The sequence below is a fragment of the Prionailurus viverrinus genome, chromosome E2 (genome assembly GCF_022837055.1).
Source record: "Prionailurus viverrinus isolate Anna chromosome E2, UM_Priviv_1.0, whole genome shotgun sequence".
Taxonomy (NCBI): domain Eukaryota; kingdom Metazoa; phylum Chordata; class Mammalia; order Carnivora; family Felidae; genus Prionailurus; species Prionailurus viverrinus.
Genome location: NC_062575.1, coordinates 27,261,967 through 27,322,914, shown reverse-complemented (window position 1 = coordinate 27,322,914; position 60,948 = coordinate 27,261,967). Strand labels below are relative to the sequence as shown.

Genomic DNA, 60,948 nt, shown 5'->3' with positions numbered 1-60,948 from the left:
AGGGATAAGCATTGCAATTACCAATTTTACAAAACGTTAAGTTAGAAATTGTGAAAGATCTGAGATTGTACGTGACTTGCAAGCTTATGAATTAGTCTGGCACAATTTTATATACATACACTGACAGAAGATATGACTGCTGGGTCAGCGACACAGATTTATTACTCACAGAAAAAACAGGAACCAGAACAACATTTCCCCATGCTCCAGTTTCTGCGGGGAAATGCAATGAGGGCTGGGTGTTACCTGCACATGTAGTGGGGTGCCCCACAGGAGAGGAACCGTAAAATTAGGAAACTGATGACCTGCCCATCTTCCCCTCTGGAGAAGGGGAAGAGAGAGAGAGATTACTCATTATTCCGGAATGTAAGCCAATCTCCCAGGGAGAGAGGAGAAGGCTTATCTTTACTACTCTGGGACATCTCTGGGGAGGTAATAACAAAATAGCTCAGGAGGGAACATATTTCTATCTTCCAAGGCTGTTTGCTATTCAAACATCCTAAAAATTTTTTTTTTAAATTTTATTTTAGAGAGAGTGCAAGCAGGGGAGAGGGGCAGGGAGAGTGGAGCCTGATGTGGGACTTGATCCCATGACCCTGGGAACATGACTTAAGCCAAAATCAAGAGTCAGATGCTCAACCGACAGAGCCACCCAGGCACCCCTCACACATATCTTTGGCTCAGAAGGTCCAGACCTGCAGAAAGTGAGGATTCCAGGGAGACCTGTCTCCCAACAATGATACGGAAATTGAAGCTTAACACACAAACTATTTGACTTCACACAAGTGAAAGTACCAGGAAAATAAATAAATTAATGAGTGAAGGACTTAGGCAAGGCACTTTCTACTCCAGATGTAAATGACCACCTTGACAGGTAATGATGCAGAAGAAGGGAGGAGTAAAGTATATGAGTGCCTTGTGATCATGGCAGAAACCCTTCTATCAAAACCAAGTTGAAGATGTTCTCTGACATTCACAACCAGTTGCAGGAACTCTGTAACTCAGGCACAGGACCAACACAGTTTTGCACCACTATTTTGCACAAAACCAGACCACACTGGTCTTGCAATATAGTTTCCCTAGAAACCTGCTTAAAGTCAGAGATGTCCCATTCTAGCCATGAGGAGGCCCTCCCATGCTGGTCTTAATGTCAGCTTTCGTTGTCTCTCTTTTTAAAATTGAGATCTAATTTCACATGCCACTCACATACCTAAATGAACCCTTTTAAAGTGTACAATTCAGTTGTTTTCAGCCTATTCAGAAGATGGTACAACTGTTACCACCATCTAATTCAAGAACATTTTCATGATCCCAAATAGAAACCCCAGGCCTTCAGTAGTCATCTCCATTGCCATCCTCCTCATCCCTTCTTGCGATACATGTCTTTTGTGTCTGGCATTTCTTATTAATGTTTTCAAAGTTGACTCATCTTGCAGCATACATTCACACCTCATTTCTTTTTAGGGCCAAATAATAGTCCATTATGTGGTTATACCACATTTTGTTTATCCACCTGTCAGTTGATAGACATTGGGTTGTTTCTACATTTTGGCGATCACAAATAATGCTGTTGTGAATATTCATGCATGAGTTTTTGTATGAACATGTCTCATTTCTCTTGGATGTACATGAAAGAGTGGAATTGCTGGGTCATATGGTTACTCTGTGTTTAACATTTTGAGTAACTGCCAGACTATTCCACAGTGGCCCTCCCATTTTATATCCCCACCAGCAATGTATGAAAGTTTGAATTTTTCCACATCCTCACCACTCTTCTTTTTGAAAAACTTATGGCTGTCTAAGTGGGTGTAAAGAAGTGTCTTATTGTGGTTTAGATGTGCATTTCCTGGATAATGATGTTAAGCATCTTTTCATGTGCTTTTTGGCCATTTGTGTATGTTCTTTGCAGGTATCTTTTATCCATTTAAAAAGTTGATTATTTGGGGCATTGTGTGGCTTAGTTGGTTAAATGTCTGACCCTTGATTTCGGCTCAGGTCATGATCTCGTGATTCATGAGATAGAGCCCCACATAGGGCTCTGTGCTGACAGCATGAAGCTGGCTTGGGATTCTCTGTCTCTCTCTGTTCCTTCCCTGCTCGTGCTCTCTCTCTGTCTCTCAAATAAATAAACATTAAAAAATTAAAAAGTTGTTTGTCTTTTTATTATTGAAGTATACAAATCCTTTATATATTCTGTATATTGCACCTCAGCAGATAGGTGATTTGCAAAGATTTCCTCTCAATCTGTGGGTTGTTTTTTCACAATCTTGATGGTATCCTTTGAAGCACAGAAATTTTACATTTTGATGAAGTCCAACTTATCTGTTTTTTCTTTTGTTTCTTGTACTTTTGGTGCTGTAGCTAAGAGGCCACTTTCCAATCAAAGTCACAGAGATTTATCCCTGTGTTTTATTTTTAGAGTTTCATGATGTGAGCTCTTACATTTAGGCCTTTGATCCATTTTAAATTAATTTTTGTATACGGTGGGGAGTAGGGGCCCAAATCCATTCTTTTACATCTCCAGATATCCCAGCATTATTTGTTGAAAAGACTCATTTCCCCACTGAATGGTTTTGGCATCATTGTGGGAAAACAGTTGTTCATAGATGTATGGGTTTGTTTCTGGGCTCTTAATTTTCTTCCTTTGATGTCTATCTTTATGCCAGTACCACACTGTCTTTGTTATTGTAGCTTTGTAGTAAGTTTTGAAAATAAGAAGTGTGAGTCCTCCTTCAAGATGTTTTGGCTATTTAGGTCCCTTGAATTTCCTTATGAATTTTAGGATCAGCTTGTCAATTGCTGCAAAGAAGCCAGCTGAGGTTTTGGTAGGGATTACACTGAATCTGTTGGGGAGGATTGCCATCTGAACAATATTAAGTTTTCTGACCCATAAAGTGGGATTTCTTCCCACTTATTTAGATCTTCTTTAATTTTGACATGTTTTGTAGTTTTCGGTGTATAAGTCTTGTTCTTATTAGATTAAATTTATTTTTAAGTATTTTATTCTTTTTGATGCTATTACAGGTGAAATTATTCTCTTAATTTCATCTTTAGGTTATTCATTGCTAGTGTATAGAAATACAGCTACTTTTTTTCTATTGATCTTGTATCCTGCAACTTTCTGAACTTGCTTATTAGCTCATATAGTGTCTTAGTGGATTCTTTGGGTATAAGATATGTATAAGATTCTGTTCTGTCTTTCTGATCTGGATGTCTTTATTGCTTTTCCTTGCATAATTGCTGTGGTATGATGTTGTACAATATTGAATGGAAGGGGCAATAGTGAACATTCTTGTCTTGATCTTAGGGGGAAAGTGTTCAGTCTTTTTATCAAGTTGTATGACACTAGCTGTAGATTTTCCAAAGATGCTGTTGATGAGGTTGAGGAAGTTCCCTTGTATTCCTGGTTTATTGAGATTTATGTATGTATGTATGTATGTATGTATGTATGTATTTATTTTCTTATTATGAAAGGGTGTTGGAGTTTGTCAAATGCTTTTTCTGAATCTGTTAAGATGGTTATGTGGTTTTGTTTTTATATTGTTGATATGGTATATTATATTGATTGTTTTTTGTCTTTTGTACTTATTTTATATTCCTGGGATAAATCTCACTTGGTCATAGTGAGTAATTATTTTTATATGCTGTTGGGTTCCCTTTGCTAGTATTTAGTTGAGGATTTTTACATCTATATTCATAAAAGAAATTGATCTTTAGTTTTTTTTTGTCATGTCTTTATCTAGTTTTGGAATCAGGGCAACAATATTGGTCTCATTCACTAAGTTAAGAAGTGTTCCTGGGGCGCCTGGGTGGCGCAGTTGGTTAAGCGTCCGACTTCAGCCAGGTCATGATCTCGCGGTCCGGGAGTTCGAGCCCCACGTCAGGCTCTGGGCTGATGGCTCAGAGCCTGGAGCCAGTTTCCGATTCTGTGTCTCCCTCTCTCTCTGCCCCTCCCCCATTCATGCTCTGTCTCTCTCTGTCCCAAAAATAAATAAACGTTGAAAAAAAAAAAAAGAAAAAAAAAAAGAAAAAAAAAAAAAGAAGTGTTCCTTTCTCTCTTTTTTAGAAGTATGTATCGTTTCCTGAACGTTGCTCAATGATTTTCTGCCACCAAAGACTTCTTGGGACCTGAAAATATTTCATATCCTTGCTTTTGACTTTGTGGTCTTACCTAGTAGTGGAAATAAGTATTTAAAGTCAGTATTTAAAGTCAGAAGACCTAGAATTGGAAACTGCTTTTACCTTACCTGTTATGGACGCTGATCAAATTGAGAATTAAGACAATAATTACCTTTGTTATCACTATACTTTTTATCTCCATCATTTTTTGACTATTTATTATGAACTTTATATGCCTTTATCATCTTTAAATTCCACAACAAACTTGTGGGGGCAGCTGCTACTATTGTCCCCATTTTGTAGCTAAGGAAACGTGGTATGAGAAGCCAGACTTCTTAAATTTGTGAACTTTGGCAGATGACAAGCCTGGAATTTCAACTGAAGTAGTCTGATCCAGAGGCCACAGTTTAATAACCAGAGGCCACAGTTTAATAACCAATTTCTAAACTCTTTTGAAGCACCAGGCATCCTGTGTGTGTCTATGCATACGTGTGGATGGGTGAATAAATTCTCCTGGATTTCACACAAACCTAAGAGAGATGCATTATCATTGTCACTGTAAAGTTGAGGAGACTGAAACTCAGCAAAGTTTCAAAACTTGCAAAACATCAGAAGACTAATACATTGTATTAATGGCATCTGAACTAAGAGCTCCATCTCTGCCAAAGCTAAGTCCTGGCTACTATATGATTCTGATGTTTCTGAACTTGAGTTTTCTCATGTGCAAATAAATGTAATTAAAACTTTCCTAACCATGTCTAGGAGGAGCATCATGTGAGACTGCAGTATGTGAAAGCCCTCTAAGATATGTGTCATCATGATTGCCTTTGCTCATTTTTGTGCATCTCTTTCTTTGTCCCTCCTGTGCTTGTGCGTGTGCTCTCTCTCTCTCTTTCTCTCTCAAAATAAATAGATATATATTTAAAAAAAAAAAACAGGTGCACCTGGGTGGCTCAGTTGGTTAAGCATCTGACTCTTGATTTTGGCTCAGGTCATGATCTCACGATTTGTGAGACTGAGCCCCTCATTGGGGTCTGTGCTGACACCACAGATCCTGCTTGGGATTCTCTCTCTGTTCCTCCCCAAGTCTCGCACATGTGCTCTCTCTCTCTCTCTCTCTCTCTCTCTCTCTCTCAAAATAAATAAATAAACATTTAAGAAATAATGTGAATGATAATAATGCTGCTCCAAAAAATTTAAGTTGAATTAAAGTGGAAACTCTCTTTTCATGCAAATCCTGCCATTTGGAGGCTGGCTGTGAACCATCCTCTGATCTACTTTTGTGGTCAGAAAGTGTTTTCAAAATCAAGAGGAGACATATTCTCAAGGCAAAAACAAATATAATAAATGTCTTCTGCTTCCTAGTTGTGCCCTTTGTTTAACTCAAGGGAAGCGTCTGCAGAAATGCAGGTCAAGAATCCAATAACTTTTGATTTTGGAATTTACATTATCCAGTTAACCTCAATGCTGGCAAAAACTATCCTTCTGTTTTTGTTTTGTGGGGAGAAGTGGAGTCTCTTGGAGGCGGAAAAATAAAGACTTGTTGATTCAATGCATTTTGTACTAGATTAGCAAGACTGAAGACATGTCCCTGGGCCTCAGGTTGACTCTATTTTGCTGAGATAGGAAGGAACCCCACAGGTCCACACAGGTCTGGGGCTACATATGCTGTAGAGTGGATTCATCACTAAGTCATCCTTCTAAAGTTTATTTTTTTCTTTTTGAGAGAGAGAGAGAGTGCACGAGAGCAGGGGAGGGGCAGAGAAAGAGGGAGAGAGAGAGAATCCCAAGTAGACTCCACGCTGTTAGTGGGGAGCCTGATGAAGGGCTTGATCCCATAAACTGCAAGATCATGACCTGAACTGAGATCAAGAGTCAGACGCCCAATCAACTGAGCCACGCAGACACCCCTATTTTCTTCTTTATTAAAAAATGTTTATTTATTATTTTAAAAAATTTAAATGTTTTTATATTTGAGAGAGAGAGAAAGAGAGAGAGAGAGAGCCCACATGTGAGCATGGGGAAGGGGCAGAGAGAGAGGGAGACACAGAATCCGAAGCAGTCTCCGGGCTCTGAGCTGTCAGCACAGAGCCCAATGCAGGGCTTGAACTCACAAGCAGTGAGATCATGACCTGAGCTGAACTTGGATGCTTAACCAACTGAGCCACCCGAAATATGTTTATTTATTTAGAGAGAGAGAGAGAGAAAGAGAGCACATGCATGAACTGGGGAGGGGCAGATAGAGAGGGAGAGAGAGAATCCTAAGCAGGCCCTGCTCTGTCAGCTCAGAGCCTGATGAGGGGCTTGATCTCATGACTGTGAGATCGTGACCTGAGCCAGAATCAAAAGTCAGACACTCACCTGACTGAGCCACCCAGTGCCCCTAATTTACCCTTTTAAACTGTACAATTCAGGGTGCCTGGCTGGCTCAGTTGGAATACTACCTGACTCTTGATCTTGGAATAGTCAGTTTGAGCCCTACATTGGATGCAGAGATTACAAAAAACACAAACAAAAACAAAACTTAAAAAAAATAAAGTATACAATTCAGTGGTTTTTAATATATTCACAGAGTTGTATAACTATCATTATAGTAAATTTTTGAGCTTTTTTCATCATTCCTCAAAGAAATTTTGTATCCTTTAGCAGCTTCCTGTCATTGCTCCCCTCCCCACCCTGACTAGGGGATGACCCTGGGCAACCTCAGTCACCTCTCTCCTGGCTTTGCCAATGTTGGTTAGTTGTAGGATTGTTATCTGAGTTCTTTCTTTCTGTAGCCTTTTAGCAGTAAGATGTCTTCTTTTAACTGATTGAGGAAGAATAGAAAAAAAAGTCCTGTGTAGATCCAGCTCGAGGGAGATCACATGTGTTGGCTTAAGTGTTAGCTATCTGCCTTCCTATCTGCTTTAATAGTCATCCTCTGGCTTCAATGTCAGTTATCATGTTTGATGGGGTCATTGTACTTGCTGAGGATATTCTCTCTCTCCTCCAACCTGAGTAAATTGATGTGCTCAGAACAAGGACTCAGAATTCACACAGGTCACATAAGAGCCACAGAAAGTACAGATAATTAAAGTCTTGACCAGATCCATAGGAATAAATAGTTTGGATGTCACTTTATGCTGTGTCTGTGAAATGGCATTTCAGATGTAGAAGGAAAAGTCACATTGTCTAACTCCCCTGATCAAAAATTTTCTCTGGGCAAACTCCTACATTTGTCATAGAGGCCTTTGTGATCTTGTCCTTGATTGGCTACAGTAAATATTTATTGATCATCTCATACATAAACAGCCGAATGCGTGTTTAGATAGTTCGTCTTTTGCTGTGTCTTTCCCCAGACAGGTCACCTGTGCTCCCTGACATCTATATGCCCACATAAATCTGTGCACTCCTGCTTTCCTCAGTGAACTCTTACTCATCCTTTAGACTGAATTCAAGCTCCAGCTCTTCTCCAGAGTCTAGCCTAATTTCTTCCACTTGGTGTCTTCTCAGCACACTTGTGGTAGATTGAAAAGTAGAGCCACAGTGTTTTGCAGCTCTTCCTGTGAAAAAGAAGAGTTGTTTCCTCATTTACCCTCTTGGAATGCAGCCCTGAGACCACTGGGTAAAGAAACTCCGTCTGGCCTTCCAGAAGTTAGGAGGCTAGTGGAGGAAAGCTTAGGTACCCTGGCCACTGCAGTGTCGGTCAGTCCCTTGTAGTTGAGTTATCAAATGACTGCAGACACATGGGTGAGCTCAGCCAAGATGCAGAATCATGAGCAAACAAATGATTGTTATTTTAAGCCACAAAATATTGGAGTGGTTTGTTACACAGCAGTAGATAACTGATAACAATGGGCTATTTTTCTTGGTGTTTATAAAGGTCACAGAAAACTATGGGAAGGAGAATTGTCCTCAGTGGAAAATCCTCTCTTTCTTCTACTTTTTTAAAAAGTGTATTTATTTGAGAGAGTGCACAGCAGGGGGCAGGAGGGGACAGAGAGAGCGAGAGAGCAGGAGAGCGAGAGCGAGAGCGAGCGAGAGAGAGAGAGAGAGAGAGAATATCCCAAGCCCCCCATGCAGGGCTTGAACTCACACACTGTGAGATCATGACCTGAGCTGAGCCACCCAGACACCTCTCTTCTATTTTCTTTATAAATTTAACTCCCATTCACTATTTGTAAGGTTTCAAATTAGGTAACCATTCTCTGAGGATCCTTCTCTGACTACCCAGAGTTAGGGTCAGGTGCCTCTTGGATGGGCTGTTTTGCACTCTGTCTTTATTATAGAACATTTCATGTTTTATAGTTATAAGTCCCTTTTTTTTTCCTGCTCTGTTTTCACAGTGAAGGCCCTGTGACAGCAGAGACAGAGCCTACCTCCAACACCATTATGCATATCACGGTATATGGAAGAATTTTCCGCTTATGGATCTCATTGGTTCATCAAATATTTGTTGGTGCACTGATCAGGCCATCTATTTCATTTGTGGGACAGCACTTGGTGTGACAATGCTTTTCTTTATAATGAGATAAATGCTGTGTACCTTCAGTTCATAGGCCTGCATCTGATCACCAGAGCCAGATAATAAAGGCTATGTATGTTTGAGTACAGGTGCTATGCTCCCCCTGTTAGGTCATTTCTTCTTCAGCTCATGGCTGTCCTAATCTCTCTTCTCTGATTAATAAAACTAATCTTAGGGGTGCCTGGGTGGCTCAGTCAGTTAAGCATCTGACTATGACTCAGGTTATGATCTCGCAGTTTATGAGATTGAGCCCCGCATTGGGTTCTGTGCTGACAGCTGAGAGCCTGGAGCCTGGTTCAGATTCTGTGTCTCCCTCTCTCTCTGCCCCTCACCCGCTCATGTTCTGTCTCTCAATCTCTCTCTGAAAAATAAGTAAACATTAAAAAAAATTAAAAAAATAAAATTCATCTTATGTCATAATAAGTTGGCATCAATAGCCATTCTTCAGGGAAACAAAACCTGCTATAAATGTAACAAGACCTTAGTACCATCCTGAGAAGTCCTAGACAGAGTGTGATGACCATTTCAATTGCTTAAAACTGTATTCTTTTATTCCTGCAACCTAAGCCCATCAATATGTTGACTGTAATGGCCCTGTGGCTGGCAGTAGTATATAAAAAAAGACTTCAGGGCCAGATTTATGTAACATCTAACCTTAAACTAAGAATGTAGCTTATTTCCCCACTTACAGCAATGGACAGATCATCCAAACAAAATCAATAAGGAAACAATGGCTTTGAATGGCACAATGGACCAGATGGACTTAACAGATATATTCAGAACATTTCATCCTAAAGCAGTGGAATATACATTCTTCTCCAGTGCACATGGAACGTTCTCCAGAATAGATCACATACTGGGACACAAATCAGCCGTCAACAAATACAAAAAGATCAAGATTATACTGTGCATATTATCAGACCACAATGTTATGAAACTCGAAATCAGCCACAAGAAAAAATTTGGAAAGATAACAAATACTTGGAGACTAAAGAACATCCTACTAAAGAATGAATGGGCTAACCAAGAAGTTAAAGAGGAAATTAAAAAGTACATGGAAACCAATGAAAATGATAACACCACAGCCCAAAAACCTCTGGGACGCAGCAAAGGCGGTCATAAGAGGGAAGTATATAGCAATCCAGGCCTTCCTAAAGAAGGAAGAAAGGTCTCAGATATACAACCTAACCTTACACCTTAAGGAGCTGGAAAAAGAAGAGCAAATAAAACCCCAAACCAGCAGAAGACAGGAAATAATAAAGATTAGAGCAGAAATCAATGCTATTGAAACAAAAACAAATGAACAAACAAACAGTAGAACAGATCAATGAACCAGAAGCTGGTTCTTTGAAAGAATTAACAAAATTGCTAAACCCATAGCCAGTTTGATCAAAAAGAAAAGGGAAAGGACCTAAATAAAATCAAGAATGAAAGAGGAGAGACCACAACCAACACAGCAGAAACAGAAACAATAGGAGAATATTATGAACAATTCTACACCAATAAAATGAGCAATCTGGAAGAAATGGACAAATTCCTAGAACCATATAAACTACCAAAACTAAAACAGGAAAAATAGAAAATTTGAACAGACCCATCACCAGTAAAGAAATCAAATTAGTAATCAAAAATCTCCCCAAAAACAGAGTCCAGGGCCAGATGGCTTTCTAAGGGAATTCTACCAAATATTTAAGGAAGAGTTAACACCTATTCTCTTGAAGCTGTTCCAAAAAATAGAAATGGAAGGAAAACTTCCAAACTCTTTCTATGAAGCCAGCATTATCTTGATTCCAAAACCAGACAGAGACCCCACTAAAAAGGAGACCTATAGACCAATTTCCTTGATGAACATGGATGCAAAAATCCTCAACAAGGTATTAGTCAGCCGGATCTAACAATACATTAAAAAAATTATTCACCACGACCAAGTGGGATTTATACCTGAGATGCAGAGCTGGTTCAATATCTGCAAAACACTCAATGTGATTCATCACATCAATAAAAGAAAGGAGAAGAACCACATGATCCTTTCAATAGATGCAGAGAAAGCATTTGACACAGTACAGCATCCTTTCTTGATAAAAACTCTCAAGAAAGTAGAGATAGAAGGATCATACCTCGAGATCATACAAGCCATATATGAAAGACCCAATGCTAATATCATCTTCAGTGGGGGAAAACTGGAAGCTTTCCTCCTAAAGTCAGGAACAAGACAGGATGTCCACTCTCTCCATTTATTCAACATAGTATTGAAAGTCTTAGCCTCAGCAATTAGACAACACAAAGAAATAAAAGGCATCCAAATCAGTCAGGAGGAGGTCAAATTTCACTCTTCACAGATGACATGATACTCTATATGGAAAACCCAAAAGATTCCACCAAAAACCTGCTAGAACTGATTCATGAATTCAGCAAAATCGCAGGATATAAAATCAATACACAGAAATTGGTTGCATTCCTGTACACCAAGAATGAAGCAACAGAAAGAGAAATCAGGGAATCTATCCCATTCACAATTGCACCAAAAACCATAAAATACCTAGGAATAAATCTAACCAAAGAGGTGAAAAATATATACAATGAAAACTGTAAAAAGCTTATGAAATAAATTGAAGAAGACACACACAAAAAAGGAAAAATATTCCATGCTCCTGGATAGGAAGAACAAATATTGTTAAAATGTCAATACTACCCAAAGCAATCTACATATTCAATGCAATACCTATCAAAATAACACCAGCACTCTTCACAGAGTTAGAACAAACAATCCTAAAATTTGTATGGAACTAGAAAAGACCCTGAATAGCCAAAGCAATCTTGAAAAAGAAAACCAAAGCTGGAGGCATCATAATCCCTGACTTTAAGCTGTATTATAAGCTGTATTCAAGCTGTAATCATCAAGACAATATGCTACTGGCACAAAAACACACACTCAGATAAATGGAACAGAATAGAGAATGCAAAAATGGACCCACAAACGTATGGGCAACTAATCTTTGACAAAGCAGGAGAGAACATCCAATGTTCTCATCAACAAGTGGTGCTGGGAAAACTGGACAGCAACATGCAGAAGAATGAACCTGGACCACTTTCTTACACCATACACAAAAATAAACTCAAAATGGATGAAAGACATAAATGTAAGACAGGAAGCCATCAAATCCTCGAGGAGAAAGCAGGCAAAAACCTCTTTGACCTTGGCTGCAGCAACTTCTTATTCAACATGTCTCCAGAGGCCAGGGAAACCAAAGCAAAAATGAACTATTGGGACCTCATCAAAATAAAAAGCTTCTGCACAACGAAGGAAACAATCAGCAAAACTAAAAGACAACCGATGGAATGGGAGAAGACATTTGCAAATGACCTATCAGATAAATGGTTAGTATCCAAAATCTATAAAGAACTTACCAACCTCAACACCCAAAAAACAATCCAGTGAAGAAATGGGCAAAAGACATAAATAGATACTTCTCCAAAGAAGACATCCAGATGGCCAACTGACACATGAAAAAATGCTCAACGTCACTCATCATCAGGGAAATACAAAGCAAAATTGCAAAGAGATACCACTTCACACCTTTCAGAATGGGTAACATTAACAACTCAGGCAACAACAGATGTTGACGAGGATGCGGAGAAAGAGGATTTCTTTTGCACTGCTGGTGGGAATGGAAGCTGGTGCAGCCACTCTGGAAAACAGTATGGAGGTTCCTCAAAAAATTAAAAAGAGAACTACCCTATGACCCAGCAATTGTACTACTAGGTATTTATCCAAGGGATACAGGTATGCTGTTTCAAAGGGGCACATGCACCCAATATTTATAGCAGCACTATTGACAACAGCCGAAGTATGGAAAGAGCCCAAATGTCCATTGGATGAATAGATAAAGAAGATATGGTATACACACACACACACACACACACATTGGAGTATTACTTGGCAATCAAAAAGAATGAAATCTTGCCATTTGCAACTATGTGGATGGAGGGTATTATGCTGAGTGAAATTAGTCAGAGAAAGACAAAAATCATATGACTTCACTCATATGAGGACTTTAAGAGACAAAACAGATGAACATAAGGGAAGGGAAACAAAAATAATATAAAAACGGAGGGGAACAAAACGTAAGAGACTCTTAAATATGGAGAACAAACTGAGGGTTACTGGAGGGGTTGTGGGAGGGGGGATGGGCTAAATGGGTAAGGGGCATTAAGGAATCTACTCCTGAAATCACTGTTGTGCTATATGCTAACTTGGATGTAAATTAAGAAAAAATGCAGCTGATTTTATTTTATATATTAACATTTTTGAGAACAAGTTAGGCAATTTTCATATAACTTAAAAAGGTTTATATGGTGATGAGGCATTGTGGGTGCTATTATGATTACAGAAAACTGCATTTTATATGATACCTGTGAGAATTCACATGTACCATACCATTTACCTATGTCTTGTCTTTGTTAAGAAAATGCCTACTTAGTATTTGGCGAAATTCTTTGTTTATTTCGACTAGATTTTATTTGTAGAAGGAAAAAATTGTGTTATTGTGACACTGAATTCCTTTCAAAGAACTGGATATTGTCATGTTCCCCCTCCTATATTGTAGCAAAAGCTGTAATAGTAGAAAGAATGGGGTTTGGAATCAGACAAATTTGGTTTGAATCTTTTTTCTGTCATAGGTAGTGTAGGACAATGGAGAAGTGACTAACCTGCACTGAATATCAGTTACTTGAAGTAAAAATAGAGGATAAAGTTATTTCACAGAGACTGGCATGGGGAAGTGCTCAATAAACATCAGTGAATTATTTGTTTGTGGTTTCCTGCAGTTCTTGGATGTGCAAGGTACAACTGCCTGGTTGACATTGGGGGATAGTAAATCCTGACACTGAAACTGTTGTTTAATATGCTACGTCTCTAGTGATTTCTGTATTTAAAATAGGAAGTAAGGAACAGGTAGACGATCCCTCTGAACCTTGAGATTTGGTAGTTAAGGGGTCTTTTCTCAGCTTGGACATCTTTTGTGGTGTGTGTGTGTGTGTGTGTGTGTGTGTGTGTGTGTAAAATAGCAACACCTGGGGATGCCTGGGTGGCTCAGTCTGTTGAGTGTTGAGCGTCTGGCTCTTTAAAAAATTTTTTTAAAAAATGTTTATTCATTTTTGAGAGACAGAGAGAGCATAAGCAGGGGTGGGGCAGAGAGAGGGGGAGACAGAATCAGAAGCAGCCTCCGGGCTTTGAGCTGTCAGCACAGAGCCCTACGTGGCGCTCAACGAGGGTCTCTAACTCACAAACCACGAGATCATGACCTGAGCTGAATTCAGACACTTAACCAACTAAGCCACCCAGGGGCCCCAAGTGTCTGACTCTTGATTTTGGCTCAGGTCATGATCCCAAGGTCGTGGGATTGAATCCTGTGTCAGGCTCTGCACTGAGTGTGGAGACTGCTTACGATTCTCTCTCTTTCCCTCTCTGCCCTCTGCCACTCACATGCACACTCTCTTTCTCTCTCTAAAATAATAAAATAGCAACACCTCTGTAGTATGTAATAGTAGTTTCTTTTTTTCTTCTTTCTTTCTTTCTTTCTTTCTTTCTTTCTCTCCTTCTCCTTCTCCTCCTTTTCCTTCTCCTTCTCCTTCTCCTTCTCCTTCTCCTTCTCCTTCTCCTTCTCCTCCTTTGTCGTCATTGCCTTTTTTTTGGTAACAGTACTTTCCAAGTGCATGAGTGTAGGAGTATGTATGTACCTGCGGAGGTGTGAAGATGACTGTCCCTCTATCAGGAAATGTTTTCTGAGTCAGCCCTCTGCCCTTTACGGAGGCAAGCGATCAGGACCCTCTAGTGTTCTGTAAGCATATTCCAGAATGTTGCAGAGAAGGGCTCGGCCGGTTGTAGCATCTGTGAGCCGATGCTGCCACCTCGTGGTGGAAGTCTCAGAATGCTCCACGCAGGACCAACCTCTAGGGCATCACTGCTGAACACAGGGCTCCTTCTCTTCCAGCTCCTGTGACTCTAGCCTCACAGACCACCTCCTTTCACTTTTTCCTTTGCTCCTCAGCCCAGAGAAAGTTTTTCTAGTCTAGGAGGAAGCTTCTCTGTCTTCTCTTCTACTTCTAAGCAAGTAGCCTGTATTAGGGTTCTTAGGAGAAACAAGCAGTAGGATTTCTCTCTCTCTCTCTCTCTCTCTCTCTCTCTCTCTCTCTCTCTCCCCCCCCCCTTCTCCCCCTCTGTCGAAATTCATTCTGAGGGGTTGGCTCACAGTATTATGGAGGCATATGGCATCCCATAATCTGATGTCTGCAAGCTGCAGGCCAAGGAAAGCAGGTGATGTAGTTTAGTCTGAGCCCAAAGTCCTGAGGACAAAGGAGAGCCAATGGTGTAAGTCCCAGTCCTAGTCAGAGGGGAGAGCTGGGGGAGCAGGTGGTGTAAATCCTGACCTGAGCCTGAAGGCCCAAGAACCAGGATTGCCAGTGGCTGAGGGGAGGAGAAGATGAGTGTTAGTTTTTATTTTATTTTATTTTTTGAATTTACATCCAAATTAGTTAGTATATAGTGCAACGATTTCAGGAGTGGATTCCTTACTGCCCCTTACCCATTTAGCCCACTCCCCCCACAACCCTTCCAGTAACCCTCTGTTTGTTTTCCATATTTAAGAGTCTCTTATGTTTTGTTCCCCTCCCTGTTTTTATATTATTTTTGCTTCCCTTCTCTTATTTTCATTTGTTCTGTGTCTTAAAGTCCTCATATGAGTGAAGTCATATGACATTTGTCTTTCTCTGACTAATTTTGCTTAGCATAATGTCCTCTAGTTCCATCCACGTAGTTGCAAATGGCAAGATTTCATTCTTTATAGAAATATTTTTTTGAATTTTTATTTTTTGGGGGGGGGAGGATGAGTGGGGGAGGGCCAGAGAGAGAGGGAGACAGGATCAGAAGCAGGCTCCAGGCTCTGAGCTGTCAGCACAGAGCCTGACGCGGGGCTTGAACCCACAAGCTGTGAGATCATGACCTGAGCCGAAGTCAGATGCTTAACTGACTGAACCACCCAGGTGCCCCTAGATTTCATTCTTTTTGATTGCCGAGTAATACTCCATTGTATATATATACACCACAGCTTCTTTATCCATTCATCCATCGATGGACATTTGGGCTCTTTCCATACTTTGGCTATTGTTGATAGTGCTGCTGTGAACAATGGGGTGCATGTGTCCCTTTGAAACAGCACACCTGTATCCCTTGGGTGAATACCTAGTAGTGCAATTGCTGGGTCATAGGGTAGTTCTCTTTTTAGTTTTTTGAGGAACCTCCATACTGTTTTCCAGAGTGGCTGCACCAGCTTCCACTCCCACCAGCAATGCAAAAGAGATCCTCTTTCTCCACATCCTCGCCCACATTTGTCGTTGCCTGAGTTAATGTTAGCCATTCTGAAAGGTGTGAGGTGGTATCTCATTGTGGTTTTGATTTGTATTTCACTGATGATAAGTGATATTGAGCATTTTTTCATGTGTCAGTTGGCCATCTGGATGTCTTCTTTGGAGAAGTGTCTATTCATGTCTTTTGCCCACTTCTTGACTAGATTATTTGTTTTTTTGGGTGTTGAGGTTGATAAATTCTTTATAGATTTCGGATACTAACCCTTTGTCTGGTATGTCATTTGCAAATATCTTCTCCCATTCCATTGGTTGCCAACTGTTAACAGTTTTTTTTAAGTTTATTTATTTATTTTGAGAGAGAGAGAGAGAGAGAGAGAACATGCGAGAGAGAGCGAGCACAAGTGGGGGAAGGGAAGAGAGAGAGGGAGAGAGAGAAAATCCCAAGCAGGCTCTGTACATGTGCAAAGACTAATGTGGGGCTTGAACTCATGAACTTCAAGTTGGTGACCTGAGCCAAAGTCAGATACTTAACAGACTCAGCCACCCAGGTGCCCCTATGAATTTTTAAGTTTAAGCAAAAGTAAATTTGCCCTTCCTTCACCTTTTTATTCTATTTAGCTCAGGTCTTGATCTCATGGTTCCTGATATCTGCTCTGACAGCTCAGAGTACTCTTCCTGTCTCTCTGCCCCTCCTCAACGCACACATGCTTTCTCTGTCTCTCAAAATAAATAAATAAAAAAATTAGTGTGATATTAGCTGTGGACTTATCATACATGGCCTTTATTATGTTGAGGTACGTTCCTCTTGTACTCACTTTGTTGCATTTTTAGCATGAATGTATATTGAATTGTGTCTAATACTTTTTCTGCGTTTATTGAGATGATCATGTGATTTTTATCCTTCACTTTGTTAATGTGGTGTATCATACTTCCTTATTTACATATATTGAAACATCCTTGTATCCAGGGGTAAATCCCATTTAGATTTGGTGCATGATCCTTTTCATGTGCTATTAAGGATTTCTGCATCTATGTTCATTAGGGATATTGGCCTGTAGTTTTCTTGTAGTGTCCTTGTCTAGCTTTGGTATCAGGGTAATGCTGACCTTGCAAAATGAGTTTGAAAGTGTTCCCTCTCTTAATGTTTTGGGAGAGCTTGAGAAGACATGGCATTAATTCTTCTTTAAATGTTTACCAGTGAAGTCATCAGGTCCTGGGCTTTTCTTTGTTGAGAAATTTTTGATTACTGACTCAGTCTCATATGTTATTGGTGTGTTCGGATTTTCTATTTCTCATGATTCAGTTTTGTATGGTTGTATGTTTTTGTAGGTTGTATGTTCCTAGGAATTTAATTTCTTCTAGGTTGTCCAGTTTGTTGGTGTGTACATGTTCATAGTAGTCTCCTATGAGTTTTTTCATTTCTATAATATCAGTTGTAATGTCTCCTCTTTTATTTATAATTTTATTTGAGTCTTTTTTTCTTAGTCTAGCTAGTGGTTTCACAATTTTGTTTCTTTAAAAATAACAGATTTTTGTTTCATTAATCTTTTCTGTTGTTTTTCTAGTCTCTATTTATCTTACTTCTGCTCTGATCTTTATTATTTCCTTTCTTCTCCTAACTTTATGTTTAGTTTGTTCTTGTTTTTCTAGTTCCTTGAGGTGTAAAGTTAGGTTGCTTTTTTGAAATGTTTCTTTTTTCTTAACGTAGGTATTTATTGCTATGAACTTCCTTCTTAGAGCTGCTTTGCTGCATCCCATACGTTTTGGTATGTTGTGTTTCCCTTTTTGTTTGTTTCTTCTTTTCTTTTTCTTTTTTAAATTTTGCTAGATTTTATTCAGTAAAATTTTATGGAAGATAAAGGGGCTCTTGCTAAAAGTGTTGTTAGCTTACTGTTTGTTTGTTTGTTTGTTTGTTTTGCTTCTGTAGAGTTAGTAATCATTTAAAAGCTGGAAGAAACCTGGTTTCCACAAATGGAACTGAATGGAAACAGCAGTAGAGGCATATTATCTTCCCATAGCCCTTATGAGAAAGGCAATCAAGTTAGGCTTTATTTAATGCAGATGTACCATTGCTAATTTTCTGTCTGAGGATGGACTTGACACTGACTTTACAGGCATATGTACACAGATATATAATATATAATACATTCAACCCAGCTGACTATTTTCATTTGTTTCAAGACCTTTTTGATTTCCCTTTTGATTTATTCTTTGACCCATTGGTTGTTCAGGAATGTGTTAGTTTCCATATGTTTATGAATTTACAACTTTTCCTTCTGTTAATTGATTTCTAGTTTCATACCATTAGGGTCAAAAAGATATTTGATATGATTTCAGTCTTCTTAAGTGTGTTAAGACTTGTTTTGTGACCTAACAAAGATCTGTACTGGAGAATGTTCCATGTGCACTTGAAAAGAATGTGTATGTATTCTGTTGCTGTTGGATGGAATGTTCTGTATATATCTGTTAGGTCCATTTTATCTATAGTGTCGTTTTAGTTTGCTATTTCCTTACTGCTTTTCTGTATGGGTGACCTATCTATTGTTGAAAGTGTGATATTGATGTCCCCTATTGTTAGTGTATTGTTATTTGTCTCTTCAATTCTGTTAATATTTGCTTTATATATTTAGGTTCCTTGATGTTGGGTGCATATATATTTACAATTGTTATATTCTCTTCATGAATTGATCCTTTTATCATTATATGATGGTCTTTGTCTCTTGTGAGTTAAAAAAATTTTTTTTTAACATTTATTTATTTTTGAGAGACAGAGCATGAGCAAGAGAGGGACAGAGAGAGGAAGACACAGAATCTGAAGCAGGCTCCAAGCTCTGAACTGTCAGTGCAGAGCCCGACGTGTGGCTGGAACTCACAAACTGCGAGATCATGACCTGAGCTGAAGTTGGACGCTTAACCGACTGAGCCATCCAGGTGCTCTTCTTGTGAGTTTTTTTTTTTTTTTTTTTTTGCTGTTGTTGTTGTTGTATTTATTTATTTATTTATTTTCTTTTTTTTTTTCTTTTTTTTAAATTTTTTTTTTTCAAAGTTTATTTATTTTTGGGACAGAGAGAGACAGAGCATGAACGGGGGAGGGGCAGAGAGAGAGGGAGACACAGAATCGGAAACAGGCTCCAGGCTCTGAGCCATCAGCCCAGAGCCTGACGCGGGGCTCGAACTCGCAGACCGCGAGATCGTGACCTGGCTGAAGTCGGACGCTTAACCGACTGCGCCACCCAGGCGCCCCTATTTATTTATTTTAAGAGATAAAGAGAGTGAGTGGGAGAGGAGCAGAGAGAGAGAGAGAGAGAGAGAGAATCTCAAGCAGGCTCTGCACTAACAGTGCCCCGATGTGGGGCTGGAACCCACCAACCGTGGGATCATGACCTGAGCCGAAATTAAGAATCAGATGCGGGGAGTTGCGGCAAGATGGCGGCTTAGGAGGACGCTGGGCTCACCGCACGTCCTGCTGATCACTTAGATTCCATCTACACCTGCCTAAATAACCCAGAAAACCGCCAGAGGATTAGCAGAACGGAGTCGCCGGAGCCAAACGCAGACGAGAGGCCCACGGAAGAGGGTAGGAAGGGCGGCGAGGCGGTGCGCGCTCCACGGACTGGCGGGAGGGAGCCGGGGCGGAGGGGCGGCTCGCCGGCCAAGCACAGCCACCGAGTCTGGCTGGCAAAAGCGGAGGGGCCTGACGGACTGTGTTCCCACAACAAGCGCGACTTAGCGTCTGGGAGGTCATAAGTTAACAGCTCTGCTCAGAAAGCGGGAAGGCTGGAGGACAAAGGGAGGGAGAGCTGCTGAGCCCCCTGACAACAGAGCTCAGTTTGGTGGGGAACAAAGGCGCTCGCCAGCGCCATCTCCCCCGCCCATCCCCCAGCCGAAATCCCAAAGGGAACCGGTTCCTGCCAGGGAACTTGCTCGCTCCGCACAAACACCCAACTCTGCGCTTCTGCGGAGCCAAACCTCCGGCAGCGGATCTGACTCCCTCCCGCTGCCACAGGGCCCCTCCTGAAGTGGATCACCTAAGGAGAAGCGATCTAAGCCTGCCCCTCCTGCCCCCGAGCACCTTGCCTACCCACCCCAGCTAATACGCCAGATCCCCAGCATCACAAGCCTGACAGGGTGCAAGTAGCCCAGACGAGCCACACCACCCCACAGTGAATCCCACCCCTAGGAGAGGGGAAGAGAAGGCACACACCAGTCTGACTGTGGCCCCAGCGGTGGGCTGGGGGCAGACATCAGGTCTGACTGCGGCCCCGCCCACCAACTCCAGGTATACACCACAGCACAGGGGAAGTGCCCTGCAGGTCCTCACCATGCCAGGGACTATTCAAAATGACCAAGCGGAAGAATTCCCCTCAGAAGAATCTCCAGGAAATAACAACAGCTAATGAGCTGATCAAAAAGGATTTAAATAATATAACAGAAAGTGAATTTAGAATAATAGTCATAAAATTAATCGCTGGGCTTGAAAACAGTATACAGGACAGCAGAGAATCTCTTGCTACAGAGATCAAGGGACTAAGGAACAGTCACGAGGAGCTGAAAAACGCTTTAAACGAAATGCATAACAAAATGGAAACTACCACAGCTCGGCTTGAAGAGGCAGAGGAGAGAATAGGTGAACTAGAAGATAAAGTTATGGAAAAAGAGGAAGCTGAGAAAAAGAGAGATAAAAAAATCCAGGAGTATGAGGGGAAAATTAGAGAATTAAGTGATACACTAAAAAGAAATAATATACGCATAATTGGTATCCCAGAGGAGGAAGAGAGAGGGAAAGGTGCTGAAGGGGTACTTGAAGAAATAATAGCTGAGAACTTCCCTGAACTGGGGAAGGAAAAAGGCATTGAAATCCAAGAGGCACAGAGAACTCCCTTCAGACGTAACTTGAATCGATCTTCTGCACGACATATCATAGTGAAACTGGCAAAATACAAGGATAAAGAGAAAATTCTGAAAGCAAGGGGTAAACGTGCCCTCACATATAAAGGGAGACCTATAAGACTCGTGACTGATCTCTCTTTTGAAACTTGGCAGGCCAGAAAGAATTGGCACGAGATTTTCAGGGTGCTAGACAGAAAAAATATGCAGCCAAGAATCCTTTATCCAGCAACTCTGTCATTTAGAATAGAAGGAGAGATAAAGGTCTTCCCAAACAAACAAAAACTGAAGGAATTTGTCACCACTAAACCAGCCCTACAAGAGATCCTAAGGGGGACCCTGTGAGACAAAGTCCCAGAGACATCACTATAAGCATAAAACATACAGACATCACAATGACTCTAAACCCGTATCTTTCTATAATAACACTGAATGTAAATGGATTAAATGCGCCAACCAAAAGACATAGGGTATCAGAATGGATAAAAAAACAAGACCCATCTATTTGCTGTCTACAAGAGACTCATTTTAGACCTGAGGACACCTTTAGATTGAGAGGGAGGGGATGGAGAACTATTTATCATGCGACTGGAAGCCAAAAGAAAGCTGGAGTAGCCATACTTATATCAGACAAACTAGACTTTAAATTAAAGGCTGTAACAAGAGATGAAGAAGGACATTATATAATAGTTACAGGGTCTATCCATCAGGAAGAGCTAACAATTATAAATGTCTATGCACCGAATACCGGAGCCCCCAAATATATAAAACAATTACTCATAAACATAAGCAACCTTATTGATAAGAATGTGGTAATTGCAGGGGACTTTAATACACCACTTACAGAAATGGATAGATCATCTAGACACACGGTCAATAAAGAAACAAGGGCCCTGAATGAGACATTGGATCAGATGGACTTGACAGATATATTTAGAACTCTGCATCCCAAAGCAACAGAATATACTTTCTTCTCGAGTGCACATGGAACATTCTCCAAGATAGATCATATACTGGGTCACAAAACAGCCCTTCATAAATTTACAAGAATTGAAATTATACCATGCTTACTTTCAGACCACAATGCTATGAAGCTTGAAATCAACCACAGAAAAAAGTCTGGAAAACCTCCAAAAGCATGGAGGTTAAAGAACACCCTACTAACGAATGAGTGGGTCAACCAGGCAATTAGAGAAGAAATTAAAAAATATATGGAAACAAACGAAAATGAAAATACAACAATCCAAACGCTTTGGGACGCAGCAAAGGCAGTCCTGAGAGGAAAATACATTGCAATCCAGGCCTATCTCAAGAAACAAGAAAAATCCCAAATACAAAATCTAACAGCACACCTAAAGGAACTAGAAGCAGAACAGCAAAGGCAGCCTAAGCCCAGCAGAAGAAGAGAAATAATAAAGATCAGAGCAGAAATAAACAATATAGAAACTAAAAAAACTGTAGAGCAGATCAACGAAAGCAAGAGTTGGTTTTTTGAAAAAATAAACAAAATTGACAAACCTCTAGCCAGGCTTCTCAAAAAGAAAAGGGAGATGACCCAAATAGATAAAATCATGAATGAAAATGGAATGATTACAACCAATCCCTCAGAGATACAAACAATTATCAGGGAATACTATGAAAACTTATATGCCAACAAATTGGACAACCTGGAAGAAATGGACAAATTCCTGAACACCCACACTCTTCCAAAACTCAATCAGGAGGAAATAGAAAGCTTGAACAGACCCATAACCAGCGAAGAAATTGAATCGGTTATCAAAAATCTCCCAACAAATAAGAGTCCAGGACCAGATGGCTTCCCAGGGGAGTTCTACCAGACATTTAAAGCAGAGATAATACCTATCCTTCTCAAGCTATTCCAAGAAATAGAAAGGGAAGGAAAACTTCCAGACTCATCCTATGAAGCCAGTATTACTTTGATTCCTAAACCAGACAGAGACCCAGTAAAAAAAAGAGAACTACAGGCCAATATCCCTGATGAATATGGATGCAAAAATTCTCAATAAGGTACTAGCAAATCGAATTCAATGGCATATAAAAAGAATTATTCACCATGATCAAGTGGGATTCATTCCTGGGATGCAGGGCTGGTTCAACATTCGCAAATCAATCAACGTGATACATCACATTAACAAAAAAAAAAGAGAAGAACCATATGATCCTGTCAATCGATGCAGAAAAGGCCTTCGACAAAATCCAGCACCCTTTCTTAATAAAAACCCGTGAGAAAGTCGGGATAGAAGGAACATACTTAAAGATCATAAAAGCCATTTATGAAAAGCCCACAGCTAACATCATCCTCAACGGGGAAAAACTGAGAGCTTTTTCCCTGAGATCAGGAACACGACAAGGATGCCCACTCTCACCGCTGCTGTTTAACATAGTGCTGGAAGTTCTAGCATCAGCAATCAGACAACAAAAGGAAATCAAAGGCATCAAAATTGGCAAAGATGAAGTCAAGCTTTCGCTTTTTGCAGATGACATGATATTATACATGGAAAATCCGATAGACTCCACCAAAAGTCTGCTAGAACTGATACATGAATTCAGCAAAGTTGCAGGATACAAAATCAATGTACAGAAATCAGTTGCATTCTTATACACTAACAATGAAGCAACAGAAAGACAAATAAAGAAACTGATCCCATTCACAATTGCACCAAGAAGCATAAAATACCTAGGAATAAATCTAACCAAAGATGTAAAGGATCTGTATGCTGAAAACTATAGAAAGCTTATGAAGGAAATTGAAGAAGATTTAAAGAAATGGAAAGACATTCCCTGCTCATGGATTGGAAAAATAAATATTGTCAAAATGTCAATACTACCCAAAGCTATCTACACATTCAATGCAATCCCAATCAAAATTGCACCAGCATTCTTCTCGAAACTAGAACAAGCAATCCTAAAATTCATATGGAACCACAAAAGGCCCCGAATAGCCAAAGGAATTTTGAAGAAGAAGACCAAAGCAGGAGGCATCACAATCCCAGACTTTAGCCTCTACTACAAAGCTGTCATCATCAAGACAGCATGGTATTGGCACCAAAACAGACACATAGACCAATGGAATAGAATAGAAACCCCAGAACTAGACCCACAAACGTATGGCCAACTCATCTTTGACAAAGCAGGAAAGAACATCCAATGGAAAAAAGACAGCCTCTTTAACAAATGGTGCTGGGAGAACTGGACAGCAACATGCAGAAGGTTGAAACTAGACCACTTTCTCACACCATTCACAAAATGGATAAAGGACCTAAATGTGAGACAGGAAACCATCAAAACCTTAGAGGAGAAAGCAGGAAAAGACCTCTCTGACCTCAGCCGTAGCAATCTCTTACTCGACACATCCCCAAAGGCAAGGGAATTAAAAGCAAAAGTGAATTACTGGGACCTTATGAAGATAAAAAGCTTCTGCACAGCAAAGGAAACAACCAACAAAACTAAAAGGCAACCAACGGAATGGGAAAAGATATTCGCAAATGACATATCGGACAAAGGGCTAGTATCCAAAATCTATAAAGAGCTCACCAAATTCCACACCCAAAAAACAAATAACCCAGTGAAGAAATGGGCAGAAAACATGAATAGACACTTCTCTAAAGAAGACATCCGGATGGCCAACAGGCACATGAAAAGATGTTCAGCGTCGCTCCTTATCAGGGAAATACAAATCAAAACCACACTCAGGTATCACCTCACGCCAGTAAGAGTGGCCAAAATGAACAAATCAGGAGACTATAGATGCTGGAGAGGATGTGGAGAAACGGGAACCCTCTTGCACTGTTGGTGGGAATGCAAATTGGTGCAGCCGCTCTGGAAAGCAGTGTGGAGGTTCCTCAGAAAATTAAAAATAGACCTACCCTATGACCCAGCAATAGCACTGCTAGGAATTTATCCAAGGGATACAGGAGCACTGATGCATAGGGCCACTTGTACCCCAATGTTCATAGCAGCACTCTCAACAATAGCCAAATTATGGAAAGAGCCTAAATGTCCATCAACTGATGAATGGATAAAGAAATTGTGGTTTATATACACAATGGAATATTACGTGGCAATGAGAAAAAATGAAATATGGCCTTTTGTAGCAACGTGGATGGAACTGGAGAGTGTGATGCTAAGTGAAATAAGCCATACAGAGAAAGACAGATACCATATGGTTTCACTCTTATGTGGATCCTGAGAAACTTAACAGGAACCCATGGGGGAGGGGAAGGAAAAAAAAAAAAAAAAGAGGTTAGAATGGGAGAGAGCCAAAGCATAAGAGACTGTTAAAAACTGAGAACAAACTGAGGGTTGATGGGGGGTGGGAGGGAGGAGAGGGTGGGTGATGGGTATTGAGGAGGGCACCTTTTGGGATGAGCACTGGGTGTTGTATGGAAACCAATTTGTCAATAAATTTCAGAAAAAAAAAAAAAGAATCAGATGCTTACCTCACTGAGCCACCCAGGTGCCACTCTTATGACAGTTTTGGACTTCAAGCTTATTTTGTCTGATATAAGTATCTGTCTTTTGGTTAACATTTGCATCTTTTCTAATCCCTTCACTTTCATTCCATGTGTGTCCTTAAAACTAAAGTGAGTCTCTTGGGGTGCTGGGGTGGCTATTAAGCATCCGACTTTGGCTCGGGTCATGATTTTTGTACTTTGTGGGTTTGAGCCCCGTGTTGGGCTCTCTGCTGTCAGCATGGAGCCCACTACAGATCCTCTGTCCTGTTCTCTCTCTGCCCCTTTCCCCACTCGTGGTCTCTCTCTCTCTCTCTCAAATAGATAAACATTAAAAAAAAAAGTTTCAAGTGAGTCTCTTATAGATAGCATTTTGTGGGATCTTGTTTTTTTATCCATTCAGTCACTCTATTGATTGAATTTAAGCCATTTACATTTAAAATAATTATTGATAGGTTAGGACTTATTATTGTAATTTTTAAAATTGTTTTCTGACTGTTTTGTAGTACCTTCGTTTCTTTCTTCCTTTGTGATCTGATTTTTTGGTAGTGATATGTTTTGATTCCTTCCTTTTTATCTTTTGTATATATATTACAGGTTTTTTTTTTTTTTTTTTTTTAGTTTGACGTCTGATCTTATTTATTTGTTCCTCTTACAACAATCTCATTTTTTTTTTTTAAATTTTTTTTCAACGTTTTTTATTTATTTTTGGGACAGAGAGATACAGAGCATGAACAGGGGAGGGGCAGAGAGAGAGGGAGACACAGAATCGGAAGCAGGCTCCAGGCTCTGAGCCATCAGCCCAGAGCCCAACGCGGGGCTCGAACTCACGGACCGCGAGATCGTGACCTGAGCTGAAGTCTGACGCTTAACCGACTGCGCCACCCAGGCGCCCCAACAATCTCATTTTTGATTGGACTCAGACTTTGAGGTAGAAGCTCTCAGAGAAGACAGCCTCCGTCTCTTGGCAATCTGTTCTTGGCGCTTTTCTTTGGCCTCCTTCATTCTCTTGGCCAAAAGCTTAGCATATTCTGCAGCCTCTTCCTTGTTTTTCTTCGTTTGCTGCTTCTTCAAAGCAATGCGCCGACGTTTGTGTTGGAGGACACGTGGAGTAACAAGACGCTGTATCTTGGGTGCTTTGGTTCGAGGTTTCTTACCTTCTTTATTTAGGGGCTTTCTCACAACATACTGGCGGACATCATCTTCCTTTGAGAGATTGAAAAGCTTGCGGATTCTGCTAGCTCTCTTGTGCCCCAGGCGACGAGGCACAGTAGTATCAGTGAGTCCAGGAATATCCTTCTCCCCTTTTTTCACAATGACCAAGTTGAGAACACTGAGATTGGCATCCACGATGCAACCCCGAACAGATTTGCGCTTTCTTTCTCCAGTCCTCCGTGGTCGGTAGCAGGAACGCCCCTTACTCAGCAGTAGGCGGACACGGCCATGGGTCAAGACACCCTGCTTCATGGGGAAGCCTTGTTTGTCATTGTCACCACTGATTTGTACCACGTAACTCTTCCATTCTTCCCCTAAAGCATCAGCAGCAACTTCTGTGGCCATTCGCTTCTCATAAAGGGTACGAAGTTTGCGTTCATCATCCACTTCAATGAGTTTCTGGCAGCCAGTAGCTGGGAAAGAGATGTTCAGCTTCATGGTGAGGCTGCCTACCGCCTCCGAAGTGCCACGAAAAAAGAGCTATATTACAGGTTTTTTATTTGTGGTTACTATGAGGCTTACATAAAATGTCTATATATGTAACAATCTATTTTAAGTTGATATCAACTTAAGTTAACAAAAACTACACTTTAGTATCTCGTCCTCCCATATTTTATGTTACTGATCTAATAATTTACAAATTTTATGTTGTGCATCTATTGCCAATTATTGTAGCTATAGTTATTTTGTAATACTTTTGTCTTTTAGCTTTTATATTAGAATTGAAAGTTATTTGTTCAATAAAAAATTAAACTGTTTTATTGTTGAGTTTCACAAGTCAAAAATATATTTTAGATATAATCTTTTTTTTTTAATTTTTTTAAACGTTTATTTATTTTTGAGACAGAGACAGAGCATGAATGGGGGAGGGGCAGAGAGAGAGGGAGACACAGAATCGGAAGCAGGCTCCAGGCTCTGAGCCATCAGCCCAGAGCCCGATGTGGGGCTGGAACTCACGGACTGCGAGATCGTGACCCGGGCTGAAGTCGGACGCTTAACTGACTGAGCCACCCAGGCGCCCCCAGATATAATCTTTTATCAGTGATATACTTTGCAAAAATGTCTCTCCCTTTTGGCTTCTTTTTAGTCTCTTAACAGAGTTGTTTGGAGAAGTTTTAAATTTTGGTGAAGTTCTTTTATGGATTGTATTTTTAGTGCCATATCTAAATAATCTTTGCCTAACCCATGGTCACAAAGATTTTATGTTTCCTTCTAAGGTTTCCAGTTTTAGGTATTATATTTAGATTTGTGGTCTATTTTGAGTTAATTTTTGTATATAGTATGTAGTATGGATCCTAGTTATTTTTCTTTTATTTCCTTTTTTGTTTTGTATCCAATTCTTATAGAAACTATTTGTTGATAAGGTTATTATATTATCTATGTGCCTTTTTAAAAATATCAACTGTTCATGTATGTATAGATTTTTTTTCTGGACTCTATTCTATTTGTCTATCTTTATGGCAATGCCATGCCATTTTGATTACTTTAGTTTTAAAAAGATTCTTAAAATTATGTAGGTTAGTCCTCCAACTTTCTTCTTTTTTTAAGTTATTTTGGTTATTTTAAGTTCTTTACATTTGCATATGAATTCTAGAATCACTTATCAACTTCTAGAAAAAAAACCTGCCAGGATTTTGAATGAGATTGCTTTGAACGTATAAATGAGTTTGGGGAAAAATTTATTCTTAACAATCTCACATTTTCTGATGAATGACCAAGGTTTAGCTCTCTATTTAGTTAATTTTCCTTTAATTTATCTCAACATTATTTCATTATTTTCAGTTTATGGGTCTTTTATCATCTTTTTCTGATTTATCCCTAATTAATCTTTTTAAATACTATTTTAAGTGGTATTTAAAAAAATTCAATTTCAATGGTAGCTAGTATATAGAAACATAACTGATTTTTTGTATATTGATCTTACATCCTACAACCTTGCTATACTCACCTATTCTAGTAGTTTCTTGGTTGATTTCATCTGTTTTTCCACATGGGTTATCATGTCTTCTGTGCATAAAGACTATTTCTTCTTCCTTTTCCAACTGGACACTTTATTGCTTTTTCTTGCTTGATTGCACTATGCAGAACTTCCAGAACTTCCAGTGTTGAATAGAAATGATGAAATTGATCTTTGGGAGAAAACATTCAAGTCTTTCATTATTTTTTTTTAAGTAGGCTTCATGCCCAGTGTGGACCCCAATGTGGAGGCCAAATTTACAACCCTGAGATCAAACAAGTCTTTCACTATGAAGTGTGAGTTGGGTCCTTTTGAAATAATTGAGACTTGATTTGTGACCCAGAATAGGATTTTTTTTTTTATTATTGTTCTGTATATATCTGAGAAAAACATATATTCTGATGTTGTTTGATTGGGTGTTTTATAAATGTCACTCAGGTCAAGTTGGCTGATAATTGTTCAAGTTTGATATATCCTTGCTGATTTCCTGTCTACTTGTTCTATCAGTTATTGAGACAGAGAGAGAGAGAGAAAGAGAGAGATACTGAAATCTCTCACTATAATTGTGGATTTGTCTATTTTCATGGGCTACACTTTGAGTAGAAGTATATAGGTATCACTTGCTTCTAGTTTTCCTCTGCTTGAGAAGCTTTTTCTGACCTCCCAGCTGACCCTCAGAATGAGGTGCTTAGAGACATTCTACTTTTTCTCTAGAACTTACACAACATTTAATTGCCTATCAAATTTTCTGTCACCCCCACTTGATCTTTTTGTCCTGACAGCACTAACTGGGTTTTGTTACATTCTCTTATGAAAGACACAAGAGATATTTGATGATGTAAGAAAGATATTTGAGGCTTAGTAAATGAACATAAGTAAGAACAGGAACAAGAGTTCAGTAGATGCAGGGAATGGCAGGGAGGAGTGGCAGTGAGAATGTAAGTAGCTTGGGAATTAAAAATTATTGGGGAAGATGTGACTTTTTATGTGATGAAAAATGAAGAGTGGAAGCTGATGAGAACATTTGACATTAGGTTTCATTAGCATCGACTCAGATTAGGAGGGGCATATCTTCTTTGTTATCCTTCCTACCCCATTTCCAAAGGATCCATGTAAAACGTTGACCAGGAGATGAGATATGGGCCTCATTTGATATCTCATATGTATGCTTAAGGATTGTAGAGATTACAAAGGTTTACACAGGATATTGTGGCCAGGCCAATTAAATGAGAATTTTTACTTTTTCCTCAATACCCAGCAGTAGGAAAAGTCAGGAGAATGTAAAATACCATGATTAGTGAAGAGAGCTTTGGTTATGAACTGCTGGTACCCAGTTAGAGTCATAGGACATATGCAAGATTTTGTATCAGAAACGAGGTGTAAAAACAAAGCAAGGGAGTGATGATTTAGGACAAAGCTTTTTGAAAAAGAGATGACTTTTTTTTTTTTCGAAGTAAGCTCGATACCCAAAGTGAGGCTGAACTCATGACCCGGAGATCAAGAGTTGCATGCTCTACTGACTAAGCCAGTCAGCAGCCCCCCCCACCCCCTTTTTTTTTTTTGAGAGAAATGACTTCTATTTATTTATTTATTTATTTATTTATTTATTTAATATATGAAATTTATTGTCAAATTGGTTTCCATACTGAGATGACTTCTTTTTAGGCCTTATGATGTGAGGATGGGCCACAAGTGGCTTAAAGGGACAGAGCTAGGCTCTGCTAGACAAGGTATAACCTTGTGCATTTGGTGTCATTCTAAAGTAGTCACAGAAGGAGGCTCTTTTAATGCTTACAACTCTTGCCAGAGCTAAGACAGGTGGTGAGCAGCAATCACTGAATGAATGGTTAGGAAAATGTAAACTTCAGGGAGCATTTTATCTCCCATCTGTTTCTCTCTGCAGTTTCAACTTGGTGCACTAAATCCAAGTTTCCCACTTCCCTTCCTCTGGTTACCCAGGTTGCCTCTGTCTTAGCAGTTAATTGGAAGCCAAGCTGTTTTGGAAGAGACCTGTTTAACCAAGATGTTAAGCATAAAGTTTTCAAAGATGGGGTCCCCTCGCTTAGATTGTCAGCTTGTATTAATGTTTTCCCACCCCGGGCTTTGATTCTGCATGTACAGTATCCTCATAAAGAGATAGGAAAGAATTCATTCAACAGCTTTATGTTCAAACACTCTGCCTTAGCCACTTACTTACTCTATTGGTGTATTGAAATATGAATTTATTCAGATTTCTGTCTCTCTAGGAACTGGAAATATAGACATAAATTTGATATGGTCCTTGCGTTTAAGGAGCTCATTGTCTAGTAGAAGAGAAAATGAATGGATATTGTTTTAGTTATCTATATAATAATTTATAATCTCCCATAAACCCATAGGTTGGCCATGGTTTGCTGGGGCTCAGTTGGAAAGTTCATCTGGTGGTTTTGCTTCGAGGGTCTCTCATGCAGATCTATTTAGCTGCATGTTAGGCTTAAGGTCCAGTATTGCCTCACTCATATGTCTGGTGCCTTGGTGTTCTTCCACGTGGCCTTTCTCTTTTTTTTGTGGTGTCTCATCCTTCAGTAGTCTAGTCAAAGTTTCCTTATCCCAGGTGACTGGCTTCACCAGGGAGAAAGCAGAAGCTGCCAGGATTCTTAAAGGAGAGGACCAGACATGGCATTGTTTCTGCTGCATTTCATTGATAAGGAAAGTCATACTGCCAGCTGTGACTCAAGAGGAGAGGTAGTAGATTTGATGGGTGAAGTAGCACACACTCCCAGAGAGGGAAGGAATTGATGGCAGTCCTCTTTTGAGAGTATTCTCTATGGATACAAATAAATAAGAACCCCAGCTAAAATTTAGTGAGCCCTTTTATGTCAGACAGTGGGCTAAGTACCTAATGTGTATTACCTCACTAAATCCTCCAGCTAACCCCATGAAGTAGGAATCTTTTTTTATCCGCATTTTATAAGCAAGCAAATGGAGGCTGGTAGAGGTTAAGTAAATAACTCCAGGTCAAATGTCTAATAAATGGCCAAGTCAGGGTTTAGACTCCTTGGAGATTGATTTGTTGTTACGTCATGAGAGAAAGTTGCATGGAACGGTGAAGAACTCAGTGTGTGGAGTCATTCCACTGTAATAAATACTACGAGAGAGGGCAGTGGAGGTGAAGGAAGAGAAAGATCCCACCTATCAGAAAAGGTGTCATTGGACCTAGATGACTAAGGATGATTTAGACATGAACAGATTGGTGGATTAGAGTTTTCTTGCTGGCGGGAAACATCATGAACACATGTTCAAGGAGGGGAAGCAGAAGCATATACTGGGACCAACATTCAGTTTAGCCTAAGTAGACTCTAGAATTCAAGGAAGGAGACAGAAAGAGCTGATGGAGGCAGGACGTTTGGGGTCAGATTGTGAAAATACTTGAAGGCCTGGTTGAGATATTTGGGCTTTTATTTTGTGGAAACTGGGCAGACTTTTATTGTTTTGGAGTAAGAGTTTTATTTTAAAAAGGTTAAAAATCACAGAGGTACACTTGATACCCTGAAATGTATATACTGAAGGCAGGGTGAACAAAGCTTTGAGTACTTTCTCAGTGAGCTAGTTGAGAGGGGATGTAGGTCTAGAGCTTTTTATTGACCACTGGGTTGGAGCAGAGGTTTGGGGTAGTAGACATATCGAAGGGCTTGGTGGTTGAGGAAGGAGTCAAAGGTGGGTATAGAATATCTAGCCATAGTGACTTAAAGAATAGAAATGGGGCAGACTTGAGAACTATATAGTTGTTTAAATTTTGGGCTACTGAATTGACTTCAAACAATGGTGTAGACCTGATGAGGGGCCAACGTGGACTTGCATGAATTGGACCAAAAGTGAGTCATTGTTTATAATGAGGGAATGTGACACTTTTCCTGTTAGTTAATTTTGCAAGATAGTGTCGATCATTATTATGATTTTCTCCTCTTCTCTTTGTTACTCTCAATCAAACCTAAACAGAGCCCAGTCACTTTTATGGCCTGCTCCATTAGCCGTGTAGATCTCCTATCCATATATTTCCCCCCTGATACTCTCTCATTAACTTCATAAAAGGTACTGCCTTGGATCAGGGCATTAAGTGCTTGATGGGGCACTGTGCCTTGACCAACTGCTTTACATATAAGAAAAATGAAATACAGACAAGTTAAATGACCAGTACAACAGGGAGTCAGGATACGTGTGCTGACCTGAGTCAGAGCATCAGGGAGGACATTTATGACCTTTAGGCATAGGGCATGGGTAGATGAAAGGCTAAGTTGTAGTCGGGTAAACCCAATACAAAGGAAAGAGATGTGGCCTGGCAGCATCAGGAATGAGCCTGGGATAGAGCTGTGAGCTGGTAACTCAGTTCCCTTTGCAGCGGCCAGCAAGCACGGGATATTTACTTTTGTAAGAGTCCTAACAGGTTCAGGATAGAAGCCTCTGTAATGTTGCTATGATTAAGGACTTTCATCCTGATTAGAATTACACAGTGGCAAATGAGCAGGAACCATCACAATTTAAGTAGCTGCTCAATAGAACGAATGCAGTCATTTCTGAAGTGGGTTGTTAACTTATTACTTGGTCTCTTGTTTTTCATTTGCTTCCGATCTTGGTATGCGGATTCTGGGGCTTTGGGAACAGCAGCTGGGATTTGAATATTTAATGTGGAGCGCCTCCTGTTGCTCTGCCTCATTACCGAAGCTTACTGTCATCATTCATCAAAAGATTGGTAGCCCCTCCAGGAGGAGTGGGAGATTGCACTATGTCTCTCTGCATGTGCTTTGTCAAGCCCCTGATTATTTGTCTAAGTTGTCGGTACACATCCCATGCTGAAAGGAAAGGACCCATGTAGGAGCTGGTTTCCAAGAGCTCAAACAATCCATTAAGGACTTCCCAGATCAATCTGTTATTACCTGTTTTCATATGCTAAAACAATACTTCTACTATATACTACTAATACAATAGTAACAGTTTTCAACCTATCTTACAATGGGCTTAATGACGTTTTGGGGTTATGTTGGGGGGGGTTCAGAGCCAACGGAATAAAGACATCTTCGGTGCAAAAATGTGATTTATCAAAGCATGGGGACAGGATCTGTGGGCAGGAAGAGCTGCCCTGGGGTTGTGATGGGTAATTGATTATATACCCTTAGGTTGGGAGAAGGTCAGGGATAGAGTAAGTCTCTAAGGTATTTTGGAAGCAAGGTTTCCAGGACCTTGAGGGTCCAGCTGCTATTAGGAAAACGCCGTTTATTACTGTTTAGTAAAACCTCAGTCATGAGACCCTCCAGATGTTTATCTGGGGGCCATAAGCTTGGAGTATGATTGCCAGCATATATCTTGGGGGAGTTGAGATAAAGGAAGTTTCCAAAGGAACTTTCATCTGTTAAAGTAGACTTACAGGATCCTGGGGTCAGGATAATGTTAAGCCAAGATTCCCTTTTGCCCCTAGCAAAGTGTCATCATCGAGGTAGCTGAGCTCCTAGAGGGAGGTCACTCTCCTGGCTTCAAGCCCTTTGAAAGGCTATAGATAGTAAGGGAATTTAATTTTTCATCTGCCTTAGTTTCCCACATCACCATGGGAAGCACTTAAACCCTTTTCCTTTGTTCTTGCGTAGCCAGGAGTGTTTGAGGAATATTGCACATCTCCCACCGGGGTGTGGGGAGTGCTGTTAGCCTGTACTTTGCCCTCAGCTTGACCCCCCCTCCCTCATCAGACTGGGAAAGTTATGCTTATTATTTTGACTCCTTATAATAACCCCTTTTACATATCAGAGAACAGATTTCTCAGTTCCAAAGCTTTAAATCCTGGTTCAGATGCGTTTACAGTTTTCTATCTTACACAATGGGTAAAGGAATGCTAGAATAGGCCTTTGAATATTATCTCCCAATTTCCATACCCCCTTTTGGTTATTTCAGTGAGTGTGTGTATATTCAACCTGTATATACAACACCCAGTGTTGTGTTTCTTCCCTACCATCCTGGAGTGGCCACGTGAGGATGCTTATGGGACTAATTCAGGCTTGGGCAGCAGGAAATCGGGCCAGACACAAAATAGACTGAAACACAGAGCATATGGATTTGTTTTGGATCATCTTCCCCTCTGAAGCAAGGCTGGCCTCTGCCAATGGGAGGTGAGGATTTTAAAGCTACACTTGAGTCAATAATGACCAGGCATAGCTTAAGGTAATAGGTAATATTGATCAGGAGAGAAATCTATTGCATGTGCAGGGGAATTCAGGCTGAACAGACAGCTTAGTGTAATGAAAAGAACACAGACTGCAGTCTAATAGACAGTGGTTTGAATGTTGTCTCCACAACTGACCTTGTGACTTTGAGCAGTTCTTTTGAACATTCTGAGCCTCAGTTTCCTTGTCTGTAGAATGCCCCTACCTCATTGGCTTGTTGTGATGAAGCTATAAGTACTCATTGCCAAGGCTTCCTCTTCCTCAGGCACTATGATAACTGCTTAAAGTACACTCTATGTGTGTGTTTATGCTTTTATTAATGTTTGGATACCCACAAATATTAACTTTGGATATTTGACCGTCTATTTCTGCTATTATACTTTATCTCTTCCCCATTTTGGTGGTTATTGACATTGTTTTTGAACCTACCAGCACATCCTTACTCTACTCACGACAAAGAGGACATGTTTGGTTGCCACTGTGGAATTCTTACTGAGCAGGAGACTCCTGGATGCTATTATGGAATAAACAGAAAGAATCCAAGCAGAAGGGCAAAACACAGAGCACTGTCCATACAGTTGCTTTTCCCTCTGGGAGAAATCATTTGGAGCTCTAAGTCCTCAAAGGTCCAGTCTCACAGATCCTGGTGTACTGAATTTAACAAAGAATATTATCCCTTTGCAAATTCCTTTAACCATCTACTTGTATCTTGTCTTTGGACTTTATCAAATGTCACTTCACACTATAATTATTTTCTAAGAATCTTATCACTGTTTTCATATTATGGTGTCATTACTAATTCCATAGTACCTAGTTCAGAGTTGGCACATTGTAGGTGCTTAGTGTATTTTATTTTTCTCGCTGTTGTTTCTTTTTATTAAAGGAAGAAATCAAGAGGGGAATCGCCATTTCAATTAATTCCACAATCCTTTTGAAATTGTTATACAGATATGTTCAGTTAAACAAATGTTTGAATGTGTGTATGAAGCTAGAATTGGGGTATACAAAGATTTGTTGGAAATAAACATGGTCCTTGGGGTACCTGGGTCGCTCAGTTTGTTGAGCCTCCGACTTTAGCTCAGGTCATAATCTCACGGTTTGTGACTTTGAGCCCCTCATCGGGCTTGCTGCTGTCAGTGCAGAGCCTGCTTTGGATCCTCTGCCCCTTCTCTCTCTACCTCTCCCCTGCTCGCGGGCTCTCTCAAGAATAAAATGAACATTAAAAAGAAATAAGCATAGTTCTTGCCCTTGAAATTCCCATAGTTTGGTGTGTAAAATAATCATACAATCAGAACATTTCATAGTAGAGCACTTGATATTATGCAAAAAAAAAAAAAAGGGGAATAATATTATATGGGGCTTCAGTGAAAACTCTTGAACATGGCACCTATGTGGAACTCAAATGAATGTGTAAAAACCATCTGAGGGGAAAAAAAACGGTGGCACAGTCCACATAAAGAAAATAGCATCAGCAAAGCCAGAAGGTATGTGGGAAATTTGGTGATTCACCAGAGTTTGTGGGAAGCAGTTTGGAGTGATCACACCATAAAGTACAAAGTAAAATATTTTGGAGGTGAGGAAAAGAGAGTGGACAGGGGCCAGAGCAGAACTGGTAAGTAATTCTATATCACATGAAGATAAGATATTTTCTATAAATAATGTGACATGGTTAGGGGTGCCTGGGTGGCTCAGTTGGTTAAGCGGCCGACTTCGGCTCAGGTCGTGATCTCACGGCTTGTGAGTTCAAGCCCCGCATCAGGGTCTGTGCTGACACCTCAGAGCCTGGAGCCTGCTTCGGATTCTGCATCTCTTTCTCTCTCTGCCCCTCCCCTGCTCACGCTCTGTCTCTGTCTCTCAAAAATGAATAAACGTTAAACATTTTTTTTTAACGTGGCATGGTTAGAGTTGTCCTTAGCCAGGTCAATCTGGCTCCTGCTAACCGGGGATGAATTTACGATGTTGCAAAACTAGACGCAGGGGAGTAATTTGAAAGTTGTCGAAACAGTCCAAGTGAGAGAAATTGAGGGCCTAGATTAGGATGGAGAGGAGGATGATGATGGTAATGATGATGAAGACAGTTGTGCTAGTATCACTACTGATAACAGCAACATTTTAATAGATCGTTGCTGTATTATGCGTTCTGTTTAAGGGATTTTTACACGTGTTAATTCATTTACTTGTCACATTGACCCTATGCAGGTAGTATTGATATTATTGCCATTTTACAGAAGCAGAAACTGAGAGTCAGAGGATAAGTAGTTCATCTAAGATTCTATAATGAGAAGTGGCCGTGCTAGGGTTCAGGCCAGGACGTGTGGCTCTGAGCCTGTGTCCTAACCACTGCCTCTTCATTTGGTCTTGAAACAACAGGGTTTGTTGTTATGGTATTCTCTTCAAAGGAATCTCTTCCTTAGCTAATTCTCATAATTAAAAACAAATTTCTCCTTTGAAATAGTCGTAGAACATTTATATAGTACCAATAAGCAAAAAGAGAAAAATAAAAACAACTTCATTCCCAACATCCTTTGGGTGATTATTAAAAACAATTGGTGATTTTTTTTCTATCTTCCTCCCTTCTTTTCTCCCTCCTACCTTATCCTCTGTGTGTATATGTGTATATATACTTTTAGAGCATCATTCTAAGGCATAAAATATTTTTCAATCTTATTTAAAAAATTTTTTTTAACCTTTATTTATTTTTGAGACAGAGAGAGACAGAGCATGAACGGGGGAGGGTCAGAGAGAGAGGGAGACACAGAATCCGAAACAGGCTCCAGGCTCTGAACTGTCAGCACAGAGCCCGATGCAGGGCTTGAACTCACAGACTGTGAGATCATGACCTGAGCCAAAGTTGGGCGCTCAACCGACTGAGCCACCCAGGCGCCCCTCAATCTTATTTTTAATAACTGCATAATACTTATTTATTTATTTAAATAATTTATTATTATTATTATTATTATTATTATTATTATTATTTTGAGAGAGAGAGAGAGAGAGAGAGGCAGGGGGATGGGGGAGAGAAAATCTTAAGCAGGCTCCACATCCAGCACAGAGCCTGATACAGGGTTCTATCTCATGACTGTGAGATCATTACCTGAGCTGAAATCAAGAGTCAGACACTTAGCTGACTGAGCCACCCAGACACCCCTAAAGATTTTATTTTTAAGCAATCTCTACACCCAGTGTAGAATTGTGGGCTTGAACCCACAACTCCAAGATCAAGAGTTATGTGCTCCACTGACTGAGCCAACCAGGCACCCCGTATAATACTTGCTTTTAAAAGGCAGGGCTTGCGGGGGCGCCTGGGTGGCTCAGTCGGTTGAGCATCCAACTTTGGCTCAGGCCGTGATCTCATGTTCATGGGTTCAAGCCCCACATCCGGCTCTGTGCTGACAGCTAAGAGACTTGAGCCTGCTTCCGATTCTGTGTCTCCCTCTCTCTCTGCTCCTCCCCTGCTCACACTCTGTCTTTCTCACTCTTTCCTTCAAAAATAAACATTAAAAAATATAAAAAAAAAGGCAGGGCTTGTTAACTGGACTATTGTGGATGTGTAAGGAAAAAGAAAGGTGATAGATTTAGTATGACTCAGATTTATAACTATGTATGTGGTGATGTAGTGAGGAACAGAGAACTTTGGAAGATTGTGTAGGCTCACAGAAGGAAGAATATGCTTTAGACATGCTGAGTTTGAGGAATTTTTGTATTATTTAAGTAAGGATACCTGCAGCTGGCTCAATATGAAGATGTTTAGCAGAAATTTATTATTGTTCCCATTTTACACTTGGTGAACTTGGGACTCAGAAGGCAGGTCACTTTACCAAAGTTCAGATACTTTGGCCAATGCTCATGGTTTTCAGATATATGCTGTATATGTTTTACCATTATATATATAAATAAGAAAACTTACCAATGAGGTAAAATAGCCTTTTTTGGGATCATACTCAGTGTTCAGCCCAATTCTTATTCTGGTCACTCTCACCTCTTACTTTATTCCTCATGGAAGGGTGAATCTTGCCCTAAGGAAGTTTAGAGGCTGTACTTGTTTAACATTGCATTAAGAACCCAGAACCCGTTGGCTAAGATCATTTTAGCTGCTTTGTTGCTGTTTGAACCAGCAGGATACTTTGAACTGAGGGCAAAAAACCCAAGAAAACAGACAAAAAATAAAAATACCAAAAACCCAGTGAGATTGATAGTATAATGGAATGGAAAGATTGGGATGCACCTAAGAGGCCTCGTCATTTTCTGAGCTTTGCCTAGTTCTGTTGGGAAGTTCTGGTCCTTGGCTGTTTGTGGGGCCCAGTGATTTTACTTTGCTCAACTGCCCAGTAATCATTACTGCTGATTTAAGGTTCTATTTCTGTGAAGCCAACTGTAACTCATTTATTCCATAGGGAGATTTGTAGGGGATGAAGCAGTGTCTTCCAGATGAAAGCAGGCATGGGAAAGAATGATCCAATACAGTGGCCTGTGCCTAGGAACACCCACACCTACACACCCAGTGTGTAGAACCCTGGCCTAGGCGCTCAGGGGAAAAGACTTTGGTGTACATTGAGGTTATCTCTCTTTGTCCAGCATAACTGGCATGTTAGTCTCCAAATCACTGTGTGTGCATGTGCATGCACACACACACACACACACACACACACACCCCACTCCATTGCAGATAGTTGGATTACAGGCATTTGTCCTCTTGGACTTCCTTTCATGGGACCTAGTTTTTCCTTCTAGAGCCATACAGAACACGTTCCTCACCCCTTCCTCATTATGTTGCTTTAAAGAAATTGAGGGGTCACAAGAAAACTTCCAATCCCTAATTAACTGCCTTCTTAAATTCCCACAATTACTTCTTTGAGTTTTCCACTTTGGTACCTTTTCTTTTAAGGTGTGGCATCCAGAATATTGGTGCTCTTAGAATTTTAAAAAGTTTATTATGGAATATTAATATGTAAGTGCAGAAAGGAAATTTGGTAGGATGTATTGAAAGTTAGGAGGCCTTAGATCCTGAATTTGCCATACCTGTTACTGGGTGGAGACTTGAGGAACCTGGTTCTTTATTCTGAGCATCAGGTTTTCTATATGTAAAAGGAAGGTCTTGGAGTAAAAAATTTCTATGATCTCTTGTGGTTCTGAATGGACCCAGTGACAATGGAAAATGAAAATTATTAAAAATTACACTTATTAAAAGATTTAAGGGGCTCCTGGGTGGCTCAGTTGGTTGAGGGTCTGACTCTTTTTTTTTTTTTTTTTTTTTTTTAAATTTTTTTTTTTTCAACGTTTATTTATTTTGGGGACAGAGAGAGACAAAGCATGAACGGGGGAAGGGCAGAGAGAGAGGGAGACACAGAATCAGAAACAGGCTCCAGGCTCTGAGCCATCAGCCCAGAGCCCGACGCGGGGCTCGAACTCACGGACCGCGAGATCGTGACCTGGCTGAAGTCGGACGCTTAACCGACTGCGCCACCCAGGCGCCCCGAGGGTCTGACTCTTGATTTTGACTTAGGTCATGATCTTATGGTTCAAGAGATCGAGTCCCGCATCAGACTCTGCGCTGACAACATGGAGCCTGTTTGGGATTCTCTCCCTCTCTCTCTGCCCCTCCCCCATGTGCTCTCTCTGTCAAATTAAATAAACATTAAAAAAGATTTATTTGTTACATTTAAAAAAATGTTTATTTTTGAGAGAGAGAGAGAGAGTGCAAGCAGGGGAGGGGTAGAGAGAGAGGGAGACACAGAATCTGAGGCTGGCTCCAGGTTCTGAGCTGTTAGCGCAGAGACTGATGTGGGGCTTGAACTTACTGGTGGTGAGATCATCATGACCTGAGCTGAAGTTGGACGCTTAACCGACTGAGCCACCTAAGTGCACCTAAAAAAAGATTTAATATAAAGGATTATAAAAATGAATACAAATAGATCTTAAATCCAACACCCAGATATCCCCTGCAGACTTAAAATAATTGTACACATAAAGAGTTAGACAATTAAAAAAAATACTATAAGGTATATAGTAATAAGTTAAAGCTCTGTTTCTGATCTCTACTCCTGGACTCTATTTCCAAAGGATATCAGTATAACCAGTTATTTATGTTTCTCCTCCACCTGCCCTCCCACCCCCCCAAAAAGAGAATATCAACTTCTTTTTTTATTTAAAAAATTTTTTAATGTTCATTTATTTTTGAGAGAGAGAGACAGAATGCAAGCGGGGGGAGGGGCAGAGAGAGAGAGAGGGAGAATCTGAATCTGAAGCAGGCTCCAGGATCCAGCTGTCAGCACAGAGCCCAACATGAGCTTGATCTCACAAAGTATGAGATCATGACCTGAGCTGAAGTTAAGAGTTGGATGTTTAACCGACTGAGCCACCCAGAGAATCTCAACTTTTGAAACAAGAGTGTGGAATTTCTAAATGTCTACTTCTTTTCTATAGTCTTGGGGAGAGTTTGCATGGATCCATGCCCACTGTCCATATAGTTTCTCTTGTGATGTGCACAATTAGTTGGCCATAGAGAGGGATTCAGCCATAGAGATCTTTGGTAGTTATTGTGGTTTGGTTTACAAACCTGAGTGCTAAGAAGACAGTCTTTTTTTTTTTTAATTTTTTATGTGTATTTATTTTTGACAGAGAGAGAGAGAGACAGAGCATAAGCAGGGGAGGGGCAGAGACAGCGGGAGACACAGAATCTGAAACAGGCTCCAGGCTCTGAGCTGTCAGCACAGAGCCCGACGTGGGGCTCGAACTCACAGACTGCGAGATCATGACCTGAGCTGAAGTCGGCCTCTCAACCGACTGAGCCACCCAGGCGCCCCAAGAAGACAGTCTTGAAGTGCTCAAAGATGAGTGAAATTGATTACAGGAGATTTCACTGGGATGGCAGCTTTTAAGTAGACTCCAATACCTATTGAAATAATTTGTGGGAATTCTCATGACTGTGATGGAATCTCTTGGTGATTGAAAAGAAACATTCAAAGAAACTCTTGAAATCAGTTTTGTTGTTGTTGTTGTTGTTGTTGTTGTTGTTTGAGGTATATGAGTTGGTGTTGAAGGAGCCTTGCCTTATGTTTTATGGTCTTAAGAGAAGAGTCCTTGTATGGATGATTGAAATAAACCTCTTGAAATTCTGTAGACTTTCTTTTCTTTTTGTGATTTTTTTTAAAGCTTATTTATTTATTTTGAGAGAGAGGGTGAGAGAGAGCACAAGCAGGGGAGGAGCAGAGAGAGAGGATCCCAAGCAGACTCTGTGCCATCAGAGCAGATCCCAATGTGGGGCTCGAACTCATGAACTGTGAGATCATGAGCTGAGCCAAAACCAAGAGTTGGAAGCTTAACCAGCTGAGCCACCCAGACATCTCTTGTAGATTTTCATTTTAGCTTTACTCCTGTTAGTATTCACAAGATAAATAAGTAATTACCACCAGCTGTGGTCCAGCCTGTAAGGTATTTTAGCCACGCTGAAATTTTAGTAACTTACAGGAGCTGAAGATTCCACTTCCTCTAAAATATCTCCCTCTAACATAGCAAGCTGAAATTCCTTCTACTTTATTTTTTTAAAAAATACTTTGTTTTATTTTTTAAGTAATTTCTACACCCACTGTGGGGCCTGAGATTGAGTCTCATGCTTCACTGACTGAGCCAGCCAGTTGCCCCTGAAATTCCTTCTACTTTATTTTTAATGTTTTTTTTAAATTTATTTTTTGAGAGAGAGAGAGAGAGAACGAGGGGCAAAGAAAGAAGGAGACACAGAATCCGAAGCAGGCTCCAGGCTCTGAGCTATAAGCACAGAGCTCAATGTGGGGCTCCAACTCAGAATGGTGAAATCGTGACCTGGGCCAAAGTCGGATGCTTAACCAACTGAGCCACCCAGGTGCCCCAGAAATTCCTTCTACTTTAGATATTTCTTTGGATTTACTAAGGTATGTTTTAAGTCTTTATGACTATAAAATAATCATGTGCCCAATTTTATTGAGGCATAATTATATAGATTATTAATTAAATTAATTTTATATTGAATTATATAAATTATTGCATGTAGTAATAAGTGGCACATGTTTAAAGTATGTAATTTAATATAAATTTTGACATCTGTATATACCTATGAACCCAATACCACAATGAAGGTAGTGAACAAAATCAGTCATAACCCCAGTTTTTCTCATTTCCCTTTATAATTCTTCTTGTCCCTCTTCATCCTGCCCCCCACCTCCCACCCCTGCAACTAATAATCTGCTTCCTGCACTATATTAGTTTGCATTTTCTTGAATTTATATAAATAGAATAGTACAGTATGGGTTTTAAACTTTTTCATTACAATTTTTTTAGTCTACCTTCTTTTGCAGGACCTGATTACTTTGGCATTCATTCATGTTGCATATATCAATATCCCATTCTTTTTATTCTGTCGTATTCTCATATGTGGATATACCACAAACTGTTTTCAAAGTGATTGTACCATTTTACATTCTGGCCAGTAGTGTATGAGAGTTTCAGTTCTTCGACATCCTTGTCAACACTTGGTATGGTTAGTCTTTTAAATTTAAGCCATTAAATCAAAGCGTGTAGATATGTATAATTGTGGTTTTAATGTGCATTTCCTTAATGATTGATGATGTTAGACATCTTTTCATGTGCTCTTTTGCCATTCGTGTATCTTTTTTGCTGAAGAGTTTGCTTAAAGCTTTTGCCCATTAAAAAAATTGGGTTTTAAAAAATTTTTGATGCCTGAGAGTTTTCAAAAAATATATTCTGGAAACAAATCCTTTATCAGATATATGCTTTGCACATTTTTTCCTGAGTTTGTGATTTGCATTTTAATTCTCTTAATAGTGACTTTTGAAGAATAAGAGTTTTCAATTTACATGAAGTTCAATTTATCATTTTTTTTATGGACTGTGCTTTTGGTATCTAACAAATATTCGTCTAAACCAAGGTCACACAAAGATTTTCTCCTATGTTGTCTTCTGTAAGTTTAAGTTTCATATTTAGGTCAAAATGAGTTAATTTATTGTATATAGTATGAGATATGGATCAAAATTATTTTTGTTTTGTTTGCATGTGGATATACAGTAGTTCCATCTTAATTTGTTGAAAGACTGTTTTCTTGTCTGTGGTCATACCACCCTGACTGTGCCTGATCTTGTCTGAAAGACTCTTTTCTTCATTGATTTACCTTAGTATTTTTGTAAAAAAAATGGTTTTTCCATTTATCTGTTGGTCTACTTCTAGACTCTCTTCTGTTCTACTGATCTGTTTGTCTATTTCTGGTTGGGAATATCTTCCTTGAATTGGAGTATTTGGAGCATTTTCACTTAATGTGATTACTAATTTGGTTGGGGTTAAGGCTGTCATTGTGCTAATTTATTTTTATTTTTTATTTTTTTAATATTTAGAGAGAGAGAGAGCATGTGAGTTGGGGAGAGTGGCAGAGGGAGAGAGACAGAGAGAGAGAATCTTAAGAGAGAGAATCCACGCTCAGTATGGAGCCCCATCTTACACTGACTTCTGTGTCACAACCAGGAAACCATGATCTGAGCTGAAATCAAGAGACAGATGTTTAACTGACTGAGCCACCCAGGTGTCCCTTTTCTAATTATTTTTGGTCTTATCTGTTCCTTGTTTTCTTTCTTTTTCTGCCTTCTTTTGGATTATTTTTTTATGCTTCTATTTTTATCTCCTTTTTGACTTATTATCTATCACACTGTGTCATTTTAGTGATTACTTTATTGTTTATTGTATACATCTTAATAAAAAATGATTTATTTAATTTATTTTTTAATTTACATCCAAGTTAGTATATAGTGCAACAATAATTTCAGGAGTAGATTCCTTAATGCCCCTTACCCATTTAGCCCATCCCCCCTCCCACAACCCCTCCAGTAACCCTCTGTTTGTTCTCCATATTTATGAGTCTCTTCTGTTTTGTCCCCCTCCCTGTTTTTATATTATTTTTGTTCCCCTTTCCTTATGTTCATCTGTTTTGTATCTTAAAGTACTCATATGAGTGAAGTCATATGATATTTGTCTTTCTCTGACTAATTTTGCTTAGCATAATATCCTCTAGTTCCATCCACATAGTTGCAAATGGCAAGATTTCATTCTTTTTGATTGCTGAGTAATACTCCATTGTGTGTATATATATATATATATATATATATATATATATATATATATACCACATCTTCTTTATCCATTCATCCATCTATGGACATTTGGGCTCTTTCCGTACTTTGGCTATTGTCGCTAGTGCTGCTATAAACATTGGGGTGCATGAGCCCCTTTGAAATAGCACACCTGTATTCACTGGATAAATACCTAGTAGTGCAATTGCTGGGTCATAGGGTAGCTCTCTTTTTAATTTTTTGAGGAACCTCCATACTGTTTTCCAGAGTGGCTACACCAGTTTGCATTCCCACCTTCAGTGCAAAAGAGATCCTTTTTCTCCACATCCTCACCAACGTCTGTTGTTGCCTGAGTTGTTGATGTTAGTCATTCTGAGAGGTGTGGGGTGGTATCTCATTGTGGTTTTGATTTGTATTTCCCTGATGATGAGTGATGTTGAGCATGTTTTCATGTGTCGGTTGGCCATCTGGATGTCTTCTTTGGAAAATTGTCTGTTCATGTCTTTTGTCCATTTCTTCACTGAATTATTTGTTTTTTTGGTGTTGAGGTTGATAAGGTTTTTATAGATTTTGGATACTAACCCTTTATCTGATATGTCGTTTGCAAATATCTTCTCCCATTCCGTCGGTTGCCTTTTATTTTGCTGATTGTTTCCTTCGCTGTGCAGAAGCTTTTTATTGTGATGAGGTCCCAGTAGTTCATTTGTGCTTTTATTTCCCTTGCTTCCAGAGATGTGTTGAGTAAGAAATTGCTGAGGGCACGATCAAAGAGGTTTTTGCCTGCTTTCTCCTCAAGGATTGTGATGGCTTCTTGTCTTACATTGAGGTCTTTCCTCCATTTTGAGTTTATTTTTGTGTATGGTGTAAGAAAGTGGTCCTGGTTCATTCTTCTGCATGTCACTGTCCAGTTTTCCCAGCACCACTTGCTGAAGAGACTGTCTTTATTCCATTGGGTGTTCTTTCCTGCTTTGTCAAAGATGAGTTGGCCATACGTTTGTGGGTCCATTTCTGGGTTCTCTATTCTATTCCATTGATTTGAGTGTCTGTTCTTGTGCCAGTACCACACTGTCTTGATGATTACGGCTTTGTAGTCTTGAAGTCTGGGATTGTGATGCCTCCTGTTTTGGTTTTCTTTTTCAAGATTGCTTTGGCTATTCAGGGTCTTTTCTGGTTCCATACAAATTTTAGGATTATTTGTTCCAGCTCTGTGAGAATGCTGTTGTTACTTTGATAGGGATCACATTGAATATGTAGATTGCTTTGGGTAATATTGACATTTTAACAATATTTGTTCTTCCTATCCAGGAGCATGGAATATTTTCCCTTATTTTGTGTCTACTTCAATTTCTTTCATAAGTTTCTATAGTTTTCAGTGTATAGATTTTTCAACTCTTTGGTTAGATTTATTCCCAAGTATTTTATGGTTTTTGGTGCAATTGTAAATGGGATAGATTCCTTGATTTCTCTTTCTGTTGCTTCATTGTTGGTGTATAGGAATGCAACCGATTTCTGTGCATTGATTTTATATCCTGCAATTTTGCTGAATTCAGGGATTACTTCTAGCAGGTTTTTTGGTGGAATCTTTTGGGTTTTCCATATAGTGTATCATGTCATCTGTGAAGAGTGAAAGTGTGACCTCCTCCTGGCTGATTTGGATGCTTTTATCTCTTTGTGTTGTCTGATTGCTGAGGCTAAGACTTCCAATACTATGTTGAGTAACAATGATGAGAGTGGACATCCCTGTGTGGTTCCTGACCTTAGAGGGAATGCTCTCAGCTTTTCCCCATTGAGGATGATATTAGCGTTGGGTTGCTCGTATATGGCTTTTATCATCTCGAGGTATGTTCCTTCTATCCCTACTGTCTTGAGGGTTTTTATCAAGAAAGGGTGCTGTATTGTGTCAAATGCTTTCTCTGCATCTATTGAGAGGATCATATGGTTCTTGTCCTTTCTTTTATTGATGTGATGAATCACATTGATTGTTTTGCGGATATTGAACCAGCCCTGCATCCCAGGTATAAATCCCACTTGGTCGTGGTGAATAATTTTTTTAATGTATTGTTGGATCTGGTTGGCTAATATCTTGTTGAGGATTTTTGCATCCATGTTCATCAGGGAAATTCGTCTATAGTTCTCCTTTTTAGTGGGATCTCTGTCTGGTTTTGGAATCAAGGTAATGCTGGCTTCATAGAAAGAGTTTGGAAGTTTTCCTTCCATTTCTATTTTTTGGAACAGCTTCAAGAGAATAGGTATTAACTGTTCCTTAAATGTTTGGTAGAATTCCCCTGGAAAGCCATCTGGGCCTGGACTCTTGTTTTTTGGCAGATTTTTGATTACTAATTCAATTTCTTTACAGGTGATGGGTCTATTCAAATTTTCTCTTTTTTCCTGTTTTAGTTTTGGTAGTTTATATGTTTCTGGGAATTTGTCCATTTCTTCCAGATTGCTCATTTTATTGGTGTAGAATTGTTCATAATATTCTCTTATTATTGTTTCTATTTCTGCTGTGTTGGTTGTGGTCTCTCCTCTTTCATTCTTGATTTTATTTGGGTCCTTCCTTTTTCTTTTTGATCAGACTGACTAGGGGTTTAGCAATTTTGTTAATTCTTTCGAAGAACGAGCTTCTGGCTTCATTGGTCTGTTCTGTTTGTTTGTTTTTTGGTTTCGATAGCATCGATTTCTGCTCTAATCTTTATTATTTCCTGTCTTCTGCTGTTTTTGGGTTTTATTTGCTGTTCTTTTTCCAGCTCGTTAAGATGTAAGGTTAGGTTGTGTATCTGAGACCTTTCTTCCTTCTTTAGGAATGCCTGGATTGCTATGTGCTTTTCATTTATGACCGCCTTTGCTGCATCCTAGAGGTTTTGGGCTGTGGTGTTATCATTTTCATTGGCTTCCATGTACTTTTTAATTTTCTCTTTAACTTCTTGGTTAGCCCATTCATTCTCTAGTAGGATGTTCTTTAGTCTTCAAATATTTGTTTCCTTTCCAAATTTTTCTCGTGGCTGATTTCGAGTTTTGTAGCATTGTGATCCGAAAATATGTACAGTATGATCTTGATCTTTTTGTATTTGTTGAGGGCTGATTTGTGTTCCAGTATGTGGTCTATTCTGGAGAATGTTCCATGTGCACTGGAGAAGAATGTATATTCTGCTGCTTTACAATGAAATGTTCTGAATATATCTGTTAAGTCCATCTGGCCCATTGTGTCATTCAAAGCCATTGTTTCCTTGTTGATTCTCTGTTTAGATGATCTGTCCTTTGCTGTAAGTGGACAGAGGGGTGTTGAGGTCCCCTACTATTATGGTATTATTACCAATGAGTTTCTTTATGTTTATGAATGATTTATATAGTTGGGTGCTCTCACGTTTGGAGCATAAATGTTTACAGTTGTTAGGTCCTCTTGGTGAATAGACCTCTTAATTATGATATAATGCCCTTTTTCATCTCTTGTTACAGTCTTTATTTTGAAGTCTAGATTGTCTCATATAAGTATGGCTACACTGGCTTTCTTTTTGTGACATTAGCATGATAGATGGTTCTCCATCCCCTTACTTTCAATCTGAAGGTGTCTTTAGGTCTAAAGTGGGTTTCTTGTAAACAGCATATAGATAGATCTTATTTTCTTATCCATTCTGTTACCCTATGTGTTTTGATTGGAGCATTTAGTCCATTGATGTTTAGAGTGAGTACTGAAAGATATGAATTTATTCTGGTTCTCTGGTCCTTTCTAGTCTTTGTTGCTTTTGACATATATTTTTTTATTTTATTATTTTATTTTTTTTTGTCTTTTCTGCTCTCAGTGGGTTCCCCTTAAAATTTCTTGCAGGGCTGGTTTAATGGTCATGAACTCCTTTAATTTTTGTTTGTCTGAGAATGTTTTAATCTCTCCTTCTATTTTGAATGACAGCTTTGCTGGATAAAGAATTCTTGGCTGCATATTTTTCCAATTCAGCACATTGACTATATCCTGCCACTCCTTTCTGGCCTGCCAAATTTCTGTGGATAGGTCTGCTGCAAACCTGATCTGTCTTCTATTGTAGGTTAAAGACTTCTTTTCCCTTGCTGCATTCATGATTCTTTCCTTGCCTGAGTATTTTGTGAATTTGACTATGATATGCCTTGTTGATGGTTGGTTTTTATTGAATCTAAATTTTTTCTTTTTTTTTTTTTAACATTTATTCATTTAAAAAAAAATTTTTTTTTTCAACGTTTTTTATTTATTTTTGGGACAGAGAGAGACCGAGCATGAACGGGGGAGGGGCAGAGAGAGAGGGAGACACAGAATCGGAAACAGGCTCCAGGCTCTGAGCCATCAGCCCAGAGCCCGACGCGGGGCTCGAACTCGACTGCGCCACCCAGGCGCCCCAGCATTTATTCATTTTTGAGAGTGAGAGAGACAGAGCATGAGCTGGGGAGGGACAGAGACAGAGGGAGACACAGAATCTGAAGCAGTCTCTAGGCTCTGAGCTGTCAGCACAGGGCCCGACGCGGGGCTTGAACTCACAGACTGCAAGATCATGACCTGAGCTGAAGTCGGATGCTTAACTGACTGAGCCACTCAGCACCCTAGTTTTTATTGAATCTAATGGGAGTCCTCTGTGCTTCCTGGATTTTGATGTCTGTCTTTCCCCAGGTTAGGAAAGTTTTCCACTATGATTTGTTCACATAACCCTTCTACCCCTTTCTCTCTTTCTTCATCTTGGATCCCCTATGATTCTGATGTTGTTCCTTTTTAATGAGTCACTGATTTCTCTAATTCTTAAATTGTGCTCTTTTGCCTTAGTCTCCCTCTTTTTTTCTGCTTCATTATATTCCATAAGTTTGTCCTCTATATCAGTGGTTCATTGCTCTGCCTCATCCATCCTTGCCGCCATGGCATCCAATGAGATTGCAGCTCAGTTATAGCATTTTTTATTTAATCCTGACTAGCTTTTACTTCTTTTATCTCCACAGAAAGGTGTTCTAATCTATTTTCAACTCCAGCTAGTATTCTTATTACCGTGATTCTAAATTCTGGTTCAGACATCTTGCTTGTATCTGTGTTGGTTAAGTCCCTGGCTGTCATTTCTTCCTGCTCTTTCTTTTGGGGTGAATTCTTTTGTTTCACCATTTTGAAGGAAAAATAGGAATTAATAAGGTAAAAAAATTAAAATTAAAAAATTAAAAGCAACCTATACACACACACAGAGAATTAAATAAATGATACTAGATCCTAGGTGTGTTTTGGTCTGGTTGTTGAAAGGAGCTTGTTGGTTAGAGAAAAATAAAACAAAAAAAAGAAAAAAGAAAAAACCAAAGAAAAAAGAAAACATTTGAAAATTCAAAAAAATTAATACATTGAAATAGGATAAAATGCAATGATGGAAGTAATATAGATTTGAAAAATTTACAAAAAAGTAAAAAGAATCATAGAAAAAATTAAAGAAATATTTTTAATAATAATTGAAAATAAAAATAAATTTTTTCTATTTCTGTATTCAAGAAAAGGAATAACAAAAAAAAAGAAAATTGAATATATGGACCTGCAAGCAGACTGAAATATGATTGAAATTACATCGTTTTCTCCTAGAAGTCAAACTATGAAGCAGTTTATAGTCTGTAAACTAAGCAGGTGGAGAGACTTGTGGTGTTCTTGAAGAGCCAGGTTGGCCCATTTGGGTGGGGCTTAGTGTAACAGCTCTGTTCTCCACTGGATGGTGCTGCTTAGCTTTTTGGGGTAGAGTATTGTGGTGCTTGTAGGTGTGTATGCGCATGTGTGGGAGTGTTGAAAATGGTGTCATCCAACTACCCAGTCTCTAGTATCAGAACTCTGTCCTCCTGGATCAGTGTTTGCACACCCATCCTTTGTCTCTTGCTTCCATCCACTCCTCGCTTTTACATTGTCTGTGACCAAGCTGTCAGGTTGCCAGGCGGCCCCTCCTTCCTGAGTTTTACCTCAGATGTGACTGCGTTTCCCAATCCCTCACTTCTGAGACTGCAGCTTTGACCTGCTCAGACCTTCTGGGGGAGGGTGTCACCAAGCCACGGCCTGGTGGCTGCCGCACCCAGGATGTTCGTGGGACCATGCTACTGCTGATGCCAGAGACTGCAGCTGGGTGCCAGCACACCCCAGAGAATGTTCACACAATCGTGTAGCAGCAGTGTTTCAGGGATTATGGAAAATCACAACACACATCTGGCACCAGGTTTCACCCTTAACAACCTTGTTCCAGCACCAGCAAATGTGTTTGTTCTTTGGGGTCTGCTGAGACCTTTGCCTGTGGAGGGGCCACACAACCTCTACCAAATGTCCTCCCAGCAGGCGAACTGCCTCTCCCCATGTGGGCTGAGGACCCCTCCCTCTCTGCTCCTGGGGATTTGCCCTTCCCACCAGAGCACCACTAGGTATGGAGCTGCAGAGTTTCAGATTCTGCACTTCCCCTGTTTATAGAGTCTTAATGGAATTTAAACCCTCTCCTTTCTTCTTTCTCCCTTTTTAGTTCAGTCCCTGCAGCTGTTTCCACGTTTCCACTTTTTCTCCAGCTGCTTTGTGTGTGTGTGGGTGCTTTTCCTGTACTCTCTCCCTGTCTCTGTTCTTTCTCTGCAAGCAAAAACAGCTCCCTGCCCTCGGAGGCTTCTCTTTCCCCCTGTTCACCTCTTCGCAGCATGTACCTGCTGAGTTCTGTAGTTCAGGTTGTGCAGATTGTTGTGTTAATCCTCAAATCAGTTTTCTAGGTGTGTAGGATAATTGAGTGTTGATCTGGCTGTATTTCATGGATGTGAGATGCAAAAAAACTTCCATGCTATTCCGCCATCTTGGCTTCTCTTAAACCAAAACAATTTACTGTCAAATGATATTACATCACTTCAAGTATAAGGTAAGAACCTTACAGTAGTACATTTCCATTCTCCACTCCCAGAATTTATATTTTTATTATCATACATTTTATGTATATGTGAGTATAATAAATCTATAATACATTGTTAATAACTTTGTTTCAGTAGTCACTTATCTTTTAGATAGATTTATATAAATAATAAGAACAAATCATTACGTTTGCAGTTACCATTTCTGGTGTTCTTTATATTCCTTTGTGTAGATTCATATTTCTAAATGTAGTATCCAAATTGTAGTATCATTTTCCTTCAACCTAAAGTACTTCTTTTAACATGTTGTATGGGTCTGCAGGTGATGACTTTTTTAGCTTTTGTATTCCTGAAAAATTTAAAATTTCTCCTTTCATTTTATAAACAGCTTATTGAGATGAAATTCACATACATGTACCAATTAAAGTGTACAATTCAGTGGTTTTTGTTTTATTCAGAGTTGTGCAACCATTACCATAATTGATTTTAGAGTATTTTTATTACCTCAAAAAAAATCCTATTCCTTTATTTATTACTCCCTTCTGTCTCCATGCCCCAGCTCTAAGCCCCCATTAATTTACTGTCTGTAAAGTTTTGCCTGTTTTGGACATTTCATAGAATAAACTAATATATGTGGACTTTTGTCACTGGCTTCTTTTACTTAGCATAATGTTTGCAAGGCTCATCCATGTTGCTTTCCTTTCATTTAGGAAGATATTTTTGCTAGGTATAGAATTCTATTATGACAATGTTTTTTTCCCCCCAGTACTTTATGAATTGCTCCATTTTCTCTCTTGTATTGTTTCCAGCAAAAAATCTGTCATTATTATCTTTGTTTTTTTCTACATGTCTTTTTTTCTTCTGGCTGAATTGAAGGTTTTCCCTTTACTACTTGTGTGAACAATTTGATTATGGTGTGCCTTTGTATGGTTTTTTTTTTTATTTGTTGTGCTCAGGATTCATTTGGTCTTTGATATGTATATTTATAGTTTTCATCACATTTGGAAAATTTTCTTCAAATATTTTTTATCCCTCTCTCTTCATTTTAGGACCCTATCTACTCACATAGGCTGTTTGAAAATGTTCCATATATCATGGATGCTCTTTTAATTTTATTGGATTCTTTTTTCCCCTCAGTGGTATATATTGAATATTTAATATGCTATGTCTTAAAAAAACACGTTTTTAAATATTTATTTATTTTTGAGAGAGACAGAGCACAAGTGGGGAAGGAGCAGAGAGTGAGGGAGGCATAGAATCCAATGCAGGCTCCAGGCTCTGGACTGTCAGCACAGAGCCCAACGTGGGGCCTGAACCCACGAGCTGTGAGATCATGACATGAGCCAAAGTTGGACGTTTACCCAACTGAGCCACCCAGGCACCCCTTAATGTGCTGTATCTTTTTACTTTTATTTTTATTTTTTAATTTACATCCAAGTTATCATAGAGTGTAACAATGATTTCAGGAGTAGATTCCCCAATGCCCCTTACCCTCCTAGCCCATCCTCCCTCCCACACTCCCTCCAGCAACCCTCTGTTTGTTCTCCATATTTATGAGTCTCTTATGTTTTGTCCCCCTTCCTGTTTTCACACCATTTCTGACTCCCTTCCCTTATGTTCATCTGCCTTGTCTCTTAAAATCCTCATATGAGTGAAGTCATATGATATTTGTCTTTCTCTGACTAATTTCACTTAGCATAATACCCTCCAGTTCTATCCACGTAGTTGCAAATGGCAAGATTTTATTCTTTTTGATTGCCGAGTAATACTCCATTGTGTGTATGTGTGTGTATGTGTGTATATATATATATATATATATATATATATATATACCCCACATATTCTTTCTCCATTCATCCATCGATGGACATTTGGGCTCTTTCCATACTTTGGTTATTGTTTATAGTGCTACTATAAATATTGGGGTGTATGTGCCTTTTAAAATCTGTATTTTTGTATTCTTGGGTTAATACCTAGTAGTGCAGTGGCTGGATTATAGGGTAGTTCTATTTTTAACTTTTTGAGGAATTTCCATACTGTTTTCCGGAGTGGTTGCACAAGTTTGCATTCCTACCAACAGTGTAAGGTGGTTTCCCTTTCTCCACATCCTTGCCAGAATTTGTTGTTTCCTGTATTGTTAATTTTAGCCATTCTGACATGTATGTTAATTTTTTTAAAATTTTTATTTTTAATATGTTTATTTTCGAGAGACATACACACAGAATGTGAGTGGGGAGGGGCAGAGAGAGAGGGAGACACAGAATCTGAAGCAGGCTCCAGGGTCTGAGCTGTCAACAGAGTCCAACACAGAGTTCATGACCTGAGCCGAAGTCGGACACTCAACCAACTGAGCCACCAGGTGCTACTGTCTGTTAGTTTTCTGATTGGATGCCAGATATTGTGATTTTTACCTTACCAAGGGATTGATATTTTTGTATCCTTATAAATATTTTTGAGCTTTGTTCTGGGACACATTCAAGTTACTTGGAAATAGTTTGATGCTTTTGGGTATTGCTTTTAGGAAATATTAGGTGGAACTTGAGCAGAACTGTCCAGGGATAATTATTTTCCATTATGAGGCAAGACTCTACTCTGTACTTTACCCCATGACCTGTGAGTCATGTGGTTTTCTAGTCTGGTTGGTAGGAATAGGTAGTACTCCCAGCTCTTTTTGAACCTGGATACTTTAATCTTTTTTAGATGTTTTTTTTTTTTTTACATGATCCAGGTAGTTTCCTCACACATATGCACTGATCAGTGTTCAGTATATACTTGAAGAGTACCCTCTGAAGATGTCTGGAGTTCTCCTTCTGTATACCTCCTTCCTCAGTGGTACTTTATGCTGGGAACTGCAGGCATTTTGGTTTCACTGAACTCTTAGATTTGTGTTTTCAGCTCAGCAAGTCTGTCATGTGCTGCATGGTTTCCTTGCCATGTGCCAAGGACTGGACACTCCTAAGAGAGTGCACTGAGGCAAACCTTAATTGTTTCTCATCTGTCAGGGACCACTACCTTTGTTTCCTAGTGTCCAGTGTCTTGAAAACTTTTAGTTCATGTATTTCATTTGTTTTTTTAGATCTAAGAGTGAATCCAGTCTCTGTTACTGTATCTTCTATGCCCAATTTTAAATACTGAAAAAATATAGACAATAATTAAGAAAGACATAAAATTAGCCATCACCTTATATTTTAGCAATAAATAACATTAACATTTTTTAGTGTTTTCACTCACAAATCTTGTATGCTGTAGTAAAAATGGTTTTTTGAGTCAGATAGCCTTAGGGATAAACCTGCCACTTACTTTTTGTGTTACCTTTTACAAGTTACTAAAACTCTCCAGCCTTAGTTTTTTCACCTGTAACAAAGAGATAATGACACTTATCTCATGGGTTGCTGCAAGGACTGAGTAAAACTGTATTTGTAAAACACCTAGTATAGTGCCCGGTATATCATGAGTGCCTGAGAATGGATAGTTAATGCTGGTGGTCAGGAGTTAGGGAGAAAGTAAGGCAGAGAGAAGGAGATTTGAGCATAAAGATAGCAATTTGTGAATCCCAGGGAAAATGCCACGAAGTGCTGTGGTGCATTTTTGCTGTGGCAAAGTTTTGGGCATTAGACCCTTGATGCTTGGATTTGGTTGCAGTTTAGAAAGTTTCATAGTTGGCTTGCATAGGAAATGCAGCTGGGGTGGAGGAACATAGCAACTCATACTGAAGATGTGGATGAATAGGTATCAGTGTGGCATAATAGTAACCATCATAAAAAAGGGAAATCAGAGCAATAAAGCTGGGGGGAGAGTGATGTAGGGGCTCACCCATGCAGCTCTAGGCAGATAAATAATAAACCCATTAAGACAGTCCAAGCTCCAGTGGACCAGTTCTTTGGTCATGGAATTGCTTGTTCTCTGGGCAGGAGGGGAAAGTGGAATGGTTGATTTTTAGTGTGAAAGGACTTAGCTGAAGGCAAATTTAGCCTCTTTTAAAACTCTAAGAACTCTATGAATAATACCATCTAGCCGTTTATTCTCCCTTGATGGATTTCTTTATATCATCAAATTATATCATTTGCTGTTGCTACTAGTTAAAGCTTTTAATCCCCTATCTTGGTTGGGCCAGATGTGGTGTGGAAGGTGATTCAAGGTCAGTAATTTGGTCTCCGGCTCCTAAGTTTTCACTGTGTTGTCTTTCTTCAGTAGATAAAAGGGGCCCATGAGCACTATAGTCTGTTGAGTGACTTTCATTTATAACTTTAAAAGGGGTTTTTCTGAAGGCTTAAAAAATTTCCCAAGGTGGGAGTTTTAATATTCAGAGATGCAGCCTGCTTTTGGAAGCTGGATTCTTTGTTGCTGACAAAAATCAGAAAAGCTCTAGAGTTTGGGGGAAAGATTCTTATTTTTAAAATTGCTTCTGAAATCACTGCATTATTGTTAGGAAAATGTTCACTTTGTGGATAATGGGGACATAATTCCCATCCCCATGCCTGCCCTGCCCCAGGGACTCAGGGCTTCATGCTGCTTGATGCAGCAGTTATGGGCTCTGTGTATTGTCTCCTTGAACTGGGGTCAGACTTTCCAAAATCTCTCTTTCAGTTCAGCGGTTATCCTGTGTTTTTAAAAAATTTCCTCTGTAACACCCCAACCGCCTATTTTCCAAAGGGCAGAAATCAGACACATGGTGATCCCAGGTTATGTCTTTAATAGTGGGGAAGGCATGACACCAAGACCAAGATTATGGAAAGAGACCTCAAAGAAGTGCCTGAAACTTTTCTTCCATGGCTCCCATGGCCTAACGCAGGATTGCTTAAGCTTGATACTATTGACATTCTGTGCTGGATAATTCTCTGTTGTGGGAGGCTGTCCTGCCCCTTGAAGGATGTTTAGTGGCATCCCGTGCCTCCATGCACTAGATGTCAGTAGCATCCTCTCTGCCTCCAGTTGTGACAACCAAAAATTTCTCCAGTCATTGTTAAATGTCCCCTGGGTGGGGGAGAGGGAAGCAAAATCACCCTGAGTTAACAGCTGACATACTAGAGGCCTGGGCTTTAGGATCAGGCAGACCTTGGTAAAATGTGACTATTGTTTATCACCTGTGTGGCTTTAGGATTGTTAATTGATCTTTTAGGCCTCAGTAGCCATCTGTCAAATAGAGATGTGATTACCTACTTCATATGCTTGTTCTAAGGTTTAACAGAAACAGTGCCCATAATAGTACAGTGCCTGCTAAGGCTCTTTCTTTTTTGCCTCTTCTTTCTCCCTAGATCCCTAGGACCTTACTTCTCCATCAGCTTATGCTGGCCCTGGTCTTAGATTTTCATAGAATTCTGATTTTCTTATCAAGCGCTGATGTTGACTTGATTGGCCTGATTTCTGACGTGTGACCCAATGGCAATTCTTTCATTCTACATTGATAGGCTTTGGTGATGAGAAGGCCTGGGTAACTTTTGTGGGGTCATGCTTTAGTTCTCGGAACTACTATTTCAGTCTCTTTTAGCCATCTGAATTAAAAGGAGCAGGCACATGCATGAGAAGCATCAGGATGCATTTCAGGTTACCCTAGGAAAGAAATTTAGAACATCATGGTTAGAACCTGCTGGAGAGTATTATTGAGAGTTGGTAGGACTCACTTTTCTTGGAAATAGATTACAGATGGATACATAGCTCCGGCTTGAAGTTGTTTAGATACAGTTCTCTTTTTTTTCTAAATAAGAATTAAAATTATCTTCTAATATTACTAAGAGAAAATATGTTTAGAGTGAATTCTAAAAAGTACTAATATGTTTCACCACAAACTCAGTAACATTAGAACCTGGTATAGAAACTTACCCAAAGAACAGTGAAATTAGAATTGGAAGATAAACTTGAGGTCATCTGGCTCTATCTTTTCTGAAACTTAGACATCTGGCTTCTCCCCAGCATGTTTGGTTTTTGGCCATGCAGTCTGTCTTTCTTTCTTTCTTTCTTTCTTTCTTTCTTTCTTTCTTTCTTTCTTTCTTTCTTTCTTTCTCTTTCTTGCTTTCCTCCTTTCTTCTGAGAAAGAGAGGGAGAGAGCAGGGGTGGGCAAAGAGAGAGGTAGAGAGAATACCAAGCAGGCTCCATGCTGTCAGTGCAGAGCCTGATGCAGGGCTTGATTCCATAAATCATGAGATCATGACTTGATCCAAAATCAAGAGTCAGATGCTTAACTGACTGAGCTGCCCAGGTGCCCCTTTGCAGTCGTTTCTTGAATACCTTGAGAAATGGGGTTGTCACCTTGTTCTCAATTTGTTCTATATTGCATGTTTATGAGAAAATTATGCAATTGCAACATGAGTGCAAAATCTGCTTCTTAAAACCACCACCCACTTATCCTTGTTATGGTTTCTGAAACTACAGAAAACTAAGGAAGACAGAGAGACTATCATCTGTGACATACTTCTTTTCAACAAGTTCAAACGTTTTGTTTCTTTTCAATCATTTTCTATAGTAGGTATCACTCTTAGGATGTACTTCACTCCCCCAGATGTGGGCATTGTATTCCAGATGTCTAAGTGGTGCAGAACTTCATTTATCTAGCTTACTATCCAACAGTACAAGGTTGGCTCAATATGAGCCTATAGCTAAGTAAAACTTTTAGGTCTTAATTGAAGTTAATATGAGCTGATCTTTTGATAATGAAAGTGGAGGCACATTTTCTTTTGGATGCAATAAATTATTTTGGATTTTGAACCAAGATTTGGATTTGGGGTTTTGCTCTGTAACTTACTAGGGGGGTCCTTCTATTTTTTTGAAGATCAGTTTCTTAATCTGGTAGTAGGGGTAATGGTAAATATTTGAAGGGTTCCTGTAAGAATTAGAGAGAATTTTGTAGAGCATTTTCCAGCTAGTAAGTACTCTATGTATTGTAGATATTTTCTTTATAATTTCAAGAGTTTAAAAATTTCTGTGGTTTGTTTTAATCATTTGTTACTACATGACAATAACATTTTCCATTAAAATTTTTTACTATTTACATATGGTAAAATCCACTTTTTATAATATTACAGTTCTGTGTTGACAAATGTATGTAGTTGTAACCACTACTACAACCAAGATATAAAACAGTTTAATCACCCCCTCCCCCAATTCCCTTGTGCTCCTTTTTGTCAATCCCTTTCTCTATTGGCAACAATTCATCTGTTTTCTGTCCCTACAATGTTTTTGTAAGAATACTAAATAAATGGAATCTTATAGTATGTAATAATCTGGCTCTGGCTTCTTTCCCTTAGCATAATGCATTTCAGATAAGTCCACATTATTGCATGTATCAGTTCTTTTTAAAAAATTGCTGAGCAGTGTGTCATTGTGTGGAATATGAGTTTGTTCAGCCATTCCTCAGTCGAGGGACATTTGGGTTGGGCAGAGATGATGAAAACTGATGCAAATGTGTACAGGTTTTTGTGTGAACATAGGTTTTCATTTCACTTATGTAAATAACTACAAGTGGGATTGCTGTGTTGTCTGATAGCATATCTATGTATCTCTCTATGTCTATTTCTATCTCTATCTCTATAAGAAACTGCTGAACTGTTTTCCAAACTGGCAGTCCCATTTGAAATTTTTGCCAGCAATATATGACAGTTCTAGTTGCTATACATTCTTACCAACTCTTGGTATTGTTAGTTTTTTTTTTTTTATTTTTTAAATTTTTTAGCCGTTCTAATGGGTGTAGGTTAGTATCTCATTATAGTTTTGATTTGCATTTAATGATCAATAATGTTAAGAATATTTGCATGTGATTTTTATTTGGTCTGTGCATTTTCTTTGCTGAAGTGTCTGCTAAAATCTTTTTCCCATTTCTTTTCATGTTCTGTTTGTTTTCTTATTACATTTGGAAGATTCTTTGTGAATTCTGAATACAAGTTCTCTGTCAGATATGTGATTTGAAAATATTTTCTCCCAGCCTATGGGTCTTTTTACTCCCTTAATCTTGTTGAAGAGCAGAAGTTCTTAACTTTGATAAAATAAAATTTATTGATTTGTTCTTTTGTGGATAGGGCATTTGGTATCATATCTAAGAAATCTTTGCTTAACTCTAGGTCACACAGATTTTTCTTCTATGTTTTCTAGACATTTTATAGTTTTGTATTTTATATTAAGGCCTATGATCCAATTTGAGTTAATTTTTGTATAAGGAGCAATGAATGGATCTAGGTTCTTTTTTTTGTATTGATACCTATTTTTTATATCAACCAATTGTTGTAATGACTATGATTTCTCCATTGACTTACCTTTGCACCTTTGTCTAAAAGCAATGGACTACATATGCAAAGTATATTTCTGGACTTTTTATTCTTTTCCATTGATCTATGTATCTATTCTTTTTCTTCAGTATCACATTGTCTTGACTATTGTAGCTTTACAGTGATCTTGAAACCAAGTAATATGAGTCCCACTTTGTTCTTATTTTCAAAAATTGTTGTAGCTATTCTGATACCTTTGTATTTACATCCAATTTAACGAATCAGCTTTTATAAAAGTTTCTCATTGGATTTTTATTGTGTTGAATCTATACATCTGTTTGGGAAAGATGACTTCTTAACAATATTGAATCTTCCAATCTGTTTACATGGTGTATGTATCCATTTATCCAGATATTTTTGATTTATTTAATCAATGTTTTGTATTTTTCAGCATATATTTAGTTAATAAATTTTATCTTTAAGTATCTTTTCTGTGATTGTAAATGATTTTTTTGCAAAATTAAATGTTCAGTACTGCTAAAACATAGTAATGCAATCAATATTTGTATGTTGACTTTGTATCATGTAACCCTGATAAATTCACTTATTCTATTAATTTTTTTTATTTTACAAATTCTTGGACTTATCTATGTAAACAGCTTTGTCATCTGTGAAAAAGAATTCTATTTTGTCCTTTCCAGTCTGTATTCTTATTAATTTTTCTTGTCTTATTACATTGGCTGGGATTTTCAGTACAATGTTGAATTGGAGTGGTAAAAAATGTTTTTTGAAGGTGGCACAGCCAGTTGAATATCTGGCTGTTGATTCTGGCTCAGGTCATGGTCTCACAGTTGTGAGATCACACCCCATGTCTGGGTCTGTGCTGACAGAGAGGTTCTGTCTCTTTCTGTCTCTCTGCCCCTTCCCTGCTTGCACACCCTCTCTCCCTTTCTCTCATAAATAAATAAATAAACATTAAAAAATTAAAAACAGGGGCGCCTGGGTGGCTTGGTCTGTTAAGCATCCGACTTGGGCTCAGGTCATGATCTCACGGTCCGTGAGTTCGAGCCCCGTGTCGGGCTCTGTGCTGA

At 39.3% G+C, this 60,948-nt stretch overlaps 1 protein-coding gene across 2 annotated transcripts; it reads right to left on the bottom strand.

The window, feature by feature from the left end:
- Positions 1-623: 623 nt before the first annotated feature.
- Positions 624-37,050, bottom strand: LOC125152371 (40S ribosomal protein S6-like). Of its 2 annotated transcripts, XM_047834169.1 has the most exons (5): positions 37,046-37,050; positions 26,243-27,011; positions 25,163-25,174; positions 2,675-2,677; positions 624-634 (listed from the first exon to the last, which is right to left on the bottom strand). In XM_047834169.1, exon 2 carries the CDS (start codon positions 26,998-27,000, stop codon positions 26,251-26,253), a length of 750 nt encoding a protein of 249 aa, XP_047690125.1. In that variant the 5' UTR covers positions 27,001-27,011; positions 37,046-37,050; the 3' UTR covers positions 624-634; positions 2,675-2,677; positions 25,163-25,174; positions 26,243-26,250. The 2 variants fall into 2 exon arrangements, with proteins under 2 accessions (XP_047690125.1, XP_047690124.1); XM_047834168.1 differs by lacking the exons at positions 624-634; positions 2,675-2,677; positions 25,163-25,174 and adding an exon at positions 25,980-26,009 and having other exon boundaries at positions 26,250-27,011.
- Between the last annotated feature and the right edge of the window lie 23,898 nt (positions 37,051-60,948).

Coding starts and splice junctions, on each gene's coding strand:
- LOC125152371 (XM_047834169.1), bottom strand. CDS start 27,000: ATGAAGCTGAACATCTCTTTCCCAGCTACTGGCTGCCAGAAACTCATT.